We start from the raw sequence: 72,089 nt of genomic DNA, 5'->3' as shown, positions 1-72,089 counted from the left end.
AGTGGTGGGGTTAAAACTTGAAAATTATTGAGCGTCTGAAACAAATGTGAATAAAGTTTCCTTTTAAAAGGAAAGGCTTGCACAGTTGTGCCTTCATCCCAACCCTTTAAAATTGTTTTTTTTTTTTTGGTTTCAATTTATTATCACATTTTTTTTTGAATTACGGTATTTGTATATCATAAAGGGTTTATTTAGTTGGTTTTTTTTTTCTGGAAAACCGAATATTTTTTGTCAAAACGATTTGAAATCTATTCTCTATTGTATAAAACTAATAAAGAAAATGATCAAACGTGATACTGAAGGAAAACAAGTGTGCACATTTCATTTCCCCTTTTCGCAGCGAAATCATTCCTTTGCTTTATAGAAAAGTAAATGCACTAAAATACTTGCGTGGTACCAATTAATAAGCATGTATCAACTATGTAACGTTACACGATCACAAATAGAGTAGATCAGCACGTGGCAAGGTTAATGATATGCATGGGCTATTTTTAGATTACCTCACTAAGATCAGTAGATCTAAATATAACTTTGGTAAGCAGGACCACCCTTTGAAGACGGAATACTACTACTGTCCTAGGATGATAATTTAGTCTTAACGGTACATGGGAAAGTCCATGGGTTATCTAGAATATTATCCGATATCGTCACTTACATAATATACTATATAGCATAATTCTTACAGTCTCGTTTGTGTATTACCGTTATGGCTCTGCCGGTAGATCGAAGTATTTGTAACTTTTAATGTTTTGTACTCATAGGTTCGAACCCCACGTTATGCCATTTTATAACCACAGTCTTTTCTTCTTGCTCTGTATTTTATCATTATTATTTATTTATTATTTGTTTCCCTTTTTATTTTCTTTATATAATATATAAAAACCGGTCAAAGTTGTTTTCTGGAAAACAAAAAAATGTTTTCGTACCAGTACTCGAACTTTTGCCTATACGGTAAAACACATTATCGACACGATTGCTCTACCTACTGCGCTAACAAGGCATATGATAACATTCACTTTTATTTTCATTTTTATAGGTTGTGGCATTGATCTGCCTAACCTATTTTTCGCATTGTTATTGGTCTTTGTTATGTAAACAAAGGCTCAAGTTATCATCCTAGGACAGTAACTAAAATAGCTTAGATTTCCGTAATATTACTTCGTCTGATTCCGCAGTATGACGGAATCGCCCGAATTGTCACGATTGCAATCGGCACTACATCAGCTATTATCATTAATCCGAAGAGTGACGGAAAAGGCCGAAAAGTTGCGATTGGCACGATTGCAGCTGGTTTCCCGTTCAATCATGCACCAACAGATGTAAGCAGGAAACCACCTAACCGGAACAAGTTTTCCAAATGAAATGGCGTGGCTGCAAGCCAAAAAGTTAACACTCGTATCCCGAAAATGTCTGAATAATTCCCTAGACAATAACGAAGAAAACCAAATCAACAGTTTTTGGACATTTTGCATTTGCTAAACTGTACTACTTTCCACTCGGAACGAACGCTGTTTTGCAATGAAACCTCTCAGTCTTCTAAACTGGCTCTGAAAACGTGACTTGACAAATATGTATTGCCGATGCTCTTGCAACTGCTTTGTAGTTGAAACCATTCGACAGCACGTCCTTTATTCCTACAGGTAGCTTTACTAGAATTTAAATTGAAAACATTAAAAGTATGTGTTATCTCAATTGAAATGAAATACATATATATACAAAATGAAATACAAAAAATCCCTTAATACATAACTGTATACAAAAGTTTATATACAAATAACATGTACTTTGTACTTGGTAGGTGTCCTAAGTTATTGATGAAAAAGTGAATAAAGTTTCAATATTATATCATAACTGGTTAATGGGACCATATTTCATAAAACTTCTGTCAAAACATTTTAGCTTTAAAAATGAGCATAAGTATGTCAAATTGTGAGCCACTCATACGAAACTTGGTCATGTGTTTTAAGTTTCAAAGGAATCGCTAAAATAGTTTTTGAGAAACAATTTTTCATGAAAATTCTAAACCACAAATTCAAAGTCGAAAAAGAGGCATAATTTGATAACAATGCAATTCAGAGATTTCTAACTTAGAGTGTGTTCTAAACAAGTGTGTGAAGTTTCAAAGCTGTATGATTTATTGTTTTTGAAATACCATGTTTCATGAAACTTCTTCACTACAAATGTCTTTGTCAAAGTACGGCCTATAATTTGGTCTATATTCAATATTAGATGGACGAAGAATGAACTACGGGTGAAAACCGATTGAAACTGCAGCAAACAACAATGCGAGACTGATTTTGATTTAAAACTGGAACCCATATAAAAAAATAAAGCGTTTGATTCATACGCTGTATGTCAATTTGAGATTATATATCCCTGTTCCGGAAATCAAAATGAAAAATGGATACCCAGTGCAATGCAATGCAAGCAAACTATTTTCTTTTCTTAATCAATTAAAAAGGCTTATATAAGAATAACATTCTGTTCTTGTATATGAGCCCACATATATTGTTTTTTTTAAATAAGTCTCCAAATGAACTTACCTCGTCTGAATCGTTGTCATATTCTGTCATATTTTCCTTGGAAATTATGAGGCAAGCATGTGGGACAATAACAAAACCCATAAGTGAAAAATCAGAAGTCATAAATCAAAAGTCATAAGAAAAGAGTTAAATAAATCTATAAGTCGAAACTAAAAAGTGACCCTCCAATGCTTCCATAGGTTAGTGTTTATTAGTCAGCATTAATAAAATAAAGTCTTACCAGACCCTTATAAAGCATAGATTTCAGTCATTTACTAAACCTAACGAAATGGAATTAAAGGTTTTATAATGCCTTTGATAAAGCAATTTTCTCTCTCGTGAATGTTATCTTTTATTTTGTTGTTGAAATACTATCATTTTGTCCATTTTTTTCCAAATGTATAAATGTAGCATAACGTGACCTTGTCACTATATTTATTGAATTGTTAGATTAAAAAGTGTGTTTCGTATAATAAACTAAAGTTGTTAACTTTTCTGTATTATATTCAATGTGTATCGATATAACTACACTTTTTGTATGGATAATTTTGTAGATTATATCACTTTTATACACGCTGCAGCATATAAATTGACCGCATTTCTTTCTTTTCAAAGGAAGCAATTATGAAGAAGTATAAATTTGTTAGATTTTTTGACTGGTTTTATGGCCGTGTATAAACGGCTGTATTCTGTAAAACAATGGACAATTTGCCTAAATACTCGTGTTATATGTGCTTATAGACTGAGCTATACATATTAAACGGGGAAAGCCTATTTCCACCTCTGAAGTATATCATATAAATCACACGGTATCGGTTTGGTATTGAAACCTTTAGTTTCGTTATTGATTATACATTCATATACATGTATACGTTTCGTGACCTTATTTATTTATGAACGTAATTGTGTAATATAAAACAATCTTACACATATTACAGCATGCATATTACACCAATATTTCCTAATCGTATTACGTATAAAATACATGTATAGTAGAAGAAAATAATAATAATGAAAACATCACAAAAATGCTTACCTCAAAGGTTTAATCAGGTCATGTTAAATATTGAAGCGGAGATAAAATAGCTAACATTAACAACGACTCGCATGCGTGTAACACAACTTATGACTCGTGTTTGTTTATTTAAGCGATAAACAATGAAATAATAGAGTAATATATAATACACAATAAATAGCTTTATTGTTTAAATGATGACTGTGATTTAAAATATAAGTTTTTATTCTTCTTATAAATGCACATTATATAATTTCTCGTGGCTAAATGTATGTATGTATGTATATGTACGTTATAAATTTCCAATTGGCTAATTTATAAACTGTGATCAATTTCCATCTGTAATACTTTGCACATTATAAATTTCCATGGCTCATTATAAATGGTCACGCTCTCTGATGGAATGTACTCTGATGGAATGTATATACATGTTTATATATGTATGCACATAATACATTTTCAAGGCTACCTACCTTATGCACGATGATAAATTTCCATGGCCATTTTATGGACTATTATCAATTCCCGTGATTATTTCGTGGGTTATGATATATACAGATTATGAATTTTCTTAAATAAAAAAGAAGACTATTTTAAATTTCCATGGCCATTTTAGAGATTATTATTCAATGTACATTATAAATTTCCATGGCTATCTTATGAACTATAATTAATATATGCACATAATATTTTTGTTAGCTTTTTATGGACTATTTGTATGCACATTATATTATTTTCTTTTTTCGACTATGAGTAATATTTTTGTTGGATGTTCACTAAAAAGAAAGTGTATACACGAAATATAATTTACATTACATTATAATGACATACAATCCGAATCCCAGTATGATTCTTGAACCGTAAACATCCATCTAGATCCTCGCACGATAACATGTACATGTTAAACTAGAACACTATTACAGTCGTTTAGATGATAGAAATAACAATAATTACCTCACGTTTGACAGAGAAGGAAAGTTTTATTTATAACTACTGAACAGATTTATTTACAATAATGAAATTAACCTTCATTCTTCTTCCATAAATTCTCTAGAATATTTAAATGTTCGTTAGGTCACATTACAATACAATACAATACAGTTTATTTGCTTTAAACATTATAACAACGTTTCTAGCATAATAATAGACAGGTAACATAGTTAATAGCAACAATATGCAAAACAAAATGTTATGAAATCTGTGTTAGCGGAGGGATATTTGTTATATGACAAAAATATAAATCTTAATTTGATATTTTTTTGTGATGAAATACATAAAGATTACTACACAAATTATGAGAAAAATGTTAATTACCTCTTCTTTTAAAGGCAAAGTATAAAAATCTTGATAAATTTTGAGTCATTTTACTAGAATTAAATGATAAGATACTTTCAAACTTTGTGATTGTTGGCCAATGGCAATAATAACTTGGCAAATATTTTATTCTTATATCTTTATAGTAAGGGCAGACCAACAAGAAATGATATTCGTCCTCAATTTGATTAGAATTGCAAAAGGTACATAGTCGACTTTGCCGGGGTGTGTCGTCATATCTTCCAGTTTCAATGCGTAAATTATGTGCTGATATTCTGTATTTAGTTAAAGCTATTCTAATTTTTTTTCACAAACATCTGAAAAATATTTCTCCAACAAAAAATCGTGTTTAAATATTGAATAAAAATGTAAGCGACTCGAATTATTTATTTCACAGTACCAATTTTGTTTGTATTTATCAATAACTCTTAACTTAATCTCTGCAAACAGAATATCTATATCAAACTTGCAATTCCAAATATAACTGAAACCGTGACAATCTAATATCATTTTGATTTGAGTTGACCAATTTTGAGAGAAATTATTTCTTTTATCTGTATGATTTTTCAGCATGAGAAATGTTTGTTTAATAAGCGAAATTTGATCTTGTTTTAATATGTAGCATATTTGTTTTTCTATTACATTCCATCGGTAATCGCCCAGTTTCACCATATAGTGCACATAAATTGGTTGACTTTTTGACACAAAGAACCTGTCTTAAAAATTTTGTATGTACAGCTTCGATATCTGATGCTTTATGACTGCCCCATATTTGTGAACCAAAGTTAAGAACGGAACCGACAAGAGTATCAAATAACGAAAGCTTTTGGGACATTGAGAATTCGGTGTAATTAAGGATTTTAAATAAATTAAATAAAGAAAATGAAGCATGTTGCGAAATACGTTTTTGGGTGCGAAACCAGTTACCATTTTTAAACAAAGTTATTCTAGATATTTTAAAAGAGGGAACTATTTCAATTAGAGTGTTGTCAATATAAAAATCAAATGTCGTATGTCTGCCACGTTCAAAAATCATAGCTTTTGTTTTAGAAGTATTAATCTTTAATCCCCAAATATTACAATAATTAACGACATCGTTTAACATTTACTGTAAGGAAACTGGCGAAGAAGAACATAGTGCCTTGTCGTCGGCATACAGAAGTAGAAACAGTTTAAGCTCGTTTAAAGTAAAAATCCCATCAAGGTCTGAATAAATATATTGTGTTATGTCGTTGACGAACAGCATAAAAAGAAAAGATGAACTGGGTGTAATTCGGTACAGACAGTCAATATAAAATATATTTAGCATTACCCTTTAACTGCGACTTTTCGGTCCGTTTCGCCATATTTCGGGAATAATTGGCAGCAAACCAATTGACTATGGAAAGGGTAAACAACAAACAGCAGCAACAACAAAAGTGGATTTGATTTTTTTTGCCCAACCAATTGTTTACTGGTGGCATTGGTAATAAAGGCGATCGTCAACTCTCAAGCACAAATCACACGTGTGTCACATATTATATACGTTCAATTATTGCTTTAACAATAGAGACAGAAAAATAAAGCAACGAACAGTAGATTAATTATAAACATACTTTAACACTTATATATTCATTACTTCTATATACAACATGAATTACTTTTTTGATAATGCTTCAATTTACACATGTATGTATAAGCGATATATATTCAACAAAAAGTTTCTTTTTTTTGTTTCCCTCTTTAGCACTATACCATATAACGCTGAAGTAAATAATATATCATAAATATACGTCATTTTAGTGAAAGTTGATTCAATAATCGTCAATAGCAAACATATTGCAGTTTCATCAGTTACGTGGTAGAACTACTTTCAATCATTTTTGTGGATCAACGGCGAAGTATTCCGAATGTTTAACCATATGAAGCTATGCGTCATATTTCTATAAAACAGTCTTTAAACTTTATATTATTTAATGAATAATTCCTTCCTGAAATGTTTAAAAATATATCACTTATATCGATTGAAAATAATATTTTAATATTTCAATCTATGCATTTATTTAAAACATTGACTCAGTTGGCAGGGTTGCTGGCTATAGCTTGCATTCATTCATTTATTTTCAAGTCTCATCTACATCTATTTACATTAACACATACGCGATATATAACATACACTATAGTACATTCGGAAAGACTTGCGCAACATCACAACATATTTACATAAACTAACGGGACACTTAAACCAAATGCGAAAACACACACTTTAAAATGCTAACTAAAAGAAATAAAAGAATAAGATCCCTAAGAATCTACTGAACAACCCTAAAAGTATCAGTGTCAAATACAATGTTCATTGTCGATATGCCAATGAACTTGAATTTCCTACTCGACCTGACATACCAGCTGGTCAAACGAGCAACATTGACCTTCTAATCTTTGTTAAATTCTTTCAATGCACACATTTCAACAATCTCAACGGTTTTACTTCTGAAGCATATATAGTTGCATACACATTGGCAAACTTTTCAGGCTCAAATATTGTAATTTTTTTTTTAACATACTGTCTATATATTTCATATAACGTCATTAAACATTATATTGATGTTGATGGTATTTAATATCCTGTGCGACAACAGACCGACATGTTGATGTACATGTACAGATCTATAGATCTAGTAGATGATAATTAATGTATTTTGGAACAAAATATTATTTTTCATCACATATACTCGTGTGTTCATACTAAATCACATAGAACCAGATAAAGTTTGTTCTTTTAAGAAATATTTTGTAAGAATATCCGAATGATACATTTTCAATGTGTTATTGATATTTGAAATACTTATAAAAATGTGCCCATCGTAGACAAATTACTTTTTAAAAGAGAAAAGATTTAAATATTGTATGTCTTAAGGTTTGTGGTAATTATCACGCTATGACGTAATATAGTCGACTGTTATGACGCCGCTACATCAGCTCTAACTTCTTCTAAAGTTTTCTTTCACTTTATCTACCAATTTTGTCCATTCTCTTTTGAATAATGTTCCACTTACAAAGTAAAAGAAGAAATTGAAAGAGAAGTTACACCAGAGACAAACTTGTACTATAACGGTAGCAAGTTGCCACCCGGCCAAACTTTTCGGACTAAGTTTGGCTTGAAACGAGATCTTGCCTCGTAGAATCCAATAGACACACCATGGGGTTGTTGTAAGTAAGTAGAATGTACTAAGAGTGAATAGCAGCTTAGCTGATGATCTTTTTCTGTTAGCGACAGTCGGATTTATTTCAGAACGTACACGAGCGGTTAGACCGAATCGTTCCTTTAGAATAAAGACTGCGATGTTAATGTTTCCGGTAATAATAATGGCGGCAGGAATAGCATTGTACACTATCAAGAAATATACACTCCAGTACTTTCTGTAGAACGATTCATATTCAGCTGAGATAAAGAAACACCGGAAAGGTTGTAAGTTGGCGGTGCTATTTCCGTAAATGTCCATTGCAAATTTGTCATTTCCGGTAATATTCAAAGCTAAATCGTCACTTCCGTTAAAGTCCATCGCCAAATTTCTTCCAGTAAAATTGTAAGTAAATCTCATCCCGTACACCACGTGACTGTTGGTGGAGAGAATGATGAAGAGGGCGGTTACCGACACAATGAGGCAGTTCTTCGGGTTGATTCTCTTCTTAGAAAAAATGGGAGCTTTTATCAGCAGTATTCTTTCTATTGTCAACAGAACAAGTATCCACGTAGAGAAGGACCCAGCGGTCGTTGTCGACCAGATTCGTATACGACAAAATATCGCTGATTCGTCTTCAGGCCGTTGTCCTTTAATACCTAACAATGTGTCAGGCACTAATGCCATCCATAAAACCACTAGTTCTGTTATAGCAAGGATAAGCAGGAACACTGTTGTTGGATATTTCCGCAGTTGTTTTCTTGATAGAATTATAATGTTTAAAATGTTACCGCAAGTGCCAATAAACAGTAAAATAAAAGGTACAGTTCTCCATAGCCAGTATGACACTTTACACTCAATAAAATTATTCGGTTCGCAATTTCCAACGAAATAGAAATTTCTATCCATCGCTAAAAGAAGAGTACTATTTGCCAGTTCAGTCTGTTCTTATTTAACCTTCAACTAGAGATTAATGGAATGGAACACCCATTTCCGTTTCGTGTTGCTTGCCTTTTCTCATTATTTAATTACTGTTATTATTATGTAACATTATACACCAAAACAACATATTTGTAACACCAATTTTTGTTGTCATTACCACGTGTACAATATTGACAATCCTGTATAATAATCGGTACTCGTGGCTTTAAGAAAAAATGTTTTTAAATATAAGCCAATGAAACATTGTTTTATATTGAAATTTTTTTTTGCAAAACCAAAACCATAACAAACACCACCAAAAAAAATCAAAAATTTAATTTGAAATTTTTTTGGTACGAAAAAGGTAGAACATTGAACAAGTTCATTCTGGTAAATGTTATAACTCTCTGGAAAATGTTTCTTTCGTTCGTGCTTGAGAAATTCGTTAATCGTAAATGATGAACATTTAAATTAATGTATCTTATATCAAATAGCATGCAAGTATTTCATGGATATATTAGGATGTAAACAGAACATTAGTGAAAAAAGCAAGCGATGACAATATCAGTTGCAATGTTTTCTTTTTTTCCACATACATGGACATCAATAAATCGAAGACAAGTCTACCACGCATGATCTTCTGATCCGAAATATTTACAGCAATCGTCGGCAGAACCCATTCAACATAATGGCCACTGAAACGCTTGAATCCTTATTATTATAATAGTACACACGTACCTAAAACAATACAAACAATGGTTCATAATGGTTGAAGACAAAAAAAAAACAACAAAAACAACAAAGCATAATATGAACAATAACATTCGTCGCCTTTAACATGATTGAGGGGCTACGGTATCAGTATTTGAGTAGAGCAGTGACATACATAAACATACATAATCAGTTATCATTTAAGTATGACTACCAATATCTGTACACACAATATATGATCTTAAATATTCACTTCCCAGTAACAAACAATTCTAGAATATGAATATGTTAACAAAACATTATATTTGTGCCTGTGAAGATATAATTTCATTATAAATTAAAGGCAATTTGGGCTAAAGCGCCAATGAAATATATAAGCTTAGCTTGAATTTGAGTATCACGGCTGTAGTTTGTCATTTGGAAAAAAATCCTTGTTTTCGTTGTTTTACAATTGAATGTATACAAAACACTAATTATTTTGTTTAAAAAGAACATATATTGAACACTTGTAACAGCTACGGTTATAGAAACCGATATTTGGTAAACAATACTGTCTCGTTGATCGTGATTATTGTTAATGTTAAACATGTTATGGGAAGAGCAACAACAAATGCAATATTAATTAGCAGTTATCATCTTACAATATTACCATTGGTTAGGAAGAGGATAATACAAAATTACACAATCACCATACGACAAACAATAATTACTTTAACATACATTGTAACATCTGCACCGTATGCTATTGTTAATATTATAACATTTCACACTTGTGTTGTCAGACGACTCTTGTATTATATTAATTATAGACCCTTTTATAGATCTATAACAAATATACGCTACGTTTTATTAATGTTATTAGTACGTAAACATGTTTGTTATCTTGTCTCATAGCACTTAAAACTAATAATAAATTCTTCATTAATCAATATGATATAATTACTTTCATGAAATTATACGAAGCCAACCGAGTAAGGTGCATGGTTGTTTAAAGTAACTACCTGAAACCACTTGTGGCTCAAACCTTATGCCACCCGCTTAGCTCCATAGGGAGAGCATCAGATTGGTAATCCAGGGTAATCGGCTCGATCCTTGGACCGGGCGAAAATTCTTCGTTATCTCGAGCCATTTTTCTATCACCGTTGATATCGTCGGTGACCTGTGGTGATTTTGATAATTACTAGTAATTAATCAGGAAAGTCAGGTGGACAGACCGCCGAGTGACCAAAATGGTTTATACGGAAAAGACATGAAACACACAAAGAGTGAAGAAAGTTGTTTTGTTTGTTTTACGCCGATTTTAACACGATTTTGGACACTCGGCCACCTTTTGGTTTCGTTATCTTGAATTTTCACCATCGTACTTTCATCTTTTCATCATCGTATTTTCGAGTTTTCATCATCGTGGTTTTGCAATTTGAGATAATTATCACTTTGTTGAATACAATACTGATTTTATACTCAGTACTATATTGGACGAGGCATAAAACACATGTATATGCACGAATATTCAACAGAATCATTACTTTACACAACAATGTAACTTCTTTTTTCATAAAACCATTTTTTGATATTTTGACAAAACTTTGCTACTCAGAGTACACTTTGGGTTTGATATGGAATTTTTGGATTTTAAAAACAATGCTAGACGGTGTACAATAGTGATTCGATTCGATATGGATATTTTGACTCGGAAAATGAAAACAGTTAAGATGAAATACAATAGTGAGACGACTTGAAAAATGAAAACGAGGCTAAATTTAAAAGTTTTGCTATATTAAGATCACATGCTGCATACGCTGGAAACTCATTTGTTACTTTTCATAAGGAGTGGAATAATTACTTTTTATCGTGGAAAGTAACTCTAAGCAAAATATAATTACATTATATTTTGTTCTGGCAATTTTGCGTTATACATGTATACATGCGTTATTTGAAAATATTGATTTAAATATTATCTGTTAGCTTTCTTTGATCTTGCACATGTTGTCCTGATATTTCAACAACAAAAAAACAACAAAAAAAAACAACAAAAAAACAACAACAAAACAACAACAACAACAAAAAAAAAAACAATTATTTAGCATGATAAATTGTATAATGATATATAATGATATAATGACTTCTCTGAAAATAATTGTGCATAATTTATTTTTCTTTTATAGTTCATCATTATGCAGTATTATTACAATTTACTTATTGTATCAAATTTCTTTTCATTTTAAAGCATGATTGATTGTTTGGTACTATAATTTGTATCTTTGCGTGTCTTTACCATATAATGTCATGAATTTATTGTGTATGGCGATATAAAATGTATTGATTGACTGAAAACTTTACAAATAATATCTATATTTTGTCTGCTTTAACTATAAGTCTGTATTGTCTATATACTCGTCTGAGTGTTAGTCTGTGTCCTAATTAAGTCTATTTAAAAACCCGGAAGAAAAATATGATTTATTTTGTTTTATTATGAAATACTGAAGATCAGTGTTTGGGAGGAGTGGAATAATCAAGTGTGACAGCTACATTAAGTAGATTGATTTAAAGGTACATTGCATTTCTTATTCACCTGATTCTATCAGCATTTTAAGTACTGCAATGAGTGACAGTTAAATTAAAATTAGCCTAAACATTTTTTTTTCAGTAGCTTTTGATTATTTGTTGGCTTTTACAGCTTCTACAAAGTTACTCGTTTGGTTTTGACGATTAGTGCACTTAAAGCTGCATGCCTCCAGATGAGACAAAATAGTTTAAGAAAATCAAACTAAGATAACATATTAGATGTAACGGTTTAATTAATAATTGATTTACATATATTGTGCGATTTAAGACTGGATTTGCAGTAATTTTATCACCATATTTCTTCTGTAACCAACACAGCAAGGGCTTTTTTGTATACAGTGTATTTTGGCGTCTTTTTTTGGCAATTTACGTAGATTGTGCCGTTTTAAACGTGTAAATTTCATTCTCTGTTCAGTTCCATTATTTACTTCTTAATACATTTTAAAACATTTTCATTAAAATAAGCATAAATCTGGAGGCACGCTGCTTTTAAGTGATTTAGTACTTTGTACGGAAGTCAAATCCAACTTGGTTTACATTTTGCTACCTATTTCACATTTAAAGCTTTATTTTTTCTTTAGGTTAAAATTATTTTGTTCTAAATCCATTATAACAGCATTACTAAACAATATCCATTTCTGAAGCTAAATGTGCCTTTATCATGTTTGTAAAATTGGTATATTTAAGGTTATATTTTTGTCAATTGTCTAAGATTGTTATGTACATCTTTATCCGTGAAGTTCTGCCATGTCAAACAACGTAAACTGTTGGCTTATGGGATTGTACGAGTATGTACCTGTCTTTTTGTTAACATAAAAGCCTTTCTGTATCTTTGCAGACATCAGCCCAAACTCAAAACCAACGTACAGAAACAATCATTAAATATCGATAATAATTATGGTTGCCGAAAACTTTCGTCCTCATGATCGCTCTTAAGTGACAGACAGTAAGGATTGTGGTTGATATTTTTCCAAGAGATATTAAAGGAAGGGAGCAGTGCAATTACTAACCATGGAGATTGAAGGTTGTTTTATTTGTTTGATTTATTCGTTTATTTGAATCGTCATTATATTGTTATCTCAATGACATTTCTTATAGGTCTATCAATTACGTTACTTGTTTTCGTGAACTACAATTGCGAACTGAAGCTAACTATGGACGTTTATGATTTGAATAATGATTTTACTACACGCTGCTATATCTGTTAATTTCGTACCTATAATTTAAGAGTAAAATGTTTCTATTTTTATTCCGAAAACTTATTTTTGATATTGGTTTGTAGTTGAAGTGCTGCATCCCGTAAATTACGACATACATGTACAGTTGTATATATTATTTTGAAATTTAAATCCTTGTTAACATTGCAATTACAAGTACAGTTTCAAGATGTATTCTTTTATAGTAGTATCGTTATTGATCTACCTGATAAATTATGTAATCAAGTTAAACATTCTGTAATCAGCTAACTTTTTTCTGGTCTTTGATGATGTTTTCAGGTGTAAAGGTTGGCGTCAAGGTTGCGGAGGGAAAATCTAAGGTGGTTTATATAATACCTGAAACTCATCATGTCTTACTACACTCAAAGGATCGTATCACTGCAAGAGACGGGGAACGGGCACATGAAATGAAAGGAAAAGCAGAAATGTCCACTACTACAACATGTGTTATCTTTGAGTTACTCAACAACGCTGGTAGCTTTATGATTTTTAGCCAAATGTTCCTATTTAAATGGCTTTATATATACGTTTAATATAGTTTTATCATGTTTAATTGCATACGCATGAACGCATACTCACACACGTACGCACAGACGCAAGCACGCACGCACGCACATACATACATACATACATACATACATACATTCACACATACATACATACAAATATTAACGGTCTTGGTCTATCTGTAATAAAAACAACAACAACAGGGAAACACATGCTTCAGTACACCCTGTAGCACACGTTCTGCCTCGATATTTATCCCAGTATGGCTACGGTACTGGCTTGTATTAAGAAATAGTATGGAGACTTGATAAAATTTTCTGTAAAAAACATTCACTGTCGAGATTATAAAAACTTTTTTTGAGATCTCAGGATTTTCATTTAGACTCGGTGGATATTCTGTGCTGGTTCTAGCAAATCAAACACCTGAGACCTGAGTTTAAGCTTAAAATTCTTCATACCATTGAGTGCAGATCATTGTTGAATGTTTAAAGGGGTCTGATTGAACGCTCTGTGAGTCAAGCCAAGGAAAGGGTATTCATAGACTCTGATACATCTAGTATCAATCATGAGACTAAATATGTAAATGAGCTAGTAACTTAGTTGATAGAGCTGCGTAATAGTACAAAAAGTTTCAAGATTCCGTACCATCTAAAATACCCTAGTGTTATAACATTTATGGAACTGTAAATGTTAAAATTTTATCTAACTTGTTTCTCTGATTTTACGTCGATTTTAACACATTTTTGGTAGTATCTTGTCAGTCGGTCGTTTTTCTGAATAAATGACCAATATAATTACCAATTCCTCCGCCTTTATTCACTACTTTGGCGTCTCAATCGGACTAGATAAGTGACTTCCAACTATTTCTAAACAGCATGGTCTTTGCAGGTATTAAAACCCATTTCATCAAGCGTCAAGGGAGACAACTATGGTTACTCACCGATGTGATATGATACCTATAGAGTGGGTGACTAGAAGATTAGCCACTGGATCTTTCTTAAAGAGAAATCCTGGTGTGATGGAAGGGTATAGATTCTATCCTCCAAAACTGGAGACTTTCTTAAAGGTTTACTCTTGTTTCATACAAATAAAAAATCTGTTTATGTATGATAACGTATATAGAAACATTTGTATCCCTTAAATTTCTATTATTCTATCATCTACAAATGTATGTAACATAAATTAGAGTTTATAATATAGTCTTATAATCAAAGAAACTATATATATGAATTTCAATTTGGCAAACTGGCCTACAGATCGTCTAGTTTTTTTGTTGTTTTTTTATATGATGCCTTTTGTAAATTGACACAAATGTTCAATTTTTAAACATGATTTAAATCTTTCACGATACAGATCGGCCGAATCATGCCTCTTAAATTTTTAAATTAAAATTTAAGGGAAACAAGAAACGTAACTGTGATTGTTTGGAAACAAACTTTTATTTATTTTGCAAATGGAGAAGGGTTTGTTGACAGGAACTGTTAGAATATAGAACAAAAACGTACTTTTATTGAGTAAAATCTGTTCAATTATTTCATGTTTAGGATGACAAGAACCATGATCCTCAGTGGTCATATGAGCAGTGTATTGAGGCCAAACTGACTGCTGGACCCCGGCTCATTGGTCAGTATGAGATAGATATTATATCGAGAACAACGGTCACTGTGTTTGAAATTTTAGAGAAAGCTTGGGCGTCCTTAGGTTGTTCTCTGATTGACATGAAGGTAGAGTTTGGAATAAACCATGAAACTGGTAAATGTTACAATCTTTAATTTGCACGCGGAAACATGACTTAACTTCTTTTGAAAAGAGAAAACTATAATGCAGTAGCTAATATGTTTGGAACCCCTACAAAAGTTATATAAATTATCCCACTAGCCTCAACAATTGGCGAGCAGTTCCAAGTAACATAGTTTACATATACATACAATAAACACATCTTACAAATATTTTACTAAACTGATCACTGCCATGGGCATTATATATTTTGAGTGTAGCGTCACCTTGTCATCCTCTAAATATAGTTGTATTATGACCCGGTGTCAATTTGGCAATTTACGAGTAGTTTATATAGAAAACACATTTAAACCTTTTGAAATGTACAGTGCCAAGGGATTACACCTTTTTTCATGTAAGTTTTAAAATTTTAGCTTATCTGGCAAAACGTGATTTTGTTGTGAAAAAGAATTAATTAATTTGATTGCAGTGAATTTCACTTTTAAAATGATTAAAAAAAACATTTTTTTTATTTCCTAAAGCCATGTTATAAGAGTTTTTACAGCGTACATTATTTTTCTAGGTGAGATATTGTTAGCTGATGTCATTGATAATGATTCATGGCGTTTATGGCCGGCCGGGGATCGCCGCTTGATGAAAGATGTACAGGTGTATAGAGAGTTGAAGGAAGTCACAGCTAAAGATTTAGACATGGTCAAACGTAACTTTGAATGGGTAGCTGACAAAGTGTCTGTAAGTGAGCTATATTATTGCATTTTAGAATTATCTGAATGTTCTGTTACTGTTACAGTTACAACTTGGTCATGTCAAAAATATCATTTGGGCCCCGTCTCCTCCAAATATTAATTCGCCTAATTTACTTTAGTTGAAAAACAACTTTCCATCCCGTTTCGTATTCCAAATTTTCTGTGTTCAATTCTGTTCTGTTAATTTATAGATAATTTGTCGCTTGAAAACTGTAATGTTCTATTAGACAAGACTGATTTTAAGAAAATATGAATGCTAGAGGCATTTTATAGTACAAGTAATATCTTGAGTGTTTTAACCTAATATTGGTATGCTGAAGACGATGAGGGTGGATACCAAGAAAATAAAATTGACCTTGACCTTTAAAAGGTCAATTCAAAATGGCCGCTTGAAAATACTAAAATAGGTCATTAAAACTATGATACAATATGATGCAATTAATTATTCTTGTCAAAATCAAATGATTATTCAATATGATAAGATTTTAATGAGATTGACCACCAAATTTAGCGATTATAAGCATAATGGCTCAATTAACAGTTATATACAGTACTGTTTTACTAGCGCGTTAAGGTATAAGATTAAGATTGAAATGTTTTAATGATTTAAAAAAAGATTTTATGTTTTGTCTTGACTTATATTTAACCATAAATATTACCAAAGAATAAATATTTCGTAATAACAAATTAATATTTCGTAAAAACGAATCAATATTTCGTAATTAAGATTTTATATTTCGTTAAAACGAAATAATATTTCTAATTGGGAATTATTCTCTATATATAAATGTAGAAAATGTCACTTCAGGTGTTCCGTAATTTTCAACATTATTTGTAGCTATGATTTTTTTAAGTTGTTCATTTTGTTTTCATATATTTTGCACTTGGTTTAAAATAAATATTTAAATTTTTTTTTGAAATGTCAAAAAATGTCATTTCAATGCCATAAACACAACGCAAACCGAGACAAAAATGTTTTAGAATATATACTGCGCCCCCCCCCCCAACACCCCCCCCCCCCCCAAAAAAAAAAAAAAAAAAAAAAAAAAAAAAAAACAACAAAAAAAACAGGTTTTAAAAGAGGCAACAATAGGAATCGAACTATAGACCTCTCATACATCAGTCAATCACTTAACCGGCTGTGCTACTACGAAACCAACGATGACGTTTACATTTTTAGCAGATATGACTTTCACTAATATAAGTTTTATAGATTTATTTTATCCTTTAAATGGATTACTGATTTATCCATGAAAATTATATTTGATAATTTCACAGTGAAAATTATGATAACATAATTTCACACTTTTCAATGACAAAACTACTTTCTTAAGATTTTCCCCATGTGGTACCTCAATTTATTTTTGCTGACAATTCTGACAATGTCAGGCTGTTTCGAGAAAAGCAAAGCTGAAATTGATAAATAACCTAAATGTCAAAAGTAATAAAAAGAAGAAAACTTACTTCTATTCATCTTAATTACCAATCAGGTAATATCGTCTCTTAATTTTTTGTTTGTTTTATTTTTACAGTCTGAAAAATACATTCCTCCCACATGCAAAACTGCTCTTGATGACATTTGGGCATATTTAAGTTTACCATCTTGTTTAAAAATAAGTGACTATTTAATTTGAAATTTAAAGTTAAAGTTAAAAACAAAAACAACAATAACAACACCATATTTTCATCGAGTCAGAAAATGTCTGAAACCGGGAGATTGCTACGTGTGTTTGCTATACCATGACAGCTCTCGAAAATTTTGGAATTCAGTCACGGTTTTGAGAAAATTCTACAAGAAGATTATCACATCATTCCTGGTACCCTCCAATAAATTTCCAGGATGTCTTAAAGTAACAGCAAAGTTATTTTTGCAAATATTACTTGTAAAAAAATGAAGTGATATTTTCTTTGACCATATATAAAAGTCACGTGGGTTGGCTACATAGTAGAGGTGTTAAAATATAATTGTAATACACCTTTTGTTAGCCATTGAAATAGTGTTTTATGTATAAAGGATTTTCAAAAATGGTTATTATTCAGAGCGGGCGCAATGGTGCAGTGGTAACACTGTCTGCCTACAAATCAAGGGGTCGTGAGTTCGATCCCCCGCTACTCCACTACAAGACTGACAAAACCAGGACATAGACACAGAATGACGGTAACGATAGAAACAAGAAAATACCTTAACGGAGCAGAAAACAAGTAACCAAGTACAAGACCGAAGACGACGACCGATAAGAGGATAGAACGGAGACAAGCACTGACAACAAGCGAACAGAAACGAGGACCGATAGAAACAAGAAAATACCTTAACGGAGCAGGAAACAAGTACCGAAAGTACACGACCGACAACGACCGACAACAGAAGGAAGAACGGAGACAAGAACTGACAACAAGCTAACAGAGGCGACGACCGATAACGAAATAACAGGACAAGCACCGATAACAAAAGAACTGACAACAAGACAACGGAGACGGGGATCGATAACAGAGACGGAAACCGATGACAGAACAACGGAGACCAGGACTAATTACAGAAGAAAAGAGACGAGAACCGATGACAGAATAACGGAGGCCAAAGACGAGAACCGATAACAGAAAAACAGAGACGAGACCCGATGACAGAATAACGGAGAAGAACAAAGACGAGAACCGATAACAGAACAAGACAGGGACCGATAACAGAAGAACTGACAACAAGACAACGTAGACAGGGACGAGGATTGATGACAGAACATCTAACAACAAAAAAACTGACACATCCAATAACAGAAGAACTGACAACAAGAGAACTGCGACGAGGACCAATAACAACAAAACGAAAGTCACGACCACTTAAAGAGGAACTGACAGCAGAGAAATGCGACGAGAACCTATAACAGAAGAACGAAGACGACGACCGATAATAGAAAAACGAACACCAAAACCCAAGACTACTCAGAGAAATTAATTAATGTATATTTTGCATGCACACGTTTTAACCCCTCACTAGCCACTCTATATGCGTTCATAGAGTCCCAGATAAAATACATGAAAGCTCTATATCTAGCAGATAGGACAGGAAAGAGTGTAGTGTTCGCTGCGTAAATGCCTTTAAGATTTCAGTACTATCTTTAATATAACTTCTATATTACTATTATATTGGCCTATAGAAAAAATGTCTGCCATCTTGGATTTTTCGGCCATATTGGATTGTTTTTTTACATGCTTTGTGACAAATTTCAGGCTTTTCCTTTCCTTAAAAGTTTTATTTGATCTATCATCCATTTATGATAAAGAAATTTGGCGGCCATTTTAGTGGTCATTTTAAATGGCCATTTCAATGGTCAAGATCAAGTTTTTCAATTTGGTATCCACCTTTATCGGATTCAGCATACCTTAAATAGGTAAAATACACCAAGATACCACTTGTACTACAAAATGCCTCTAGCATCTTATAGGGAGCCAAATTCTCAAAATCAGTCCTGTCTATATCTCCAAATTTTCCAAAAGCAAGTTAAATACACAATTTTGTTCGTAATGGACTGTTCTATCTCCTTGGCATGTTATATTAGTGCTTCAGAGCTTCATAAATGAATTACAACAAAACCATCATGTTCTAACTCCACAAATTCAGTATGTTTTGATAAATAGACTGTTCTAACTTATTGGAGCAATCATATGATCGATAAATGTCTTGTGACCCGTGGGGGCATATGTAACAAACTGTTCTAAATCCAAAGTACCTTATCAAAACATTGCATTAAATCACGTGATGGCAGGACACCCGCCATGTTGTACGAAACATTTTGAGCTAGCTGGTTATAAAACGTTTGCTGTTTATTCATATATTTGTACTAAATGTAAGTATTGAATAATATTATGTATTCATAAATTTACTCCAATCATCGGCATTTTATTCTTAAGTCCTATGAATTAACTGCATGTGATTAAACAGGAAAAAAAAACTATCTTGATTTGCAAGTAATTTTTCGGATAGAAACAACTGTGACAAACAAATTCTTAAATAGGAAATGTTTATAAGTTCTAAAGTTTTTTTAATTTAAGGCACTTAATGTCTCAGAAATCATTTGTTTTCTTTTAAACAGGCAAATATGAGTTTTAGAAATTGTAAGTTACAAATAATAAACAGCATACTAGATACTTTTCGCATGAATAATACTTATGAATGCTAAATTCTCTTTATAATAAAAGTAGCAAAATGTCAATAAAGTATAGTATTTTGACTTCCATTCAAAATACTAAATAACTGTAACTGTACTAATGCAAATAAGAGATTGTTTAAGTTACTGGCCAATGTGGAACTTTTTTTCTGGAAACTATAACAAAACTCCAAATATAAAGCTTTTGGGAGATAAAGATAAAAGCATTTCACGGGCACAACGGGCCTGTTAGAAAATTTATAGATATTAAGCGTTTATATACAATTTATGTTTTAGAATGCATTAATGTTTTATAAGTAATAGATTACTTCAAAGTAAAACCATTATAAAGCAAAGTCAGAAAGAAGAAAACTATTCTTATACGTATATTTAGTTTGTCTTGTAATTTGTCTTTGAATTTCTGAATGTATATATATATGACATTATGTTTGTAATGTTTTGTTCACGGACAATCTTTAAATATGACATTTTTCAAATATAAGTCATGCCTTCTAGCAGATATATTTTCATTGCCTACTTAAGTTATAGCAACAGTTTTTTTCATTCCTACCATTAGAAGAACTTCTTACGAACACAAATAGAACGTGTAAAGCGCATTACAATATCATTACTACTATTTCAACCTTTTGGGAGAAATTTGAATTTGACCATCTTTTGAATTTTCATGAAAAAAATTCTTTAAAGATTTGTCCAGCATTCTAGAGGAATTGAAAGTTTTCTATTCCCGTTTGTGTTTACAGCTTTCTTTTTCTAGACATTGAATCAATTTGAAGGTATTAAAGTGTCTGGCTCAAGTAATGAAAATATAGATAAAAATGTCTACAAAATTTATGTGGGTATTTTATCTTTATTTATTCATATTATTGTTTTAATGTCATTTAATAATGTACTGGATCAAAGTATTTTAATAAAATTTCAAATGTCATAGGCTAAATAGTGTGGTTTCAAAGACTTATAATCAAGGGATAATTAGTCGAAAACATTTTTGGCAGCCTTTTAAAGATAGAACATACTGTTTTATGTGACATAAATCAATTCAACTTAAAAGACATAATATTCTAAGTCACATTAAACACTTTGATTTTAACATTTTTTAAAAAAAGTTACAAGGACTGTTCTATCTCCAAATGTTTTATTAGGTTTTTAAGCAAGGAAATATTAAAATCCACATATCTTTAACGATATTGAGTTGTTCTCTCGACAACACGTTTAGTAGTTTTTAAAAATCTGACAATAAATGAAAAAGTTATGCAATACTAAATCTTTACATGCTTTTTTCTCAAAAACAACAAAATGGCACATAGAACAAAACGTTTTTCAAGCGACGAAATTTATTTGTTCACTCATTTTTTCGTTTATTGATATTATTTGGTATTTTGAAATTATTTCGTATTTTGAAATTATTCCTAAACTGATAAATGGTTTCATCCACACTGTACAAGTATTTTTAAAGATATTTAGCGTAGGAAGGGCTTTAACTAAATTCTAAAATCGTAAAATAATTTACAATGTCAAAGGAACTAAAATACTGTCATTTATGTAAACTCTTTAAATTTTAGTGCCCCCCTTCCCTAGTATAGTCGGACCATGCTTACCACACTCTTATACTATTGAATGCTCTATTAAATATTCTATGTATCTTGTTTATACATGTTCATCTTTTAATATTCACATACCAAGTCATCAATTTTTATGGAAATTTCAAAGTATATATTGACATAATAGCGATCAATTCAAACTGTGATCCGCACCGGTTGGTATGCACTGATCTCGTCACCACTAGCAGTCTTTGAGTTGAGTTAGTTGTTACTTATGTCCCCAAACAACGGAAAGTTCCATATTCAAAGTAAGCCATGTCTTTATTCAAATTATGTAAATGAAGGGTTAATTTTTTATTACAGCAGTTATCACCATCGTCCCATGTCCAGGCAGTTGTGTTTATGGGTTCTCCAGTATACATGGCTCACTGCGAGAAGATACGGTCTGCTTGTGAGACGTTTGGTGTACCTTGTGAATTAAGGGTGTCGTCTGCTGACAAAGGGTGTCATGAACTTCTGAATATTTTAGCTCAATATGAAGGTATACCTACTCACTTGCATTTGTAAGATACCATTATAACTGGTGAATTGTAAGTACCAACTCAACTAGAGAATAGTGATAAAGTTTATTTTTGGTGAATATCTTCCTTAATGGTTGTACTTTGGTGAACTGCGGATGCCTGTTGTTCACAAGCCTGATTTAATGCACCATTTTCTATCAATTTCTTAAGTCTTTGATTTTGAAAACAAAAAATATATTATACTAAAAGGAAATAAGCGAAACACCATGCCAGCTTAAATAATTTGTTTATATAAAGGGACCGTGGTTTAGTAGTAAAAGTATCTCCCTCTGAAACCAGGAATCGTGTGCTTAAGCCCTAATTTGGTCCCGACCATATTTCTTTGTACTTTTGGTTCCAAGAAACTGGATCGAAAGGACTTAATAAAAATTGCATTTATTTCACAATCAAGCTTAAAATAACAATTTTAGCTAAATTAAATTTAAATATTTACATATATAAGAATAAATGTATGTTGTATAATTTGGAAGATGATTTTCAGGTGAGGGTATACCTACTGTGTTTATTGCTGTAGCCGGAAGTAGTAACGGGCTTGGTCCGGTTCTATCTGGTAACGCAATCTGGCCAGTCATTAACTGCCCGCCAGCTGACTGGGTAGCTGAAGATATCTGGTCATCACTAAGAGTACCTACAGGTATGAGTCTGTCCTTTGTCTTATTGGTAACTGTATTTCTTGAATAATAACTTAATAAGTAATAGAAAGAGCATCGAAACACGAGGATATCTCATTTGTACGAGGGGGCACAGTCCCCGAGTATAAATCAGATTGCCGAGTGTTTTGATATTCTTTCTCTTTTGTATCATAAAAACACGTTCCCTGTACACAATATGAAACCCCATACAAAAATAACTAATGAACGAGCATCTGAATATAATATTTTTTATCGTTTTCCCTTTCTCTGTCGTCACAATATGCAAACCCCAGACAAAACGTCCCCAAACTATGATACAATATTAATATTAATGTTTAGAAATAACTAAAATTGCATATAACGCCTTTCTCAAAAATGGCAAATACTAGTATTTGAAGTAAATTGTGAATCCTGTATGAACATGTAGTAAATGTATTTTTCCCGTGACTTAACCGAACAGAATACAGATAAGAAGAACAAAACAATTTATCTTTACTTAACATTCGACCTAGAATTTCTTGCTTTTCTATGAGTTACCTATACAGCTGGATTAGAAGGTTTGTGTTCTACTTGGGTGTATGCTCTGAAATAATGCCTGGTAGGAAGGGCACCAGAGGTCTTCTTCCAATAGTAAAGCTGAAAAGTCGCCAGATTCGCTTAATATTGTCGGTATGACTAAAATACAACACACATTAATCAATGAAATAGTTTTTTTTTATTCTAGCAAGAAATGGAAATTTAGGAATTTCTTTCAGAAACTTAGAAAAACAATGTTTTTTTTCCAGCTTTGGGTTGTACAACAGTCACCTCCCCGGACGCAGCTGCCCTTGCTGCAGTACAGATTCTTGGTCTCAGTGATCATATTATATGGTCGAAGCTACGAGCAAGACAGCTCAATACCTGGATAAACTTAAAGGAGGCAGACAAGAAAACGAGGAATTAGATGTGATAAAAACTTCCTTTTGTTTCCCATGATCTCAAAAATAATTAACTAGCTAGTCCAAGGAATATCAAGCCTTACCCGCGTTTGTGTTTTGACATTTGTGTTGTTTCTTTTAACAAAGATTTCTTTAAATGACTTGAATTTGATACAAATTATATTAAAGTTGTACAAGAGTTAGATTTATTGTTTATTTATATGGTAACATTCCATGTTTACTTTGGAAAATTATATATTATGTAGAAGTCCAACCTGGAGTACTCAGTAGGTAGGCATTTCTAATGGACTTATTTCAGTTTTTATATAGAAACTTGCCCTGATCCTTTCAGAAAGGAACAGGACAGTATCTATTTTTAGAGTACAGATTTCACCACAGCAGCACCATAAAAAATGAGGTGGCGATAATTGTCTTGGATGTTATAATTCTTAATATATTCAGTTGTTTTTAAGAAGTCATCTCTGAATTATTAATAAAACAACTAGACAAATCAAGAATGATCACACCCTAACACAAAAATAAAACGTAAGTGGTTTAATTTCTTCATATTTCGTATACCTCAATATTAATTTGTGATACAAGTTTAAATGATTCAGTTCATAGCCAGCCTCCGTGAAAATCGATAGCTCCGTGAAATTTAATTATACACAAATGCACACAAAATAATAAAAAATGCATGCATATTGCGCTCATCTTGCTGATGGCAACTGTTTTTACGACCCGTGCAGACCTTGAAAATTCATCTTATCGCGATTTCATCATCGAGCCATCGTATTTTCATCATCGTAACATCGTCCAAGGTCTAACAAATAAAACATTTTTCAGCGATACTTAACTCGAAAATTTATTTACAATTTTCCGTAATATATTTAGTTTCCTATTAATTAGCCGACAGGAAGTCAAGAGGAATCCAATCAAAACTGCTTACATATCAAGTTTAAAAACATACTCGTTTATCGCACATATGAACAAAAACATATAATTAGATGAGAAATTTGAACTATAATCAGGCTGGAAAATTATATGAAAGATATCAACTTTAGAAAAGAAAAGATTGGCAATTTCAACAAAGTTTATATATTGACGCGATTCTAAGAATAATATATTTAATAGCATTTGCTTTTTTGTTTTTTTTGCAAAGAAGTTATAAAGGGGCGGTTACTGCATTGAGATTACCTTAAAACGGTATATGACTAATAATCTCCCCTTCAATTTACCGGATGTTTACAAATGTTTAAGGTCACCCTTGTACATGTTAACTAGCTTAATTTGTTAATATGGCATCAAAACATACGCTTCAACTTATAAGAACAATTGTTGAACATTCGACAAAAGGAGCACTTGGCTTTGAAAACATTTTGAATAAGGTAATACACGATTTATATTACTTTTAGTTTAGTCATTTCAAGTAAGCTATTTTTAGTATAGTGACCTTTAGTAATACCGTATTACTTCTGTTAGCTGTGCAGTAATATGACTAAAAGAATAAGCGTTGAATATTTGTATATTGAAATAAGTGTTAAGTATTATCGGATATTGCGTCAGTAAAGACTATGTATGTAACCATAAATTACTACGATAGTCGCCTTACAGTCAAACCTATCTTTTAAGTCCACTATGTCTGTTACTGTATATCTCTAGATACCTGTGATTCGTGTCAATTCTTTTTTCATTAATGTAATTTAATTAAGATTTTGCTGCTAATGATTTTTGTTAAATTCAATAGTCCGCGCTTTTTTCGCAGGGAATGATGGATAACATTGACGGTTGCGTTATCTGTAAAATGTTTTCTGCAGAAATTATGTATAAAAGCATAGGATTTTCATTCACGAAGGAATGCTTAGATGGCTTTAAAAATTGGTACTGAAGTCCGTTATGTTCAACTTGACTACTAATTTCGTTTAAGGTAAAAGTAACAAGTGGCGGGGGTGGTGCGTGCACGTGTGAAATGCAAGTGGCAGAAGAACACCAGAATAGGGCTGGTACCTTGCATGGTGGAATGACCTGTACTCTGGTTGATGCTGTATCAACATGGGCGCTCCTAGGGACAGATGAACCGGTAGCAGGTGTTAGTGTAGACTTAAGTGTGTCGTAAGTGCATTATATATATTTGCAGAGTTTTGCTTGTTCTTAGTATGATCATGCCACTTAAGTCATGTTTTCGCAGGAGGTCCGATGACAAGGGTTAAGGTCGTTGACTTCGAACCACTCGTCCGTCACCGCTGTTGATCCGAATCCTGCCAGGGATTCTTTCATGTCAGAACAGCTACCCAGTTTGCTTAGTTACGGCGCGTCGGTGGTTCTACTCAGGTGCTCGCTAGTGTCTGAAATAATGAACGAAGCGGAAGATGTGGTATACATCCATTATTAAAGCTGGAAAGTCGCCATATGACCTTTAAAGTGTCGGTATGTCTTAAAAGCTCACTGGACAATGTTACTTTTAATCAATCACAAATCCGGTTCTCGGACCAAATCTACACCAATAAAATTTGAGAAAATATGCCCAGGTAGGGCTCAATCCCACGAACGCTTGGTTAAGACAGACACCTTAACACCGCTCCACACCATACAAACACTGAAGACATGGGCATTTATGCTACATGTTATGTTTAAAATGCAAAAGTTTCTAGGGAAAAAAGGAATTGATGATAAAGACAATGTCAATATACATGTAAATTTAAATCAATATACATGTATCAATAAATATAGCATTATAGGTAAAATAATGAGTCATGTTTTAGCATATTTAAATTTCTATCTATTTCGGCCTAAATTTTGTTGCCTTCCCTTCAACTCTTCATTTAAAGGAGAATAAATTAAATGAAGAGAATGAAATTTAATTGTGTGTATTTGTTTCATACGAAAACAAGAAAAGAAAATCGGCATATGGACCTAATTATATATCTTTAGACTAATCATACATGTACATTTTTGCGTTGTTAAATTGACTTGTAGATGCTCTTTTATTTATCTAGGTTTATGCGAGGAGCTAAAGTGGGAGACGATATCATTATTGACGCAAAGATGTTGAAAAGAGGCAAAAGATTAGCATTTTTGACCGTAGATATAACAAATAAGTTAGACGGAAATCTTTTAGCACAAGGAAAACATACAAAATATATTGGCTAATATATATTGTTTAATATATAATATAAAATAGTCATTTAAGTGGGTGTTTCGATAAGAATTAAAACTTCCTGAATTTCATCGTTTTGTTTTAATTCGTTGGTAATAACATGACACAGATGTGAACAAATGCACCCAAAGGAATAACATATCATGGTAATTATAAACTAGTGGTCGTTATATGGAAGTTAGTTTATTACGTCATATCAATGTAGGGCGATCAAACAGTGGCCTTTATTTGTACGTTTATCTTTATTCAACGGTGACCTTTCACACAGGTTTGACTTAATGACATTTTATTAATGTATCACCATACAAAGAAAAAATATACTAATATTGACAGGGTTAATAGAAATTGATAATTTTGTACATAGTCAAAAATTATTTTAAATTGATTAATTTTGTGTTACGTTGTCTAATAATAGAAATATCTCTTTTCTGGTGTAAGAAGATACACGACTCAAATATCTAAGCCAATCCTTATAGTAAAGTATACACATATTTATAATAAACATTTGTCCTTAAAAATAGGAATATTTTATGTTAAATTCATGGCAATGCATTATACATGTACATGTATAGGTACTCAGGCTGGGTGATCAAGTGACATTTGTTTACGTTAACATTGGGGCCCATGACTTAAACTTTGTTTTTGTTTTGCTAATTGTTCGTTGTATCTTTCATATTTAAATAATAAAGATATACCATGTTTCATTATTTTCTTACTTTGTTATCCCACATGTATTTTATTGCTGTATATGGCCAGACTAATTTATTCTGCTGAGGACCAATTCATCTTAAACTTGAACTTTAAACGAACACGTAGAATTGACAGTGACTTTAACCTTACTCCACAAAGACAAGACACTTTCCCTGCTTTTGATGTCGATCAGTCCGACAAATATGAAATGTTCGAAGTATCTCATGCTCCCTAGCACCGGCTTGACTTTTATTCAACCTTGAATATTACGTTTTTTTTAATCAATGATCCTGAAAGGGGTGGTTCGGCATCGGAAAATAGGAAAGTTAAGTGAGAAAAACCATCGAGATCAATGAAAAATGAAAATTAATTACTCAGTAAATGAGAGATATTGAAAGTCACAACATAATTCCGCCCAAGCGTCATTTTTGAGGGGTATTTGAACAATTCTTGGAATAAATGATCCCCATGACCCAGAAAAAAATAGGAACATATAGAATATATGATTACTGAGAGTGAGTAGAGAGTAGAATATGTTCAGATTGAATAGAAACGTAGGCTTATTAATAGAGATCAGCGTTCCCTAGCTACAGGTTAAGATGAATATAATGTTATTATCAAGAACATTTATTTTTTTGTTAAATATATCTTTTCATATTTAGATAGGATAACTTTCTATACATATTTGGATAGGGTATTATTCTTTTCAAATTTGGATAGTGTAACCTATTCACATTTGGATATGGTAACAAAAGTTTATGACTCAATCAAGTTATAAATAGCTGCTTTCCTTGGTTCCTTATAAAAATGAGTGAATGGGTAAAAAATTTTGAAAATTTGTTACTGGGGTAAATTTTTTTTTTGAAAATTTGTTTCTGACAAGAATCTTGGCCGGGGTGTTTGTGTTAACCAAACACATTCTTGTTTCATTATGTAAAGATTCTTTTCCCTTTAAAATTTAACCTTAGTGAACTTAAAATAATATCTGAAGTTTGTTATCTCCGAGCTCTGGCGCAGAATTACGTGCAAGTAAATCAATAGTTAATGGTTGATATTATTCTGTACCACCATGATTCTTATCGCTGAAAATGACTCAAACATTTTTTTGTTATTTCAAAATAATTCCGGAAACAACAACGATTCTACCACGTGCTTTTTCGACGGTGAAGTATTTTTTCATTATTTCACTACAATAGATGTATTTACAGTATTTAACATCCAGCTTGAAAGCAAGGTGTATTTTTTCTTAGAGTAATGATTTCATAAAAAAGAAAAAAAAAAGAAAAAGAAAAAAAGATTATCCGCAATCAGATTCAACTTTATACCGGTACATGCAATTTGAATGAAATCTGACATCTTTAATAAGAATATTCAACAACAAAAAATAACGTACAATTTGCCTTTATACATACATGTTCACTATTTGATACAATGTTATGGAAGGGTATTAACGCAAAAATTACATCTTGCTTTCCTACGTTACATCGTGCTTTCTTACTTGTACTTCTTGCATTCTGACTTGTACATCTTGCATTCTGACTTTTCCATGTTGCTTTCTTACAAGCACATTATGCTTTCTGTTGTGTGCGTCTTGCTTAATTGTATGTTGATATAGTTATTTAACGATCAATTATTATTCATTTGTTATATTAATTCTATAACTTAACCTGCAACTGTTTGTATTTGGGTCTATTTACTCAGCTTGAATGACGAATGTCATAAGGTAGAATGACGCATAGCCGAAAGCCGAATGCAGCAAGCATAATACGACGCGACATCTGGTGTAATACATGTGACACCCTAATTATGCTAACAGGTGGCGCTACAGTTATATTCTCGGTAAAGTCCGTTTTGCGGTTCGGATTCAGTTTACCAAATTACTTAGCTATCTCGTGGCCACGACTGAGTAACTCGTGCGCACGAGTTAAATAAAAACACACACACACATGTCACCTTTGTGCCACCGTAATCATCAGCCCAACATACAATATTCATTCAATAACCTTTTCTTTGGACCATTTTTGTACATTTTGTTTTTTATGTACTGTTCAATTAATATTATGAAATTAATTGGTCTTAAAGCTGCACACTCACAGATTGACAGTTTTGACAATTTTTTTTCTCAGAATCAGCTGATTTTGGCAGCAGTTCCTTCAATTCAGTTTTAAGCTGACACTATGAACAAGAACCTGGGGCCTTATTCATAAAGCATCTTAGTGAATAATTACAACTTAGTGAAAAATGATATTTTTTGACAAGTTGAATTAAAAAAATCTAACAATGTGTGTACAAATTTAGTTTGAAAATAGGCAAGAAAATATCCTTAATTTTTAACAACACATTTAAAATGTTTTGGATGGTCACAGGTATTGGAAATAAGCCATTTCAAAAATTTGGAACTTCTCTTGAGGATGAAATATTTTACTAAGAAGTTTTTTTATGGCCCAGGCACTTTGAATAATTGTTCTATTTTAAAATTATTTTGTTGATAAAAAATAATTCTAAAATTATTGATTTGGAAATGTGCAACTTGTCATTGTCAGCTGGAAATATGATTTGACCCACAGAAATTCAGTAATAAATACAAAAATTGGTTAAATAGTTTTGTATAAATGTTTACCTTATTTCCTCCATAGTGGAAATGGAAATTTTAAAACAAAGGGACGTAATTTAGTAAACTGAATCCGAACCGCAAAACGGACTTTACCGAGAATATAACTGTAGCGCCACCTATAAGCATAATTTGGGTGTCACATATTATTACACCAGATGTCGCGTCGTATTATGCTTGCTGCATTCGGCTTTCGCTACCTTATGACAAGCTGAGTAAATAGACCCAAATACAAACAGTTGCAGGTTAAGTTATAGAATTAATATACCAGATCAACAAATGAATAATAATTTATCGTTAAATAACTATATCAACATACAATTAAGCAAGACGCACACAACAGAAAGCATAATGTGCAAGTAAGAATGCAAGATGTACAAGTCAGAATGCAAGATGTACAAGTTAGAAAGCACGATGAAACGTAAGAAAGCAAGATGTAATTTTTGCGTTAATACCCTTCCATACTATATTTTGTCAATATATTTATAAATATTAACGATATAAATAAATTCAGGAAAACCCAGTTATATATAGCTCGAAGGTTTATACATTGATCTGGAAAACCGATTTTTACTGCCGGCAAACAATTTTTCACGTGTTATTCACGTTTGTGCTGTATAGGAGAATGGCAGATAAACAAAGGTAGATCTTCATAGATATTTTGTTTCTTTTATAGTAGTGTTAATGTATAAAATATTAACTCAATAGACCTATAACAAATAATGCAGAGGCCCTGCAGACATATTATTCAGCTCTCTATTTCAAGATACCGATATTTTAAGCAGTATGGTGAATTATTTATATTTACAGCTCAAATTTACCATTGTATACTTTTCGGATTTACTGGATTATGTATATACTAGTATCTTTATTCGTATTCATTTTTATGCTACCCGAATGGAGAGCATATAGTCGCCACCTTGTTCGTCTGTCCGTCCGTCTGTCCGTACGAACCCAGAGATACTTCTGTGACTTGGAAAACAATGGGTAACAGTAAACTCTCTTTGATCCTATTCATTCCGTTTTTACTTGTGTTTCTTTTTTAAGACTTGTGTGACTTAAAATGGCCAAAAAGATCAAAGGAAAAGTCACATATGTACCATTTTGTGAGTACGTCCGTCTGTCCGTCCGTTGTCTTGTCCGGAGCATAACTTGAAAACCCTTGGAGATAATTTGTTTAAACTTCATACAGTGGTAGGTGGCATTGAGGGGGAGTGCAGTGTCAAAGAACCATAACTCTATTTTGCCCGGTTTTTGAATTATCTCCCCTTTTAGAAAAATCTTGTCTGGGACATAACTCGAAAAAAATAACACTTTGAACTTTGTCCGGAACATAACTCTAAAACTGTAAGAGATATCAACATGAAACATTGTAGGCAGATAGATCTCACTGAGTAAAAGTGCAGTGCAAAGGAACCATAACTCTGTTAAGCCTCATTTTTAAATTATCTCCCCTTTTAGAAACCTTGTCCAGGACATAGCTGTAAAACTATAAGATATATCAACATGAAACTTTGTAGGTAGATATATCTCAATGGGTAGATATGCAGTGTACAAAAATCATAACTCTGCCTTGTCTAATTGTGAAGTTATTGCCCTTTGTTTATTTTTACTTTTTGAGCTTTGTCTGGGACATTACGCTAAAATTATAAGAGATTACCACACGAAACTTTGTAGGTAGTTAGATCTCATTGAGTAAAAGTGCACTACAAAAAAAAACCATAACTCTGATTTGCCCAATTTGTGAATTATCTTCCCTTTTAAAAAAATATTGTCCGGCAAATAACTCTAAAACTACAAGAGATATCAACATGAAACTTTGTAGGTAGATAGATCTCAAAGGGTAGATGTGCAGTGCACAAGAACTTGAACTCCGCCTTACCAAATTTTGTAGTTATTGCCCTTTGTTCATTTTTACATTTTGAACTTTGTCCGGGACATATCTCGGAAACCATAAAATGTATCAACAAGAAACTTTGTAGGTTGATAGATCGCATAGATTAGAAGTGCAGTGCAAACAATTACTCTGTCTTGTCTTATTTTGGAAATATTGCACTTTGAACTTTTTCCAGGGACATAAGTCTAAAACTACAAGAGGTGGTACTTTCCTGTGTCAAAAACCTATTCGGGGAGCATCATCTGGCTCAAACCGGGCTCTTTTTTGCTTGTAAATATTGGCTATTTAAATGCACATTTCCTTTCAGGTGTTTAATGCATAATAAATATTTTCATTGTTGTTGATGATGTTGTCGAATATTTTCATCTGTAAATGATTTTGAATTACTGAGGATTTATCATGGTGCAATTCAGAATGATTTAAATTGTTTATCAGTTTGAATGACTGAGATACTTGAAACAGGATCAAAGTCAATTTAAAGAACAAACCCTGCTGGTGTCAACCTATTTTACCCTTGCTTACAGTACAAATCAAGATTAGCATGCACATCCTTGGCTTCTTATCATGGTCTGCACTATTCGCTTTTCAGTCACTAAATGTTTTTTTGAAATTTCACTAAAATTATAAATTTGTGCAGATTGAAAAATGGTCAAATCCATGTAATATTTTTTGTAAGGATACAACCAATATGTTATTGCTTAAAATTATGGGGCACCATATTTTAAGCAGCATGTTTTATTTAATTCTTTACAAGAACATTATTTTGATATTTCTATAGCAAGTTAACCATAATATCCCCATTGCTCTATAAATAGCATGGACATTAAATAACTAACTTTGGGAAAGTATTAAGGTATTTTAGCCGTATTTTGTTACAGTTTAAGAACATAGTTCAGAAAGTTAAAGATGTGTATATAATAATGATTTTATTTGACCACGTAGTATATTTTTATATGGTCAGATATAAATATAGATAATGTGGTTTGTTGTTTATGAACCTATCAAAATATTCTGATTTGTTAAACAGTATCATTTTCTAGATAATTATATTTTCAGCATTTTATAAAAACAGCATGGTGAATTATTATGATTATTTACTGTAATACTTTGTAGGTTAGTGACCCGTTTAAAGTATTCCTATATTTATGGAAGGATCATTGTACACTTTTGATAACATGAAAGTTATTATTTAAATATTCTAGTATTAATGTTTTAAAGTAAATTGAGACCAAGGTTTATAGTTAATTAAGCCCATTCAGTAATATATATTTAAACCATGTATGGTATAATATTGTTTCTAATAAAAAAATATGTATTTGTTATTATGAAGCAGTATCATTCACCTTGATTTATTCTGATATCTTAACAGAAATATTTTATAGTTAATTAATACCATGGAGATGTATTTAGATATTTTCTGGTATTGTTTTTGATTCTGCATTCTTTAACAGGTCGTACAACGAAATAATGATCGAGATTTTGATAGCTGCAATTGCATGGGCTGTGCTTGTATCAGGTCAGGTTACAAGAATACCTTTCCCGTGCCACTCAGATGTCTGTAATTTGTAAGTATAGTTCATTCATAAAACTGTTAGACTGCTTTTACTAAGTGTAATAACAACGCCAAATATATACAAAATCATTCCACGTCCAAACCAAAAAGGCCGTACATAAATTAAAAAATTAACACGGGTTATAAAACAATAATAAAAATGAACATAAAAAGCACATAACAAAAACAGCGTTGACATTGCCCTGTATTTTATTGAATATCCTGCGTCGTAAACATATATTATAAACACATTATGCTTTTCTATACCTAACTATCGTTAAAAAGCGAATGTATATGTATCAAATGCGCATAACAGGGGAGTAACAACAATTGGAAATTTTACTATATTTCAGTTTAAACACGTGTTAAAAATGATGCATTAGTTTTAAATGGCAGTTTTTCTATCCCATGTGGGTAAATTATCAAAATACACGTTTTTATTAATAAATTGTTTCTGATCTCAGAAATTCTTTCAACACAATGTCATTATACATAAAATAGATAAGTACTAGTACATGTATAAGCAACTTTACTTATAGGTATGGCCAAGACCAGTTTTGTAGCGAAAGAGAATCGAAATGCCGTGACTGTCTCGACATTATAGATGGATGCTTCGAGCATGGGATGCCAAGCAATTGTACGAGGACGTGCATAGGTGAGGAAACGAGTATCTTGAACACCATAAAAGGCCAATCATGCCTCAGAAATGTTTGTTTTTCTCAAAAGCTTTTTAATTTTTGTGTACATTGTACTCTTATAGTATCCAAAAATGTTACTCATTGAGCTATTACCGGAACCATCTTTTCCATCCGTTTCGTTTGGACAATAGGTACATTCATAGTGAATTACTATTTTGTATGGAAATCAAAATACTACAATTTGCTACATTTATGACAAGTTATTTTCGCATTTATTGTTATTTTTTTAGGTAACAAGCATCTAACATTTCTTTAAAACCATTAATTAAACATTATAAAATTCATATTTTCGCTTTCTAAAGCAGTAAAATGTTATCTACTTCTGAGTCATAATGTGCCTTTAAAGTTGTCTTATGAAATACAGTGACTAAAGTGTGTTCTATTTTTATCACAGAATAATGTATGTACACTCCAATGGCTTATTTCTTTCAGTAAACCTGTTTAAAATGTTTTAATATATATTGAGGCACTGATGTGTGAAAGTCAGTGTTTATAGATATACATGTATATATGTATCATCCGGCGTAGATTAGTTTATATAGATCATAAAAATGTTGTTAAATATCATTAATTATTCTGATAGATGTACTAGTATTTGATTTTACCGGTAATTGGTTTTATATTGTTATCTTTTTTAATTGATAAAATGAATAGTTATAACGAACTTATAAATTATTGCTGAAATTCTTCATGACTGTCGGGTAAATATCATTTACATAATTATGTAGTGAATCTAACTATTCTGTATTTTTTCCAGAATTTCATGTGCAAGAAAAGATGAAAAATGAAAGAGGTGTGTATTGTTTTAAATATTTATGAATGTTTACTTGTACAATGTGGTTGTTGAAAAGTTGTAAAAAAATAATAGTTTAAGGTACGATTGATAAAGGTTTAAAATATCTAGTTGTACGTTTGAACATATTTGGTTTATACATAATTTATTTTAGTTCGATTGTGTAGGAAGCTATTAGCTTATAAACACACATTCGAATCCGTTCCTGGAACCAACCAGTACTGAGCAATGAGTGTAAAGTTTCTTGCTCAAGGAAACAGCGACTTGCCCCTGTCAGGGTTTGAACCCATGCGGCTAGCGATCATAAGATTACTAGTCCGAAGCGTTAACCACTCGGCCATGCCGCCACAACATATTTGATATTAAATGACTAGTTAACCTCAAAATTGTCGGTAATAATACATATACAAGTTAAGTTTTACTATGAAAACTAGAAGGAAACCAATCAAACCAATCGTGCATTGTCTTAACTCATTTGTTCTTGTGCGATTGGAATATGGAAATTCAACATAAAATAGCTGAAACGACTGGTATTGTTTAAAGAAATAGCATAAACTTTCATTGTTAATACTCTGACTGTGAATTATTTTGTAGAATCCGCTTGCCCAAATCTTGACCCTATAGAAAACGGAAAAAGTAACGGCTCTACATCGGAAATATACAAGCCTGGTGATGTCGTTGGCATAACTTGTGATGCCGGGTATCGCTTATCTGGTCGGCCTACTCTCAAATGCAAATCTTATGGTCAGTGGTCACATGATGTTCCAACATGTGAAGGTATTTGATAGTATATAAAATATTTTGAATTATAGATTACAAAAATATTTAAGTTTCGATGAAGACAATCAGTACCGATTTATGAAATAATGCCTTTCATAGTTGAGAACCAGAATACATTTAGCTAATTTTTATATGTTGTGAACATTATTTCATTCAATCATTCAATTACTTTCACATTATATGAACCGCGTCACGACTAAACCAACATAGTGCGTTTGCGACCAGCATGGATCCAGACCAGCCTGCCCATCCGCGCAGTCTGATCAGGATCTATGCTGTTCGCTAACCAACACTTTTACAAGTAGAGAAACTGATAGCGAACAGCATGGATCCTGATCAGACTGCGCGGATGCGCAGGCTGGTCAGGATCCATGCTGGTCGCAAACGCACTATGTTGGTTTTGTCGTGACGCGGCTCATATACATCTGGACACTAACCATAATCACTTCAAAATACATTAAATATATCACATTGCAAACTCTGCGAAATATCAAGTAGGAGTTAAAGGGTCCAATGTGCATTTTTCAAATCACTATCATCGTGAACATTATCAAAAATGTAACTTTCTTTATGAAAAACCCGAAATCTTAAATTCCAGAAATCACCTGTCCCGTTTTGCAAGGAGTTAGCAATGGAAATCATAATGGGTCTGAAACAATTCCTCACCAGCCAGGAGACATAATCATTTTCCAGTGTAATCCCGGATACCAGAGAATCGGCGCAGAATCTACAACATGCAAAACTGATGGTACATGGCAAGACAAGATGCCGATTTGTCAAAGTATATACTTTTCATTTTGACATTCCTAGATGTACTTGATTTCTTTACATAAAATTTGAGATAATCTTTTTTTGGTCACGTCCTCATCGAACGTAGAAAAGTAGGTCACCTGATTTCTATTAGTTTTCTTAATTTTCTTATACATTGCCTACACATGTATTTTTCTTTATATTCAGATGTGACATTGCTTTTCAGTAAGGCTTTTAGTTTATTACAAACATTATTTCTTTTTTCAGTTTTAAGTAGCATGTTAACTTAATTAGATTGTTAATTTAATTAGATGAATCATAAACCCCTTTTTTGCACTTAATAAGTAAATTATAATTGTGCAAATGTTTGACTATGTTTGAACTCAGTGTGCATCCTTCTAGTTTAAAGTTACTGAATTTAGCACCTTTCTGTAAGGATAAAAATAACTTGCATATGATTATATTTGGCCTATTAAAGAGGTGTTCATTTCATTTAGTTTATCAGTACAAGTTTTCAATTTATTAAATCATTACTTAAACATAATCTTTTAATTTAATACAAATGGACATTTTAGTATATCCAGAATTTCCTCCAATAATGAACGGGAAATGGAACCAGAGTGGATTAGTGTTACACGCAACTTGTGACAGTGGCTACATCTTAGTTGGTTCTGAGTTTTTAAGATGGTCAGAGACAGGGAGTTGGGTCAGCAGTGATGGTCACCTGCCATATTGCAAAGAGGAAGAAATAACAGTTACTGGTAAGTATTGTGACATTTTAGATTTTATTCAAGCGGCATATACAATTAATTAAATTATGATATATAACATTTAGTAAGACAGTTTTAGTTTTCTATATACATACAACATGTTCGTATGTTAAATAATATCACAGAAATGTATTCTTGATATCTTAAGACAAGTGATAATAGTTATAATGTTGTTTTTTTCAGTTTGGATGATAATTGGTATAATAGGTCTTGTAGAATCTGTTTGTATGTGCTGTTACATAGTCTACAGATGTTACATGAACGTTTACACGAGAAAAAATAAGGACAGTAAGATTGTTAAAGAATGCGGGAACAAAGAAGAAATGGCTGATTTGATGGAAGCAGGAAAGCAACCTCAAAGTGAAAATACATTTCCGACCTCGGCCGTATCATTGCATGAACAAAAATATCAAAAGGAAGCAACATCGATATCAAACGGTATAAAGAAAGACGATCGAGCTCCTAAAGTAACTAGGTCCAAAGGCATTGCACCATCTTCGACGGACCATTTCAGCAGTCAAACACACGACGCAAACATAAGCATTGACCCGCCAGACATGCCCTCTTGGAGTAATTCTGTCCCTAAAGATCATAGAGTTCTGCAAGATGTTCAAAAGAAAAAACAAGAAGCTGCTTCCGAGAACAACATTCCATCCAATACACATTTAAGCTGTTCTGGAAAACACGATGATAAGAGTAACCGTAAGTTATATATGACATTTTTTGTGTCTTAAAGATAGTTTATTCTCTCTATTAATTAAATAGCCATATACAGTAGAATTGCACTGCTCGTTTATGTTGAAGTTATATATAATTATTTTAGCAACAAAAACTAAAGGTATTTATACGTTTGTATAACCTTAGGATTATTCTGGAAATATCTACTACACAAAGTTTTCACCTCAAACGTTTCAACGTTTCGAGGGGTTTAACCCCTCTTTATCAATGAGTTTCTGTTTATTCTTATAAATCACATATTTATCTTCTTATCTTACACTTTGTTATGTCATAACATAGTGTAAGATCAGAAGATAGATAAAAATAAACAGAAACTCCTTGATAAAGAGGTGTTTAACCCCTTGAAACGTTGGAGGTGAGAACCTTACGATTGTTGGTGCGATCTTATGGGTCCAATAGTGATATATAATTCTGTGTATTAAACGACTTGAACCTTTTTCACCAAGTTTAACTATGAAAGAATGTGCTTATGATTCATTATAAAAACAAACGATAAAATGATAAAGAAGTTAGAAAATGAAAAATAAAATTGCATTTCCAAGTAAAAATTTCAAAACAAATTGCAGGAGTTTAAGTTTAAGTCACTTAAAATTCAATGTTATTTTTGTTTTTTCCTGATAGATGTTAAAATTGATATCAACATACACAATAACAGTTCTGCTCATAATAAGTCAGTAGTCGACAGTGGGAGAGATGCTACACATTCAGAGTCTACCAACACTACAGCGCCAAGTACAACCGACGGGACAAATGCTGATAAGGAGGATGGACACTTAAATTGCCGTTAGAAGAATCGCAAAATGTCAACCGCCCAACCGAAATCAGCTACCTGTACTGAATTCGTCGACTGTTTTGAAAGAAGTCCCGAATGGGACTGCCAAATTTGGACGATGACTCATTTTATTTGAGCCCGGGCCTTTTAAAGGGGCCGGGGGGGTCCACTTTAATGGAAATTAGCTATCCCAAAGCAAAATGCCAACAATGAACAAGACATTGCTAGAAAACTTGGTTTAGCTAATGGTAACGTAAACACAGACGATCTAGAAAACCATGAAGTAACAAAGTTTTAATATATGTTTAGAATGTTAGTCTTTAAAGTTTAAATGCTGTGTAATTAAATTGTTTATTATTCAACCTAATCATACTAAGTAACATAGAAACTTCAATTTAATCAACCCGTCAATTATATGTATGCATATATTATATTCATTCTTCCGATTTCACCTATTTTATCATTTATGACACACAAATGTTTGACTATTGTCAACGCGTCTAATAGAATACTAGTAACTTTTCGATTTTTATATTAATTCTGTACTAGTCTTGTTTTACGAGCAGTATACTGTTGACATGAATATATAGAAAAACAGCGGTTAAACTGCATTGTCAAGATTATAATGTGGTACTCGAATTGTTATGAATATTCGAAATTCAGATTTAAATACGTATACGTTTTTAATGTCAACATTTGAAGAAACTAAATAAAACAATTCACAATCATAATAACTGATGTTTGACTAACGCGTCTTATAGAATACCTATTTATTCTGTCCTTGTTATACAACATGTTGTTGACAAGTATTGTCACCCTCCAGATATATTAAACACAGCTGTTAAACTGCATTACAGAAGTTTAAATATGGTACTCGAATTGTTATGAATATTCGAAATTCAGATTTATGTAGAGAAACTAAATAAAACAATTCATAATCATAATAACTTAACCCGATATCTGTGTATGCAATATGCAAATTTAACCGCAAAAACATTTGTGTTTTTCTTTTGTACATTTCACTAGCTCAGACCGTGGGATCCCATTGACAAATCATCGGTACTGATATTACTTAACACATAAAAAATTTGACATAAAAGCATGTCATAGGTGTAATTCAAATCATATGTATGCAAGTTAATTTGCACAAACTGTACATATTGTACATACTACTGTATATTACTTGTCATCTTGTTTATGTACAAAATGTAGATATAATTGATCCGGCTTTGTACGTCTAGTTCTCTATCCTGAGGATTTTTTTTTATAAATGAGCCGTGTCATGACAAACCAACATAATGGGTTTGCGACCAGCATGGATCCAGACCAGCCTGCGCATCCGCGCAGTCTGATCAGGATCCATGCTATTCGCTTACAAGCCCTATAACAAGTAGAGTAACTGATAGCGAACATCATGGATCCTGATCAGACTGCGCGGATGCGCAGGCTGGTCTGGATCCATGCTGGTCGCAAACCCATTATGTTGGTTTTGTCATGACACGGCTCATTAATATATTTTTATTGTATTATGAAATATTTGTTGTGTGCGTCTTGTTGGTGTATCAAATTTTACACTGATAAATTACAGATAATGACTTATCTTGTTGGTAAAAAAGACAATTAATTATAGACATATGTTAAAGTCTATAATTACCAACGACTTTAATAGTGTATATGTATATCTTTTGAAAGAATATCATGACGTTATGCTCACGTCTTTTTGCGGACTCATGACGTCAACTCAGAACGGCGCTTTTATAAAACGGAAAGCGATATATATTATATGTTTATTGTGATTTTGTCTCGAAAAATAGTACATACTAATAGAATATTTAAAAGACTATGTCTTGTTGATGTTAATTGTGTATGGTTATATTTTATTTGTTGTCTTTGTATTGTTGATGCAAATGGGTTAATGCTGACACAAATGATTGTAATGCCTAGTTTTTGCTGATCTACAATATCATATACTGATGCATATTCGTTTATGATTTTGTCTTGTTGATAGACAGTAGTACATACTTAATATATGTACAATATCATATATGTTTTTGTACACTGGTAAATAATTTATAAAGATTTTGCCTCGTTGATGTACAGTTCTATATACTGATGTATAATTCATGATTACTTTTTCTTGTTGATGTTCACTAGTACACACTGTTACATGATTTATAAAAATCTTGGGTTGTTGATGTATCCTAGAACATGCTGATCTATTATTTATGATGCTTATATTTGATGATGTACAATTATATATACTGATGTATAATTTATGATTGCTTTGTCTTGTTGATGTACACTAGCACATACTGTTATATAATTTCATAAAGATTTTGTTTTGTTGCTGTACACGAGTACATGCTGATGTAATATATAAAACCTATGTTTTATAAGTACCATATCATATACTGATGTATAATTTATGATAACCTTGTCTTGTTGATGCACATCAGTATAGACTGATATATAATTTAAAAAGATATTGTCTTAGGGATGTATGATAGAACATGCCGATTTATTTATTATTTATAATGCCAGTCCAATTTAATAAACTGATGTATAATTTATTGCTTTGTGATTGTTTTGTTTGTCTTGTTGATAAGCTCAAAGGTCAAGGTAACCATGACATTTCATGTCAAATCCTTGTCTGATAGATAATTTTAGAATGAGGTCTTGGGTCAAAGAACAAGGTCATAATGAATCTTAATGTAACATTCTTGGCAAATCAATAACTTGAGAAGGAATAAGCCATGCTTTTTGTTACTTGATAGAACATTGCTCTGTAGGAGCACATTTGTCTCGGAGCACATTTGTCTTACGTAAGACCGATGCGGTCGCATTTGTCCCACATGAGACAAATGGGACCTCAAATATCTACCCCAAAAAACTCATTTGTGTGACAAATGTGCTCCGATCAAGTTTTTTATGGGACAAGAAAGCACATTTGTCTCATGTGTTTTTAAGGGACAAGAAAGCACATTTGTCTCATGTCATTTTTATGAATTATTTGTCACATATTTCCCCACGGCAGAAATTCTTTTTTAGAATCGAGGTTCGCCGTATTACCTCATGTCAAGTGTAATCATCAATAGGTTTGCTTATGCTTTCTTTATGAAAACCTAAAGTAAATATCAATTATAATATCTCTAATTCAAGAAATTGATTGGCTTAACCTAAAGGCGTACACTGAAACATACTAAATCCCGTTCACGATGGTACAATGGTGACAGCGTGACGGCACGATGGTACGTTGATGAAAACGCGATGGTGCGATGGTGAAAACACAACGGTACGCTGGTGAAAAAGCGATTGTACGATTGTGAAACAACGAAGGCTCGATGATGAAAACGTGATGGTACTATGGTGAAAGACGATGTTACGTGGTGCAAATACGATGATACGATATGATGAAACTGCGATTGCATGATGATGAAAACGCAATATTATTTACTCTATCGTGACATCGCATCATCGTGATTTCACCATCGTGCCATCGTGTTTTAATCATCGTACCATCGTACCATCTCAATTTCACCTTTGTACCGTTGTGCATAGCTGTTCAGGGAGACAAAAATGTTACTTATGTTAAACAGAACACCGTAATCGGTTGATATTGAATGATACAATATCGTAAATCTCGCCGAAATCTCGCGTCTCGCTTCGCATCTCGTTCGTCGACGTGAGACAAGAAATTGATTCCAGTCATATACCGCTAAGTAGTATTTCCTTTATAGTCTACATAGAATCACTTAAAAGGCCCATTATGCCTGAGAAATGCTTTTATTTGTATTCCACAAAATCTTTTTTATTTTTGGTATACTTTTATAGCCATTGGCTAATTACCTGAATCATTTTTTTCATCTGCTGCTTTTTTTCAGTTTGTACAGTTGAAGTGATTTAGAATTTTGTATTGAAGTCAATTACTATGTTTACAATTTGCTACTTTTATATCACATCATTTCACATTTATCGCGAATTTCTTTGGGTTACAAGCATCAAACTACCTCAGAAATCATTATTTGAATACTAATAAATTCATACTTGCCCTATTTCTTAAGAAGTAAAAAATTATTCATTTCTGAAATCTCGTGGTACGGGGATCCTTCGACATTGCGAGATCTTCGTGTTACAATATTTGTCTCGCTTCGTGTCTCATTGAAAAGTCGCGTCTCGCCCCGATTTCTGAGTGGCCCGATATTCTTTAATTATGGCATCACCCGGATTATTTTAGAAACTCATGCATGTTGTAAGCAAGAGCTGCATTACTGGTACTGGTACTTGGTACTGCAGTAGACGTTTACCTGGCAGCAATTTTGCAAGTCTGGTACTGATACTGAATTTACTCTTACAAAAATTTTGCTACTACTGGTTACTGCATTACGTGTCTTAAAAAGTGGTACTGCTACTGCTTTACCAGTTATTTTTGGTTTTGATAAAAATTAAAAAAGCATCAATTTTTTCATAAATAAAGCTGTAAATACATTAACTATATTATCAAATCTAAAGATAATTTGCTGCAATATTTCTTTTCAAATGTTAACAGTATTCATCATAAAAAGCACCAAAAGACTTTAAGTAAAAATTAAAATAAGATAAACAGACCTCAATAAACTTTACCTACAATAATCCTTATTTTAAAATCTTTTAATTTACTTTGTATTTACTAGTAAAGTAGCAAAATAAACACTTATTAATTTCTTCTATTCTAAATGATCCCATTTCTAGTGAAAAATGTGATATTGTTAGCACAGATAAAAGTTGTTATTTACATTTGGTATAAATTGAAAGAGGTGTGAAGGTGTGAAGGCAACAAAAAAAACTGTTTGTGTTTTAAATGAAAGTATGTTTGCGATGTATTTATACAGTTCACTGGTTACTAAACAATTAGATATGACCATGAATATTATGTTGTAAATATGTTTGTAAAAAGTATGTTAAAACTATAAAGTTGTAAATATGTTATGTTTAACTTTAAAGTAAGATTATGATTTTATTTCTTTTGCTGAATAATAATTTTGCAATTTTCATTTGGTTTTGACACTCGTATTTATTCAAACTTTGATGGAATATATAAAAGTAATGGTACTGATACTTAATTACTTCACCAAAAAAAGGTACTGGTTCTGGCAGTACCGAGCTAAAATCAATTACTGATACTGGTAATGGTACTGCATAATTTGCCAAGTACTGGTACTAGTACTTAAGTACTACACCCTTAGTACTGATGCAGCTCTGGTTGTAAGTGCTTTTTCAATGGCGGATCTGAAAACCGCAATTCTTGGAAAATGACTATTTTTTCTACATATATTATCTGATGAAAACAAAAATTACGTGTGTAATGTCTTCTTATTTCTTCCATAGATCATTTAAGGGCCTCCGTGGCGAGTGATTCCAAAAAAAAAAAAACACAATCCCTAACCGCTGTAGGTTCGAACACATACACGGGGGTGAACTATTTCATGCGAGGATCCCGGGTCAGGTTCCAAATGCGAAATACATTATCCGCGTGCGCATGTAATAGCTATCGCGTGCGCACCGTAATAGTATCGCGTAGCCCACGTAATAGCTATCGTGTGCGCACGTAATTAATAAGAAAATTCTATGTCCCCTTTTTATGCCACCATAGATACCACCTTGTTTTGCTAAGAATATTTCTAGTGCCAACAATCATTTTTATAAAACTTTAAGCATTTAATATACATGAAACGTATCACAATTAATAACGATAAGAATAGACTTGCTGCATATGTGTTTAGGTATTGGATGCTGCACTTGTAGAAATTTTCATTATGACATGCAGAACAGGGATATTCTTTAAGGAAGTTTTTGACTAACTGGAAGTCACCTTAAAACGGTATTATAAATACAGAAATCACAGAACAATGGCTGGTAGCCGGTATACACTTAACAAAACTTATAACTGTGCAGTTTTTAAATGTGAATAACTTTTTTATTACTTTACATTTTTTACCAAAATTTTGGAATTCATCGTTTTGATGTTTATTTTTACAATGCTATATTCAAAATAACGGTTATTTTTGTTGTGTGCGTTCATCCGTGACATGTACATAAACAAAAAAGTGCACATGAGGATGACAGGTTGGCGCTAAATGAAGTTATTATTGACCATCAAGGATTCTATTAAAATAAAGACATCCAAAAAACATAAATTTATTGCAGAATTTTTGCAATTGAAAGAAAAATGGCCGTCTAGAAGTTTTACGCCAAGGGAATTTGCATTTCGGGCCGCCCATTTTGAAAAAAATTTTTGCATAATATTTTCTCAAATAAACATATTGACTAAGATTTTACTTTAAAACTAAAAAAAAAACTTTCTTGGTACTTTCATTTTCATGAAAATATCGTGTTTGCATTGCTTTTAGTAACTGAGTATAACGCGTTACGGAGATCGACATAAACAGTCTTTACTTAAATTCAATAAAGCAAATAATTAAAATCACAGTGACATAATGCCCTGGAATTCATTGTAGTATTTATACCCTATCGATGATCCTATGTTTTTATGTTTGTATTTTAGTGAAATCAAGAGATTTAGACCTTTTTGCACCCATTATAAACACGCATTTTACAGAAATGTGAATTTCGGTTTCACGCAATCTTGCAACACATCGCGATTTCTCAGTAAATACAAATCGCCCCTGACATAAAAATCGATACCATCATCACACATATCTGTACTATATTTGGCTAAAGATATCAGAGACTATATTGTTCATTAGTATCTGAGAAAATTTGATTTTTATACGTGCACAGTTATAAGATTTGTTAAGTGTACAGATGGGCATAATTATTACCTTTTAAGAATTTTATGTGAGACAAATGTGCTTCGAGTGTCCTTTCTATTGTGTGTCGAACACATCTGTCTCATTTCCAATTTGTCGCAAATATGAATGTTTACGGACACATCGGTCACACTTCGTGAGACAAATGTGCTCCGAGACAAATGTGCTCCTACATTGCTCTTAGTCCCTTAATGGCTAGTAGATAATCCCTATTGATTTTGATATCATTAGGTCAAAGGTCAAGGCAACAGAGACACATAATGTAAAATCCTTGTCGAATCAATAACTCAAGAATAAATAAGTTATTGTTTATGTTGCCTGATGTGAATATTGCTCATGCCCTACTGATTTTGAGGTCAAAAGGTTAAAGGTCAATGTCACAGAGAAACTTTTAAGCATACGTATATATATGTGCCACTTAGTAGGGACATTATTGTCACATTTCTAAGTGAACAAGAAATTTTGGTAAACTTTGAGTGCAACTCAGTCTTAAAATAATTTAAGAATTTTTAAAAAAAATTGAAGGGATCACTTGAATTCTAATACATGTCTTAGGGCAGACTCATAAATCCGCCGTATTTTTTCCCTCGTAAGCATGAGATCAAATTTTTCCACTGCCCGGAGACCGTTGTAAAACAATTGATAAAGTTTATTATTTGTAAAATTTGAAATACCCTTGAGGTAATATTATCATGTGAAGTATATTATGATTTTATGACTGCGAAGACAAGCGTATTTAAAGTATATATTAGTCATTCTTAGGCCATATCGTGTATTTAGGTGACAGGACTATTGTAGTATTACAAAATGAGATATTAAATTTTTCTTTTATATATGCACTTGATAGAAGGCCGTTTTGTCCTCTTTACACAAATATTAAAAAACACGTAATATTGCATCATCTGGTACGCCAGTAAAACTTAACAGGGAAAAAAGTAGTAGTGTATAGTTTAAGAAGGCCAATTAAAAGGGGAAAGAAATGATAAATTTCTTGTAATATGAAATAACATGGATATTGAGACTTTAATTCTTAATATAAATACAAATACATGTATATATACAATTTTAATGGGCATTTATTACGTTCTGATAAAACATCGCCCCCAGACATGCTATTCAGTAGACTTCATTCGCCTTTTAAAGTGTATATTGAGTAAATCCTCTATTGAATGAATACTGTCCATTTTCAAGAGCAAAACAAAAGGTTTGTTTTCAAAACAATACAACTGTTTTTTATGTAATACTACTTTGATTGTGTACTTAAGAAACTATATTGTCCTTGATTAAATTGATTTAAATTGAATTAAATCACCACAGAGACAATGACGTTCTGCGAAGATAATAATTTGTTTTTATATTTATAGTCTGCATATGTGATTTATTATCATATAGATCGTATGGTTATCAAGAAAAGCACATTATGCCTTAGAAACAAATACATTTTAAACATCCTTTACAAAGGGAAATCATAAGTTTTATAACGTTTAAATAATGGTTTTATATACATGTATGTTAGATCTTTATACCATAAAGAAAGTAGCGCTGAATGTTTGTTATAAAGTAGGAAAATGTAAACAAAGTAGTATGTTGTCTTCCATACTCACTACTAAATCACTATATCTGTACTAATTGCCAGACAGCAACATACACAAAATATGGTTCAGGTAATTGGCCAATTAGTATCATTTTGGAAACTGTTACAGGACACAAAAGATTAAAAAGGTTTAGGGAAATAAAATTAAAAGCATTTCTGGGACATAATGGGGATTTAAAGAATGTATTTAAAACGTATCCTCTTGTCACTTGTATGTGAAAATAGCACAAAGGATGTACTGTACAAACATATCAGTGTCATAGAGATATTTTAAATTTTTTATTGCTCATCAAAAGTTAAACAATAATTTCATTAACTATAGACAGTAAATATCTTAAAGAAATATTGTAAAAATGTAAACTATTAACTATTTATATCTTTACTTCATCTAGAATTACAACAGAGAAAAATTATTATATGTTTTATAGCAGCATTATAAACAGCCACTTATAGTAGCAAATGTTAGTTTTAGCCACACATGTTATCTAATGATGTACTAAAAATAAGTGAATGCTTACACACACACGTTTGTGTGTCTGTTTATCTAAGAATCATCCAACAATATATAGCTTGTATTGGTTTTGCTATAGAAGTTGGAAACAGACATTTATTTATAACGATATTTTGATGATTATTTGACATTATATTTAAAATAATATATGGTGTCTTGTAATCCTTTTACAGAAATACACTGATAAATCGGTATTTAAAATGCGTTCAGACACATATTTTACATAAATATAACACAAATATATAAAGCTATATTTTAATCAATATACATTTACTAAACTTGAAACATTTTTTTTTCAATTCCGATTCTTCGATTATATGACATAATGAACATAATGAACTCAATCATTGTAGGCAAAATATTTGAGCCGTGTCACGACAAAACCAACATAATGGGCATGCGACCAGCATGGATCCAGACCAGCCTGCGCATCCGCGCAGTCTGATCAGGATCCATGCTGTTCGCTTACCAACCCTTTTACAAGTCGAGAAACTGATAGCGAACAGCATGGATCCTGATCAGACTGCGCGGATGCGCAGTCTGGTCTGGATCCATGCTGGTCGCAAACCCATTATGTTGGTTTTGTCGTTACACGGCTCATTTCTGTGATAATTCAAAATATTAATTAAAGAATAATAAAAAAAAAAGGCTCAGATTCTACAGATTGTGTTGAACGGAGTTTACAAATACGATATTTGTCTTTAAGTACCTACTTCAATTTCGTGGCTATGTGACAATATTTCAAATCTAGTACAGAGCTCACTATGTTGCTGTATGTTAAATTGTCTAAATAATTGTCATACAAAAATCAAGTTTATAACAGTATAATATATTATGATATTCAAGATAAGATTAATAAAGACATTAATAATCATCATTTAAAATACCAAAATGGTTACTGAAAGGATCAAAATGTAACCATATTTCACTGAAATGAGTACCTTTACAAACTATAATTGAAAGACTCTCCAATTTGTTCATATTGTAATGTAGAAAATGAAAGCATTGGACCTCTCTTTTTGCCATGTGTTCAAACACCCAGGCAACTCAATGAAGTCAAAATAGCATTTAAAAGAGAAAAAACAAAAACATTCTAATTGAATGAAAGGAAAACTATCCCAGGTACTAAAAATATACCACTTTATATGTACAATGGATTGCTATTTGTAAAAAAAATATTTTTTTCAAAGTAAATGTTTAAATAGAACGTTGACATTCCCTACACTCAATTTCAAAACAATTTTAACAGTAATATTTCTTTCAGTAGAAACACATTATTGGACTAAGAATGGAAACTGGTCAAAACTATTTTTCAGGAAGCCTCAGATTAAGCTTATATGTAAATAATTCCTTTAAAAATTCCTTTTACGATCATTGTAACAAAAGTGGGCAATATTGTTAATATTTACTTATTTTATATACATGTGTCTCATATCATTGTTTCTAGTCATTGTACACAGTTTATAACTATACATGAAATAAAATTGTAAGGTGCTGATTCGGGATACCCTCGACCATTCAGCACCATATGACCAGGAACAAGAATTGTGTTTTGAATATAACAATGCTCTCTCAAGTACTATGAATTTTGTGTTGATCATTCGTTAATTGAATCCAGTATTTTAATAAGTTTTTTTCTCTCATAAAAAAAGGAAGCGACCTTACCACCTAAAACCACTTCATTGGACAAAAGTTTAGATGAATATCTGACAAAAAAGTCACCAAGGACCAGAAAAATATAACGACACTGAAGTGAAGTACGGGGCAACTTGACACATAGTACTTGACACCTGCTGTTATGATGTATAAGTTTCATTTATCCGTACATTCAAAAATCCCCAAAAATCAATGAAGCGTACTGTGAAATAGGAACATCCACATAGTCAAGCAGTAAAAGTATAGCAAGATTTACTCTATGTTACATATTGACAAAATAGAAACTATAACACGCTTTTTGAGCCTGATAAGAGATCAACTTAACACCATTTTTCATGTTTCTAGTGTAGCAAACATTTAAAACTAAATAGCATAAATTATCAACATGTAGAATTTCTAATTTCTCCTATAAATAAACCATTTAAAAGAATAATTATTTTCTTTATCCAGAAATAAACTCTCTGGTCATTTTGATACTGATATTTAGGCGGAGTATTTGAGTATTAATAGATCCGAAGAATTGAAAAATTGTTTAACCTAAATCAATGTCAATAAATTATATAAACTGTTACCTTTGTCTCAATTCAATAACGATATAAAGAATCAGACAGTCATAATTTAACATTTGCATGAAAAGACTTCCATTTAATGATGAGCTAACAGCTATTATCAGATCGATATAGTTTAATCACGCAACTTCATCGATATATCATTTATTTATCAGCAAATAAAATTATAAAATTCCTTCGATTCCAAAGTGTTTATGGATATTTGTGATTATGCCAACTTAATCACGGTGTACTCATTGTCATATTGTACACTCTGTCACATGTATTTCTTTTTTTATATTTGAATCAATAATTTCAAATGTGTTTCCAGATACATGTCAAACCATATTAAAACGCATTATCTTAATGTACCCGTACTTACGTTTAGGTGTGAAAATTGAAAGGGGTTAGACGTGTTTTTCTCTCTGTAAGAAAAAGCATCATTTGTTTAAAACTAATGGATTAATATTGGATATATTTATATGAAAAGTGAGTTTATAACATTTTCTACATGTCTACAAATGAATCTTTATCAAAAAGTCAAATTAAAAGACGTAAAAAGGCAGAAAAACGTAAAGCAAGTAGTTCACCAGGGACAATACAAAATGGACAATTATCCCCTGAGAATCGCTCACCGAACTTGAGTGATGACAGCGATATTTCATATATACTTCAAAATAGTAAGGAATATGTACAAACAGTCATGAATAATATATCACCAATTAATTATGATGACCAATACACGGCCATGATGCGCGGGGAGCAAGGAGCTCAGACTCCTGTAACGCCCGTGTTTGCTAGCACACAGTCTACTACCCCACCACCATGGGCAATCTCATTAATTGAAGATGTCAAAACGATTAAAGAGGCATTACCTAAAATATATCAAATAGAACAATCTGTCAGTAAACTAATACTTAGTGTTAAAGACGTGCAAACCAAAGTGCATGATTTTAGAGGGCCAAGGTAGAAAGTATGGAAAACGGACTCTCTCTTATATGAACAAAGATCTCGAAGAGAATCGATCAGACGTAAAAAATGCAAACATGAAATTGACAAACTTATGTCATGTATGTAAGACATGGAAAATACCGCAAAAAACTTGCAGTTACGAGAAGATGACCTACAGACAAGATGCTTGAACTCGAATCAGGTCAATGCAGTGAGAATCTGGTTATTCTAGAGAACCACCGAAACCAAAAAACGGAGAAAAATAATTAATAGTTGATAATTGTTGAAAAGAAAGTAAAAGGATATGATAAACATTCTTGGAGTCAATACAGATGACATGAAATTTGACAGAAAGCACTAGGCTTTGGAGGGGATGCTGCCAAAAAAGCCACGACCAAATTGTCGTAAAATTTCATAGCTATACAGACAGAGAGAAGGTCAGAATTAAATTTCGTATGATGAGACAATAAAAACAAACTTAAAGAGCTGAAACAAGGAATAGGGTGTACAATCTCCCCAGATGTATAGAGACGACGGAAAATTCTTATGGAAAAACGCAGCCGACGAAAGAAAGAAGGGTCACGCAACAAAAATAATTTGGAAATAACTTTATTAAAACAACAAACCATTCCAGAGATTCATCAACGGAAAAAAGTACAAACTTATAGCCACCGGATAGAAGAAACTAGTGGTGTCATGAGAATGATATAAAAACTGTTATCGTGGAATATACACGGATTAGCGCGAAAATCTCGGACCTCAGATTTTATAGAATTATTAAGTGAACTATGATATCATATTTTACAAGAAATGGATATCAGAAAAAACCCTTTAAAAATTTTTGGTTTATCAAGGGAAAATATAAAAGTTTTATTTTTTTGGAAAAAAATCAAAATTTTTACAAAAAAAAGTCGTTATAGGGGGGTTAAGTTATATTTAAAACCCAAAAAATTTTTTTAGATATACATTTTTAAAAACTATTAAAAAAGGGAAATAATATGGTTAAAGTTGATAAACAATTTTTTCTGTTTTAATAAAGGGACTTTGTTTTTGGTGCGTACTTATAAACACCAAATAGTTCCACGGGTTAATTTAAAACCACAGAAAATTTCCCCTTTTTTTTGTAAAATTTGGGAATCTGGTCTAAAAAATTTAAAAATCTGTTAGGAAAAATGTTTTATTTTTAGGAATTTTAAATATTTAGAACCTCAAACCCAATTGGGAAATTTTACGTATTAATACATTGATCAAGAAAATGGACTATCATGTAATGTTGAAATTCCTCCGCGTGTATCTAAAGATAAATTGATTGACAGCCTAGGTAGACGTTTAAATGAATTTTGTCAAACAACATCGTATATCATATGTAATGGGAGGCTCCATAGGGACGCCAATATTGGGGGAAAGTAACATTTTGTTCAATTAACGGATCAAGCGTCGTAGAGATTATCTACTTATAACATGAATGATTTGAATTGCATTTTGCTGACTTTTCTCAGTCGCCGAAACAAACGAATTTTTCCGACCATAACGGATTAAGTTTTTAATATTCCTTGTAATAAAGTAAACGATAACTCTAATCAAACTGAAACAATGTGAAACCATTATTAAATGGGATGAAAATAAAGGGAATCATTTTTAAACCTTCTCCGATCAAAAAGGAACATATTAAATGATGTAAATGAACAGATTTGTAGCAACGAAAATGTTAATATTATTGCAGATAAGTTTACTGAAATTTTACACGAATGTGCATCTAATGTCTTTTAGCGTTAAGCGTAAACACAATAATTCTTGTAAAAATAAACTTAAACAGCCCTGGTTTAATCAAGAGTGCTATAACGCTAGACAAAAATTTTAAAGAGAAGAGAAATAATTTTGTAAAAAATAGATCAAATGAACAATTTAAAAGGGAATTTATTTTTTGAAAGAGCAAATTATACAAAAGTTAAGAAGATAAATAAGCGAAATACAATTTCAACAAAAAGACAAACTTAAATAAACTAGGGAAATATCAACCAAAGAAATTTTGGAGCAAAGTTAAAAAGCAATACGCAAAGAAACAGTCAGAAGCAGATTCGTTAAAACATGAATGAGCTTTATGATCATTTTAAAAATTTATACAGTACTGAAACAAACAGCCGTTTCTGCAGATATAAAAACTATAACCCATATATGACGAAGATCTTGATAAAGAAATTGAAATGCAAGAAATCAGAAAAAAGCTGTTTTTTCGCAAAATGATTAATAAAAAGTAGCGGGGATTAGTTCTTTTTGGCAGAAATGATAAAAATGTTTCATTTGATGAAATATCAAAAACCCACTTGCATTTACTTTTCAATAAAATTTGTCAGTGGAGAATATCCCAATCTCGTGGGGGGAAGGCAAATGTACCATCTTTAAGAGCGGAAAAGATAAAGGAGGATGGCAAAAAATTTACAGGTATTTACATTTGAGATAAATATTATTCTCTCAAAAATATGTAATACTTCCCAAAGTTTCTTCGTGAAACTCGCCTTAACCGAAATGGTCCAAAAAGAACCAAAAATAATTTGAAACAATCAATCTCAGGCTTTCCAAAAAGGAAAAATCTTACAGCCGATTGTATATTTCTTTTTGAATTCTGTTATTGCGAAAACACTCTCTCAGGAGAAAAACTCTACTCAGCATTTGTCAGAATTTTGAAAAATGTTTTGATAAGCCTAGAAAGATCGTCCTATATTCATTAAACTTTTCACAAGAAAAAATGTCAGCTCTAAGATTTGTTAAGGCGATTACTCGTGTCAAACGTAATGTACATGTTTTGTGAAAGCGGCAATTAAATACAAAAATTCTGTATCCAAATTTTTTCGAATCTAACTTTGGCGACAAAACAAGGGGATTCCCAGCTCTAGCTTACTTTTTCTCTATTTCGTAAATGAATTTAGTTAATAATAATAAATAATAATATTGAAGGATTGTTTACCATCGATGAGATAAAACTTTTTGTTATTTTGCTTTGCAGATGATCCGACAGTATTTTCCGTTGCGCACACACCGGAAGCCTTACAGTGCAACATGCTCAATTGATTTACAATTTTATGGTTTCCATTTGGGGTTTTATGAAAATCAATACAAAAAAGACAAAAATAATGATTTTTGAACCCAAGGAAGACATTTCTTTTCTTACGATTTCAGGCACTAAAATAACGGCAGCGTCCATTAGAAATTTGGTAACAGAATTTCAAATATTTAGGGTGACTCTATTCAAGAAACGGTCATTTGGAAATTTCGCACCCCAAAAAAAACTCTTTGCGCAACATTTCCCTTTACGCTCTTTCATAATCTATTTATTTGTTATTCAATCAGTTTAGAATTAAAAAAGTCGGTGGAATAAAGCCAAGCTTTTCGACCAGTTCTTGTTAGTTCTTTCTTTAATTATGGGGCAAAAGTATTTGGAAATATGACGAAGCAAAGGATATTGAATTAGTTTCATTGGTAAATTTTTACGAAAAGTACTTAATGTTTAGGAAGTCAACAAATTTAGAGTGTTTATACGGAGAGCTGGCCGACATCCAATGAGAATTCAAAGAAAAATTATACTTATTAAATATTGGCTAAAAAAATTATAAATCTCGAAGAAAATTGTTTACTTAAACAAATGTACAACATACTTTAAAATTGACGCTGACAACGAAAATTCATATAGAGGGAAAAATTGGGCCTACCATATCAAATCTATTCTTCAGGAGATAGGAATGTTTAATTTATGGTTAAGTTCATACTGCTAATCAAAATAATTTTCATTTCTATAAAAAACAGAATTTTGGACATATATAAACAAGACTGGTATAGAAAAATAAATAATTCAAGTAGATTATCTTCCTATTGTATTTTCAAACATGAAATTTAATCAAGACTTATATCTAAGTGTTATAAATACGAATAAATTCAGAATAGCTTTTAACAAAACATTTAGACTGTCAGCAACATTAAATCTTGCCCAATTGAAAACAGGTAGACATTTTTAAGGGGAACGGACCTAGGGAAGAAAGAAAATGCCAAAAACGTGCTTACTATTTGAATTTGGAAAATGAGAGTTTCATTTCCTTCCTTATTTGCCCCCCAAATTATTATAACTTAAGGGAAACAGTATCTAAAAAAAAAAACCCCCATAATTTTTAATTTTTTGGTTTTTGGTGGCCCCTACTATTAAAAAAAATTTCGAATTTTACTGAGTTGACAAGTAGAAATTTCCTAAAAGAAATTATCAATCTATCAAAAATTTATTACTTTGCATTTCAAAAAAAGAAATTTACAAAAATATTTAGAATAAAATAACTGAAAGTATATAACTTTTAAGAAGTTAAAACTTATTGTTCTATTCTGGGTTCAGTATTTAATTGTTGTTTTGTGTACCATTCTTCTGTAAATTGTTAAATATTTTACAATGTTTGTAACACGTTTATCCCTTTTCATATGATATTGAAAGTATATTGGCTATATGTATGCTCATGCTATTTTATGCCAAATAAAGATTATGTTATGTTATGTTATGTTATGTTTACGTGTAATTGAACATCTCAAAATTATGTGTATACATGTAACAAATATTCACCGTTTCGCCCCAAAACTTGCACTTACTGGAGACACGGGATGGCTACCAAGTAACTATCGCCGTTGGATATCAATAATACGATATTGGAATAGGCTTATTTTATTCAATGATAATAGGCTTACTTAACGCGTCTTCAACATGGACTACAATAAATGCAGTAATAATTGGTGCAGTGACGTTTAAAACAGTTATGACAAAATTGAACTTGGTCAGGTCATTTTGAGAACAAAACCGTTATAAGCTTAGATTACGTTAAGACCAGGATAACTCAATATTATACGGATATTTGGAAAACTGACATACAAAAAGTACCGAAATTACGAACCTATGTTACCCTTAAGGACAATTTTTTATAACAGAAAAATATGTACAGTTAAATTTGAATAAAAATGAAAGATCAATGTTATCTCAATTTAGATGTGGCATTCTACCGTTAAGGATTGAAACTGGACGTTATATCAGTGAAACACCAGAGCAGAGAATTTGTTTGTTTCGTCCAGATAAAAAAATAGAAGATGAAAAAACTTTTTAGTCCAGTGTCCCTTTTACTACAACCATCAGAGTAGACATTTTTAGTGAACAATTTATGAATGAAGATTTTATGAGCATGAACGATGATATGAAAATGAAATATCTTGTTGTAAGTTTTCCACGAAAGTAAAGCTAAATACCTTGTTAATGCTTATTGTAAAAGAAAGAAATCCTTGTTTAATCGTTGAAAATATTTATCCTGTAATATTGATGATGTGTACAGTATAATAATTTCATGTGAACTATTTATAATGTATATATGTTTCAGGTGACTTATTGGTCCATTGGGCCGGGTGGTTTATGTTAAATTATTTAATTTCGTTATTTGTAAACTGTCATACACATGTCACTATAATAAAAATATTTACTAACTTACTTACTTACTTACTTACTTACTTACTTACTTACTTACTTACTTACTTACTTACTTACTTACTTACTTATACATGTATTTATATATTATCTATAACTTGCTGTTTGTCACATTGTCTATGAAGTATTCAGTAACTGTTCGTATTTATGTAAACGAAGGTAAATTCAAAGTTTTTACTGTGACAAGTTTTGTTTAAAATTGTTTTTTTTTTTGTATTTGTTTTTTATTTTGTTTTTTTCATGAACAAATATAACCAAAATGTTTGAGGATTTTCCCATTTTAATTTTAAAGTACGCAGTTGACTCAATGTGAATGTAAAAACATGAAAAAACATTATATTTATTGATTGATAAGACACAGTTTTAATTGACAAATACTGTGACATCTTTGAAACTTTTTATTTTGGTAATATAGAAAAGTTACTCTTACATCTTTATATGCATATTATACTGTAATATACATGAATATATATTAAGATATGTAAAAGATTCCTGTTGGAAGTTGCTTTTTTACCTACATTAAAGGTAATATAGATTATTATCATCAGATAAAAGTAAGTACTTTAAGTGAAATTATTTGTCATAAAAGTAGCAAAATATAAAAAAATGTAGTATTTTGCTGATGTTAGTTAAACTAAACCAAAAATGTGCCAATTTGAAAATCAAAATTTGAAGGGTACTATATCAAAACATACTGAAATACTTTACAAAAAGTAAAAATGTAGAAGCAAACCAGAAACCAATTACTAGTGCCTTTATCCAAAAAAAAAAAAAGAAAAAAATGAGAGAGAACTGATGCAGTAACCTAAATACCGGTCATATATAAAGATAATTTATCTCTACTAAGAAATCGATCTGATAAATAATTTAATATAACATCTAGTCAATATATCAGTGGCGGATTCAGGCCCGGGCTTCAGGGCTGCAGCCCCCCCCCCCCCCGCTTGACCCAAAGATATGTTTACCAGCTGGCCCTGGAAATAAATTTTTGTCAGTTTTCAAACTTATTAAGCTGTAGTGTAAAATTGTTTGATTTTATTAACCTGTCAATTCCATACTCATTATACGGTCAATGCACAGAATATATTAATATTCGATAAATGTTCGGTTAACTCCGTGAGAGGTACGCAGTAAGATGTGATTAAATTCATTTAGTTTCTGTAAATTAGTTATACTGACCGTTATAGTGCAATAGGGTAAACCACAGGCATATAATATCAAAATGTCTTACATGTTGTAAGATCGAGACAGTGTATGTCCAGGGTTTTTTCTTATTCATAACTATTTTCAAAATTTTTGAAGTTATGGTTGTTCTGTTTTTAACATGTTTTGTACTCTTGTAAATACTATATTTTTGTATATAATTGATACTGAAAATTCATTCGGATTATAATCAATAAATGTAATTTCAGTGCCGTAAAATAAAATATAAAATGGAACAATTCAGTGTTTCTTAGTTGTTTCATTCCGTGCAGACAATTTTGCAAGCGCTTGACAATTTTCTTTAAAATATACCTAAAATAAAGAGAGAATAAGTCTAAAAAGAATGTCAAAAGAAGGGATCGAACTTCGGACCTCTCATGCATTAGGCAATCACTTAACCGACTGTGCTATTGCGGATGTTACCAGAACCTTCATTAAGTTAGTGGGAGTTTTCCAAACGTTAGTGATATACTCCATATTAATTCTCGTAATATAAACGGACAAAACCGAAGTGGGGTCGAATATTTAAATGAGTGCTATAATGTATTCATTATTGACAGGTCAATAAAATCAGACTATACTCCCTTATCAAAACATTAATTGCTGTCATCCAGTTGTTAATCTCCTGCCTAGGGGCTTGGGAGAGATCTTTATCTATCAGCATGCTTGAATGACTTCAATGTTTAAACTGCATAATTGATTGGTTTATTACGTTCAAAAGGTCTAATGAAATCAATAGTCACAGATAGTGGCAAATAGATGTGTTACAGTGTGCACCATATTTTACTATCTTTGTTTTTCCAAGTTCTATTATTAAGAAGTTGAAAATTATTATTTGTAAATTAAAAAGATGGCGAGTTTTATAATGATAATATTAAAGGAATCGCGTTTTAATCACTACCGGTAGTTTTACTAAGATTTTTTATTAAGATGACATAATTGGTCATTTGCCATTAATAACCTATTATGGCAGTTATATTTTTAAATATAATTTAAATTGTACTGACCTCTTTAGTATCTAAAATGGATTCATTGATGGGAAAAATTCTTATTGAATACTAGTGTTTATATTTTTTTTTGGTACATTAGGAAGGCGGTATTTTAATATCACTTACAATGTAACTTTGGAAAATCGTCTATTACTCAGATGAATAAATTGATCAAGTGTTTGAATTTATTTTTATCAACAGTTGTGCATACATTGGTAAGTGTGCTGTTATTTTGTAAATGCTCACTACTTTACATTAGGGGAATTCTTTTTGAAAGACCCTGCAAACAATAACCTATACAAAATACATTATTGTAAAACCATCCAAAAGGTACAATAAACTGGAAAATAACACCATTTTCAACCTCATATTTCAAAATTTTCTCGGTCTATGGGAGGGGATACCCCTCCCATGCCCACCCTATTTATATATATTTTTCTTAATTCCATATCAACTAAATATTTACAAAAACATTGGTGTACTCATTTATAAGGAAAGTGCATCGCCACTCATAAAGACGAGCTATAAAACACATCAATTACAATTTTTGTCACATGAACAACAGACCAAGATGCTGGCCCAATCTTCAATTTTCGCCTGTTGAATTATGTTTGTCAAATTCGTCCACCCATATGCCATCCCCCCAAGGAAACCATGTTCTGTATCCGCCCCTGTATATCATACATATATCTTAAATAATATAATATATATTTTGAAATATTTTGAAATATCTGTCTATATATTTAGGTCACACGCTATCTTCAAAGATTAGTATATTATTAGATTTATATATACATGTATATATATAATATTATTGTGATATTATTCCTGGTATGAGTTGTTTTTCTACTGCATGACGGATTTTTTTTCATGGGAGTCGAACTTTTTTGTTGTATACTCTATATACTTTCACATATTATATTTATATTATTAGTTTATTTAAGTCTCATCCATTACATGTACATATAATACAAATATACATTGAATAAAACTTAAAATACATGTAAATAGTCATTCTTATGACTACGTGTATGTTATAAACATGTTACAAATATCATTAATGTAACAAGTGAAACCCGTTTTTGATAAACTTAGACATACTTGAAAAACTAGGATGAGCATATGAATATATCACTGTTTATAATGTACTTCACAATTTTCCAAAGCGAATGCATAAAAAAATTAACAAAACAATAGTCGGGTGTATGGAAATATTGGTTTAAAACATGTGTACATACATTACATAAACGCATTTCAAAATAACGTGGAAGGAAGGAGCAGACGATAAATTGTACTTTTAATAATTAATCACACACACACACACACACGCACGCACGCACGCACGCACCCACCCACCCACACACACACACAACACACACACACACACACACACACACACACACAACATGAAGCATTTAATTTGATCATTGTATTGCCCTAGCATGTTCACTAATTTGCTAATTGTTTCATTCTTCACCAGAAGTTACAAAAAATAGTTAATAAATAAAAAATAAATAGATAGAAAAATAAAAAATAACTAATTTGATAAATTTTTACAACTCGAATGACGATATAAAAGATTTCATAATTATAATGAAATCTGCATCATAGCTAGATAAACAAGACGGATATTTCATAATAAGTTTAGTAGTAATAGCAAGTACATGTTATTGGGATTTATAAATGAAAACATTTTCACTATATAGTTTATATATTTATGAAGCTGTTTAGAAGCTTTTAAAAGCGAAATTAAAACAAAAAAATCTAATTTTAATCGAAATTTAAACAAAAAAAATCTAATTTTATGTTATCATGATAAATGTATAGTCGGCAATTTAAATACTTTAATGAACATATTTGTATACAAATCATAACAGTTTATATTCTTAATTTTCAGAAATAACATGTCCCGTGCTGCCAGAAGTTGGCAACGGAAAACATAATGGGTCTCTAACAATTCCGCACCAGCCAGGAGATGTAGTCACAGTTCTGTGCAATCACGGATACCAGAGAATCGGTCCAGTATATGCATATATTTTTGGAAGAATATCCAGAAATTCCTCCCAGAAAGAACGGAAGATGGGACAGAACAATGGTGACAAACAAATTAGAATCAGACGAGTTACAAGCTACTTGTGACAGAGGTTACACCTTACTAGGTTCTGGCAATTTAAGATGGTCAAAGACAGGAATCTTGACAAGCATCAATGCTCATTTATCACTTTGAAAAAAGGATGAAGAAACAAATGGTACGATGGCATTTTCTAATTTAATATAAAAATCACAATTCCTTCATTATGTATGATATACTCGTATATTTATAAAAAATGTATTAAAAAAATTCTCTACAGATTCAACTATTGCATGATATAAGTAATCTCTTATATTCAGTTAGGATATACGTTTTTTCTTTATTTTTAGTTTCGTTGATTGTGGCTATAACAGAAGGAGTTCTACTACTCGTGTTAATTGTTTGCCTTGTTATCTGCAAAGTTTACAAATATCGAATTAACCAAAGACAAAACCAAACGAAAAAGACCGTTCATGACAGTTCTAAAGAAAATGGGAATAAGAAAGAAACTCGCCTTTTAATTGATCCAGTTGAAAAACAAATATCTAACCCCTACAGTCAAAGTGGATATGCATGTCCGAACAAGGACATATCTTTGCATGATCAAAAGCTACAAAGGGAATCAGTGTCTAAAGAGAGTGAAAGTCAGTCTCCTATGAATAATTTTATATGGCGATCAACCAGACATTACTTCAGAAGTTCAGAAAAAACTCCAAGATGCTGCTGTAATAAGAGAAATAGACAGAGAAAATGACTGTCAGTCTAGTAAATCATATGTGCACATTGGAAGAAACCCAGATGCTGGAAACAGTAAGTTGAAATTTAAAGATTCTGTACGTTGAAATTAAGAATTCTATATAAAGTAAACTGAAATTATATACACAAGTTCCCATTTCTTATAAGAATATGACAATACTGCGCAAATTAAATCATGTGATTGATGTTAAGTTGTAATCATTGTGAAATATTTGACCGTTTTAATTTCGAAATCATGTACGGTAATATAAAGGAAATGTTAGGCTTTGAATTTTCACCTGATATAAAGCTATCACATTTACAATACGATTTCTTATTTTTATTTTATTACAATATATTCTTTATAACATATATATTCTTTTAGACATGCACTTAAGTATACACATAACTTGCAACAATACAACCAATAACAATGTTATTGTCGGCAGTGCAACAGATCCTTCATTTTCAAAGTCTACCAACAATACAGCGCCCAGTACAGCTGACGGACAAACTGCTGATAAGAGGATGGACGACTTAAAGTCGCCCGTAGAGGAATCAGCAACATGTCAACAGTCCCAACCTGAATTAGCATCACCTGATACTGAAGCGTCGACTGTGTCGAAAGAACATGGAACATATAGGACTGCCATTATGAACGATGACTCATTTGCCGCTAGCCGTCCACTTAGTGGATTAATTCAGCAAAATGCCAACAATGAACAAGACATTGCTCATAAACTTACTTTAGCTAATGGTAACTTAAACACAGACGATCAAGGACACCATCAAACAACAAGGTTCTGTTACCGGTATATGTTAAGAACGTTTTCATTTAAAGTTAAAATGCAGTGTAAGTGAATTGTTTTATATTCTACTGGTTTTGACGACACGTCAATAACTGCTACGAATACATTACATTAGATTCAAGTTTGTTAGTACTTTATAAATATTTTAAGACACACACATACGCACGCACACACGTGTGAAAAAGGAAAAGGGCGCTTTATAAGTTTAGTAAACCTATAATTATAATAGTTAAACAGAATAAATCCCTAAATTCATACATCAATAAATATCAATATTTGAAGAAACTCTGTACATGTAATTCATAATGATGATTTTCTTTTGTCCCACTTGACAGACATTAAATCAAAACAGATATTTGTTTGTTTATGTAAGTATTTACGCCATTCGTACGTACAGTCAGTCAACAGTGGTTTTCCAATGACTAATTTCATTGATAAAATACAAGTAATTTGATACTGATATTTTGTAAGTAGGACACATGACATTTGATATGGTAACAATTGAATACAGTACATGAACATGTCTTATGCAAGAATTTCATTCATGTTCGGACGAATTTTCTTTTGGTGTATACTTTCCTTCTTCATATGTTTGATAAGATCGTTTATATCCCATAATGCAGAATTGTAAAGCTAACGCAGGATTGTGCAAAAAAAAAAAAAAAAAAAAAAAACAACAAAAAACAAAAACAAAAAAAAACACAAAAAAAACAACACAAAAAAACACAGAATTGTGGAAATATATGGCGAAAACTAGTATTATAATGAAGCTATATATCGGTAGTTCGGCAAATGTGAGTACATGCATACCAAAAAGCAAACTATAAAGCTTAAATATCGGCGAAACACAAACTTCTACTAAAGAACGGCAGTCAGGTTGGTTTTCTCAAAGCAAAAAATATCACGGAAATATATGTTATGAGAGCTAGAACATAATTTTCTAGTGTCCTAGCAGTCGTATGCGCTGATTCATTTATTTTTATTTGATGAATATGTACTTTAAAATATATACCGATCCTATTCCTATTCAAAGTGGTCATTTCTCCCAACCCATAAATTTAAATTGCACAATTCAGTGTTATCTGCATTATTTTAACATGCCTGCGATACGGGATATAGGTATCCATGAATTATTATCTAATGTTAAATCTTAAATGCACGAGTTTCTCGACTTAAAATATTTTCTTTTGTATAGTTTTTAGTTTAGTTAGTTTAAACATAGTTTATTTCAAACAAGTATACACATTTACAATTTACAAATAGAACTTTACAGCACATGAAATGAATGAAAAAGGATCAGAACCGAAAGCTGATGCTTATATAGGCCTTATCCTAGCTTTTTGCTATATATTGGCAGTGTGTATATGTATGTACATGGATATGCTTGAAAGTACAATGAGTAATTGTTTAATAAGAATGAATTTTATGTTATATACAAAACATATGAGTTCGTTCTTGGTTAGAAGAAGGTTTAAGAAATATGTTTTGTAAACTAATCAACTTTCTGAAAAAGAGAGGAAAAGAATAAGTAAGATAGCAGAGAAAAGAAGATATTTCTTTTGTTTTTAGACAAATCAGCCGGTAAATGTATTTTATGACTGTGTCATATAAGTGGACAATAGTACATTTTGACTATATCCGTGTCTTTAGCTGTAAGTAATATAGGGTATTATTACAAACGGATAGGGTATTATTACAAACTGATATAATCATTCTCTTTTTAAGTATCATATGAGGTATTTTTAACACACATAAAATTATTCTTAAAATTAAATTTTATAACAAACTTGTGTTGTACTTAAACAAACACGAAATATTGCATCATCTTGTAGGCTATTTGGAAACGTAGTAAACTTAAGTACTTTTGGAAACCATCCAAGAGGCGAATTAAGGGGGAATGAGTTATGAATTTCGTGTGATATTAAATAACATTTGCTTTGAGACTTGAATTCTTAATACAAATATATGTATATATAACATTTTAATGGGCATAATGAAACATCAGCTCCAGTAATGCTATTGTATCTTGAGTAGACCTTCTATTGAATGAATACTGTACATTTTCAAGTTTGTATTCAAAACAACACTACTGTTTTCAATAAAAGACTTCTTTGAGTGTGTCCTTTAGAAAATATATGTTATATTTGGTTTGTCCTTAATTAGATTAAATTAAATGACCGGGACAATGACGTGCAGCTAAGATAATAATTTTTTTTATATTTATAGACTGGCTTTGCAATCATAGATCGAATGATTATTAATGCAAAATAAATGTAAAACAGAAACAAATACATTTTAAAACCTCCTTTAGAAAGGGAAATCATAAGTTTTAGAACGTTTAAATAAAGGATTTTGTTTAATATGTTAGATGCTTATACTATGAAGAAAATAACGCTGAATGTGAAATTATTTATTATTTGTTCAACATATCTAATCAAATCCGAAAACGTTATATTAACAAATTCTATTTTTACAAACCAAGTGTTGCTAAATTTGTAGAACTTAGGCAATCTGTAAACTACTCTGTAGTAATTAAACTATGCCAGTTTATACGAGAAGCATTTATAATAAGACAAAACATTTTAAACAAATATTCTTAGACATATGTATGGCAGTTTCCTGTAATCATTAACATGTGTATCTATTTTATATATCTATTTTCACGTTACATTTGGTTTTGTAAAATAAATATCTGATATTGTAGTGTAAATGTATTGTAAAAATGTCTGTGTTAGATTATCATCATATGTTTATTCGCACACATATTTATGAAATTGTACGTAGTTCATCTTCTTGTAAATAATGCTCATTATGCGAACTTGTTTTCAGTGAGTTCAACCATCCATGTATTTTTTTGTATTTGTCATGTGTAATATGTATATGATGTTAATTGTATCATGTAACAAGAAACATAACGCGTTTACGTTACTTAATAAAGAATCTTGAATCTTTTATGTAAACTTAATCTATGTTGTTCTGTAATATTGTTTTTATTTCAATAATACAACGAATATTGATGTTCACTTCATTATTTATGTACACCATTTTATTTTCATTTCAATTATCGGCACTTGAGGGAACACACTAAATTAGTTAGTTTTTATTTAGTAAACATTTAAACAATTAAGAACCCACGGTCACACCCCACGGGTCGCATCGTCTTGGGTTCTTGATTGTTAAAATTTCCCTAAATCAATACTAACATTTACAACAGAAGAAAAAAATCATGACTAAAAATGAGTGGCAGATTATTCCCCCCACCCTAACAATTTCATCACCCTGACGATTCTCCCATAATTCTTTCTTCAATTTAAAAAATGATCAGCTGGCCCTTTGAAAAGATATTTATCATTTATTTATTTTCATTTCTTTTTTGCAAAAAAGTAATTTTTTTTTTTACTGGATGAGAAGTATTGGAAGTGAAGGCAACTTTTTTCCCCATAGATTTACTACAGTTACAATATGATAAACAAGATCAACAAGGACAGGCTTAAACAAGTTACACATAGATGCATGAACTAAGAATCATTTAAGAAGTTATGTTCAATCATGTAGAATCTAATTAAGACTGTTTAAGGTGTAAAGCTTGCAGAATATATGATACATAAAATTATCATATGAAATACACATGAAAGTTCACATATATTTAGCATATGAAAACTTATTCATATGAAAAACATGTGATAACCATGAGTTTAACATATGTTTGTTGACACATGTTATTGACACATGTAATTATATGGTCCTGTTTAGCATATGTTAATCTTACATATGAAAAACATATGTTCTTAAACACATGTTTTTCAAAACATATGAAACACATCATGTTTTACATATGGAAAACATATGGTGTACCAAACATAAAACAAACATGTGGTGCATTTTTACTTGTGTATAACTTACGCCTAAAAACAGACAAAAACAGACTTACAACAACAACAACAACAATTAAAACAACAACAACACAACAACAACAACAACAAATAAAGAACTTCCTTTTTTCTCACTATAATAAACCATTCAAAAGAATTATATCTTTTTCTCCTTTGAACAATAAAATTTTTGTTGTTTTTTAATGTTAATATTATTTTATTTGACGAAGGTAAATTCGAATGTTGTTTTTATGAGGATCTATAAATAAAATGTTCGCGGATTTCCATATTTATATATAGTTATAGGATGTATGTGTATCTACCTATCCCTTTAAATACACTAATTCCTTTTATACATAAAAAGATAACGCACAATTGAATGACTCACTTTGCGAAATGTTGAAATGCATATTTTTCTAATCTACATTAATATGTTTTGATACAATTGGCTTGGGTGTCTTTTTAACATCGCTCAGAAAGTGGTATTACTTAATTTGAAAAGCTTTGGTTAGATATGAAGTCAAAATGTGTTTATATCAAAACAAATTGTGGTAAAATTAACCAAAAATGTGGGGATATCAAAGAAAAAAATGATATTACTTAACAAAAACACACAGGTATTCAACTAAGTTGTGCTGATATTAAAGCAAACCAAATTGTGCTGATGTGCAACCAGATTAAACCAAAGTGTAATAATATTAAACCAAATTGTGCTAATTTATCACACAAGTTGTTCTTATATGCTGATATTAAACCAACTTGTGCTAGTAATATTAAAATAAATTTTGCTGATATTTAATTAAATATGCTAATGGAAACAGATTCATAATTGTGCTGGTATTCAACCAAAGTATGTCGATTCTTAATGAAAATAAGATGATATTAAATGAAACTATATCAAATTACACTGATATAAAACAAGATATCAATTTAAATGAAAAACCGTAGCAACCAAAACCAAATAATACTATCTTGCTCCATATAAATATTCATTACAAGAAAGGCAACACAACTGTAGGGAAAACTCAATGGCTCTACTTCTTAATATATTTGTTGTAGATGTAATAATTGCTCACCAAGCAATACCCTTCATATGGGGGTGTATTACATGTATACTGTGCACAGGAAAATAGCAGGGAAAAAGAATGAAGCGATTCTTTTTTCGATTTATGTCGAAATTATTTAATAACAAAACTATGATAATCATTTTAGAGAAAAAAGATAATGACGATAATAACTTCGCTTAGTAACGATGCCAAATACAACATAAAAGGGACGTCACTCTTATAACGTTTTAAATGGACATTAATTTTATAATAAATAAAACTGAGAGGCCAACTTATTTTCTGTAAATTTTATGTATTTTCTCAAAATAAACATTATCCTGGTAGCAAGAGAAACACTGTTTTGATTAACCTGAAATTAAGGCTAGATGTGTATATCCTACTTTTTTATAACTGTATATTGCGGTATATAATGTAAAGTAATGTACATGTTTATAAATTCTATGCATTCAGAGAGACATAAAAACAACAAAATATTGAATATTAGTCAAATCCATTCTTGACAGCAAATTAAAAACAAAAATAAACAAAACAAAAGTAGGAGGTGTACACACAGACCATGCATTACATAAATGCATTTCAAAATAATCAAGATCGAAAAGATATTACGTTAATACCTAAAATAGTTATAGTAATACATGTACGAGTCAAGCTGTCACACAATTTGATCATTATAATTCGTCAGAATATTTACTTGTTTGTAAATCGTTTCGAGTTTAATTTAAAAAATGAAAACTAGATCATATGTTTTAACAACTCAAATGGTATACAAGTTTTCATTATTATTAGATATGATTCGCCGCTTGAAAATAAGGCGGACATTTCGACATATCATATAAACGTTTATATACATGTACATATTGGGATACCAATTGCTATTTATGGATACATGTAAGTGCAAATGCAAACGTAAAATATATTCGACGTGATTGTATAAAATGGAAGGTAAGAAATTTAACTAACATATGTTTATTTTTCATTTCAAATTTACCTACTTAGAAAAAAATTGAGACTGGTAGCTATTTTTTCTTTTGCTTTACGTGTTTTGTTGGTTTGACAATGTGATTAATTATTATATAATATTGCGTAATTTGTAAACATGACAATATAATCATGTCCAACTTTTCACTTAGCTTTGTTGGTAAATTTGACAACTGTCAACTCACTTTCAATGTTTTAATTTATTGAATAAGCACTGATAAGACTATTAACGACTCATATGAAATTAGAAGTAAGAAGTAATTCGGATAAAAATGTACTATGTGTTTATTGTAATCATCAGAAGTGTAATGCAAGTAATGTCCGTGAAATGCAACGTTAGCAGAGAACTCTGAATATAATTAATTTTCTTCACGCTGTCTAAAGGGGTGCTTACATTGTAAAAATTACTTACTTTTGGTTTAGAAAAATGTCACTATCAAGGTCACACTTCCCGGTGCAACGTTATTTCTTTGAGACATATATTTTTGTAATAAGCGGTTGACTGTTACTATTGTTTTTTAATCACATACATGCACACATGACCAAGAGCCATTTTAACACTGTTGCAGGGTTTAATATTAGATATTAAGGAACTATATGAGTAAACAAATCCCCCCCCCCAAAAAAAAAAGAAAGAAAGAGAAATAACTGTATTGAGAGTTTAAGAAATGTACTATCAGTGGTTCAGTTTCGGCACAGGACCTGTTCCGACCCATGCAATGTCCCCCCCCCCCCCCCCCCAAGAATAACTGGCAATTTATAAGAAAATGAGCTGCCAACACACGGTTAGACACACATTGTGTAATATTATCAGCAAAAAATTCAATTGTCAGAAATACAGGAAATATTTCAATGAAAACGGCATTAAAGAAACCGGAAATGGTCCTGTATCGGAACTGGTTAATTGACTATAGAAGTATTCGCAATCAAAATGAGACTTTGCATTGTATACTAAGTAATAAGATATGTACAGTACTGAATTTAATATTTAACCATGATATTTAAATTCGGTTTCTATCCAAATAAGACCTTTTTCCTCATAATTAGACGTGTTTTTTGTTTTCCTAAATATTACTGTCAATCGAATTTTCGAGGGCATAGAAAAAGCTCTAAAAAAGTGCACAACCAGATGATTGTGTTTTCTAGGTGTCTTATCTACATTAAGGACAGAGAAGGCCAATAGAAAATTTCATATTTATTGAAACTCGAATACACGAAAAACTGCAGTTTTTTTTCTAAAGAAAATTTGTTCTGATGATAACAATAAACACATAGTACAGGCGTAATCTTATACTGGTATCCATTTTATTTTCAGGGATAATTTTTATGCTACTTGTATTTATTTGTGTGAGTGAGCAAGTCCAGAGAGCAGAATACATGTGCCATGGAGACTGGTGTAACATGTGAGTATATAAAGCTATTACTGGCGTCATATGCTCCCAAATATTAGTAAATACGCATACTTATATTTTTCCGATTGTAACGTTATTCTATTCGATTCGACAATGTGCTGACAACCTGTATCTTTGTGTTCTATTTATTTTATGTGTATAACAAACATATATAATAACATAACATATATAATGCTTTTTTAGTTAAGTAAGCTTTTTATTTAACTCACCTTGAAGTTTTATCTTTACTTATGAAGCGGAGGTTAAATGTTTTAAACTTAATTCATACATATTTCTTGCTTCTTGTTTTTATTACCATTTATTCTCCTTATTATGTCTTTTGAAAACCACCGATATCTTTTTTGTGACATGACCAGCAAAATTTGTATAAGTTTAGTTTATTCGAATTTATTTAATTTCGATTGTGTTGAAAGCTATACGCTTATTGAAATACTATCGAATCCGTTCCCGGAACCAACAAGTTCTAAGCAATGAGTGTTATATTACTTGTTGTCGGAAACAACAGCTTATCGCTGAAGGATTTGAACTCCTATGGTCTGGTCTGCGGTCCTTAGTTTACTAGTATGACGAGTTCACCACTCGGTCACGTCACCACATCCTTTATTTATATCATTATATAATTTATATTGCCATTGTCTTGGACCATAAATATACGACTTTAAAAGACATTGTCTTTTACAAATACTCTCATTTTGTGAGTTCAAATGCCAGTTAAATCCTTTATTTTAGACTCAATGACTGAGTAATAAATCAGTGCAATAAAGCATTAAAAGAAAATAATAAAATCATACTTTAGTGAAATGATATATAAAAAAACAACCCGTTTTTGTCAAGTATAGATGGTATCATTTATAAATATTGGGATATTTTGAAAACTTCTAAACATTCTGGCACAACATTCGGCACAGTAATTACAAAGAAGTTGTTGCATATATACGTGCAAAGAATCTTTATGATTATTTAGTGAGATCCGATTTTTCAGTATGTAGTCGTAATACGGATTCTCTTCGGTAATTTGTGTTCCCATTGCTAACGCATTTATACTGGTTCATCATTTACCAGATACATTACTCCTTCCCTCCAAAACAATCAGTTACGCTACAATATAAACTGCCAAACTTAAAATGTTATTTATCTTATCACTTTTGATATAAAATCAATATGTAATATGTTGGGCCAACTAAGCAAGCGGTGTCATAACATCATAACAAATTGATATATGTAATTTTACATATCCCCCATCTACCACAAATGATGCTTCACACTTAAATTTCAATGATCATAATTTCAATGACTTTTCATTTATGCCCAAAAGTACCATTGAAAAAAGTACGGCCCATGTATTTATGTATATTTTTTATGGAAACATAATATCCAGAAGGAATGAATACAAAGCCGATTGATAAGTGTTACAGGTTGAACATAATACTGTGTGCATGATATTTTAAGTACTATTTTTCTTATCCTATTTCCGCTTTTTATTTAATATATCTCTATCCAAAAAGTACTTATCTCTTATATTATTTGTATAATTACGACTGTTAATAACACGCATATTAGATAAGTACATTATTTCGCAATTTTAAGGTTGCAAACTATTATTACTCACGTCCGTTGATTTTATTGATATTGGCGTAAGCCGAAATAGAACAACTAATTTATATTTATGTGTTGTAGTTGATGTTGTAATGCTATAAAATATGAAAATACATAAATTTCGTTTAATTACATTTTGTAACTTTTACAATAACTTGTCATTTAAAAACAACTCGTGTAAAAGGCGCGAATAAACACTTAAGTACTATGAACTGTTTCTGTGCTACATAATTATAAAGCAACTGTTGACCTATGTCTTTTTTTTTTAGCTCACCTGTGTTTTTCTGATGGTCCATTGACCGTCGTCCATCGTCCGTTCGTCCGTGCGTACGTTAA

The 72,089-nt window shown here is 31.4% G+C and overlaps 3 protein-coding genes and 1 pseudogene across 3 annotated transcripts in view; all 4 read left to right on the top strand.

Moving 5' to 3' along the window:
* The first annotated feature begins 12,048 nt into the window (after positions 1-12,048).
* Positions 12,049-24,450, top strand: LOC132715591 (multifunctional protein ADE2-like; annotated as a pseudogene).
* Positions 24,451-25,496: 1,046 nt separating this feature from the next.
* On the top strand, positions 25,497-28,103 carry LOC132715576 (acyl-coenzyme A thioesterase 13-like). The gene is made up of 3 exons (XM_060698589.1): positions 25,497-25,635; positions 26,175-26,359; positions 27,244-28,103. The coding sequence occupies exons 1-3, from the start codon at positions 25,546-25,548 to the stop codon at positions 27,395-27,397; spliced, it is 429 nt and encodes a 142-aa protein (XP_060554572.1). The 5' UTR covers positions 25,497-25,545; the 3' UTR covers positions 27,398-28,103.
* Positions 28,104-31,251: 3,148 nt separating this feature from the next.
* Positions 31,252-39,471, top strand: LOC132715564 (complement decay-accelerating factor-like). The gene is made up of 9 exons (XM_060698578.1): positions 31,252-31,347; positions 34,054-34,167; positions 34,694-34,809; positions 35,610-35,645; positions 36,240-36,422; positions 37,024-37,206; positions 37,751-37,936; positions 38,129-38,647; positions 39,305-39,471. Exons 1-9 carry the CDS (start codon positions 31,331-31,333, stop codon positions 39,469-39,471), a joined length of 1,521 nt encoding a protein of 506 aa, XP_060554561.1. The 5' UTR covers positions 31,252-31,330.
* Positions 39,472-68,477: 29,006 nt separating this feature from the next.
* The window catches only part of LOC132715584 (uncharacterized), a 9,966-nt gene continuing 6,354 nt past the window's right edge, over positions 68,478-72,089 (top strand). Inside the window, exons 1-2 of the mRNA XM_060698602.1 lie at positions 68,478-68,709; positions 70,061-70,148. Coding sequence (XP_060554585.1) covers positions 68,703-68,709; positions 70,061-70,148 — 95 coding nt within the window. The 5' untranslated portion in view covers positions 68,478-68,702. The remainder of the gene's footprint in view (positions 68,710-70,060; positions 70,149-72,089) is intronic.

This window comes from Ruditapes philippinarum, unplaced genomic scaffold, assembly GCF_026571515.1.
Source record: "Ruditapes philippinarum isolate M1 unplaced genomic scaffold, ASM2657151v2 ctg7423_1_1_1_1, whole genome shotgun sequence".
Lineage (NCBI taxonomy): Eukaryota > Metazoa > Mollusca > Bivalvia > Venerida > Veneridae > Ruditapes > Ruditapes philippinarum.
This window is presented reverse-complemented; position numbering and strand designations above follow the sequence as displayed.

What these genes read in the sequence shown, in the direction of transcription:
- LOC132715564 (XM_060698578.1), top strand. An exon ending in AAAGATGAAAAATGAAAGAG is followed by an intron (nt 35,646 to 36,239) that starts GTGTGTATTGTT and finishes ATTATTTTGTAG; the next exon opens with AATCCGCTTGCCCAAATCTT. An exon ending in CAAGATGCCGATTTGTCAAA is followed by an intron (nt 37,207 to 37,750) that starts GTATATACTTTT and finishes TGGACATTTTAG; the next exon opens with TATATCCAGAATTTCCTCCA.
- LOC132715576 (XM_060698589.1), top strand. Translation starts at nt 25,546, where the DNA reads ATGGCATCAAAACATACGCTTCAACTTATAAGAACAATTGTTGAACAT. An exon ending in TTGAAAACATTTTGAATAAG is followed by an intron (nt 25,636 to 26,174) that starts GTAATACACGAT and finishes ATTTCGTTTAAG; the next exon opens with GTAAAAGTAACAAGTGGCGG. An exon ending in AGTGTAGACTTAAGTGTGTC is followed by an intron (nt 26,360 to 27,243) that starts GTAAGTGCATTA and finishes TTATTTATCTAG; the next exon opens with GTTTATGCGAGGAGCTAAAG.